At 48.9% G+C, this 72,089-nt stretch overlaps 1 protein-coding gene and 2 pseudogenes across 1 annotated transcript; 1 reads left to right on the top strand and 2 right to left on the bottom strand.

Moving 5' to 3' along the window:
• Positions 1-18,970: 18,970 nt before the first annotated feature.
• LOC144110336 (uncharacterized) lies at positions 18,971-52,071 on the bottom strand. Its single transcript, XM_077643189.1, has 7 exons — positions 51,614-52,071; positions 45,272-45,387; positions 41,089-41,326; positions 38,963-39,136; positions 30,411-30,505; positions 25,844-26,072; positions 18,971-19,136 (listed from the first exon to the last, which is right to left on the bottom strand). The coding sequence occupies exons 1-7, from the start codon at positions 51,713-51,715 to the stop codon at positions 19,107-19,109; spliced, it is 984 nt and encodes a 327-aa protein (XP_077499315.1). The 5' UTR covers positions 51,716-52,071; the 3' UTR covers positions 18,971-19,106.
• LOC144110299 (uncharacterized) lies at positions 43,257-44,806 on the top strand (annotated as a pseudogene).
• A 1,374-nt stretch (positions 52,072-53,445) lies between the features above and the next one.
• Positions 53,446-55,058, bottom strand: LOC144110226 (3'-5' RNA nuclease TATDN2 pseudogene; annotated as a pseudogene).
• Between the last annotated feature and the right edge of the window lie 17,031 nt (positions 55,059-72,089).

Genomic DNA, 72,089 nt, shown 5'->3' with positions numbered 1-72,089 from the left:
CGGACGGGGATCACTCCGATCATCTTGATGGTGGCTAGCCTTTCCAAGGCGCTCCGCTCCGTTACATCGATGGCAAGGAGGTTCCTTCGGCTGTTGATCCTGACGTCCTTGATCACCCCCGGGACTCGAGCCTCGAGGAACACCGACGTAGCTTGTCTGCTCAACAGGTTGAGGTTGTCGGTGGGTGTTTCTGATGCAAACAGGACAGTATGCGCCGGTGCACCACTCGTTGTGATGTCGGTAGATGTACTTGATGAGGACGGGTCCTCACTCTTACGCAGTCTTCTCTTGGCTTTCTTGCTCATCACTGGGACGATCTCGTCGTCCGCCGAGGAGTCCTCGCTTGTGGCTGAGTGCAGCACGGTGGCCTGGCTGCTTGCCTCGCTTGATTGGTAGAAAGCCTTCCTCTGGGCGGCTTCCGCCGACCCACCGGGTTCCAGAGGAGGCCTGACGTTCTCAACTTTCATCGCCGTAACGAACAGGGAGCGGCGCCTCCCTGATTGTGAGAAAAAACGACAAAACTTCAGATGCGGAGAGATAGCGTTCTGGTCTGGAACAACTTCGCGTTCTTCGACCTACGCTTTAGCAATGTCAAGCGTCACTAATGCTGATACTTTATTCTATCGCATAACAAGGCGGACTCTGCTTTTTAAATCATCATTGGCAGACCAAATGCAGCATAGGCGGCGAAAGCCAATCTGTGCAGATCTCAATGCGTTGACTTCTGAAACATGCACTGATAGGCGGATTTGCACAATTCTTTCTATAAGCTTTACCAAATTGGAGGTTAGAGCTATCGGCCGAATATTATCAATATGGAAGCCTTTCTTCGTACCTTTTAAGAGCAATGTTATTTTCGCCACCTTCCACGAGTTCGGCAACCGTGCAGTTTCCAATTACGTATTCATCATTTCCAGGAGGTCCTGAGTGAAGTCTTGCGCTAAGATTTTTAACATACCAAACGTAACACCATCCAAACGCGGAGCTGAGGATTGCATTAACGAAGCTGCAGTTGTTAAGTCTCATTTTTCAACCACAACATAGTCTGAGCAGGGTTAGGGGCGAGCAGAGGTACTCTACGCTACTCCTGAAAACGTGAAGCAAGCCCTTTTGCGATTCTCTCTAACTCATCTTTCTCCTCATGTGTAGAGAGCATCACCGAGCTGGTTAACTGCATGGCTAAGGAGTTTACATTCCGTTCCATAAAACGACACAAATGCTTCCTATTTTGTGGGTTTTACAAATATGTGTTCAAATTTTGATTGCAGTCATCCTTTGCTTTTGCTATGCTTTGTTGAAACGAGGGCGAGAAAATTTTGTAGTTGATCCAATTTTCCGGGCTCTGATTATGTGAAAGGGTCCTCCACGCTGCTTTCCCACGACTGAAAGCTGTCTCACAGGCGTCATTCTACCATGGGGATGGTGATTTATTGCAAATAGCAGAACACAGTGAAGTGGGAGCTCTACGTAACCTTCAAACCTAATTAGAACTTTGGCTGAGCCCTGTAGGTCCTACATGAACAAGGATGAGATGTAAGGGAGGCGCGAAAACATGGTTTGTAGCCTGAGAGATTAACTAATATTTGGGCAGAAGCATTATCTCGGAGGGGGCTCACCAATATGGTGAAAGTTATTGTCAGCTGGTCACTAGTTGCGCCGAAATCAATTGTAGACCATGCCCCTATACCTACTTCTCTTGGTGCCAAGGACGAATCGAGAACTGAGCGCGAGTGTCTGCGGATGAAGGTTATGGCCCGAGAATTGCAGCACCGCACATAATATGCAGACATCCATGCCCATAACATAAGTCCATGTGAATTAGTAGAGGAACACCAGACGACGTGACGTGAGTAGAAGTCCCGTGCAATGAATACCTTGCGAGAATTTGCAAGTAAGTGGTCTTGGTTGTCTGTTCTGCATACTCCATTTGGAAAATAGACGTTTGCGACTGGGAGAGTAGAACAGTGCGGCAAAGTGAGATCTATAGCTAATAATAATTTGTTTTTTGGGGAAAGGAAATGGCGCAGTATCTGTCACATATATCATTGGACACCTGAACCGCGCCATAAGGGAAGGGGAAAGGAGGGAGTGAAAGAAGAAAGGAAGAAAGTGGTGCCGTAGTGGAGGGCTCCGGGATAATCTTGACCACCTGGGCATCTTTAACGTGCACTGACATCGCACAGCACACGGGCGCCTTAGCATTTTTCCTCCATAAAATCTCAGCTTCCGCGGTGGGGTTCAAACCCGGGAACTCCGGATCAGTAGTCGAGCGCCCTAACCACTGAGCCACCGCGGCGGGTAAATCTATAGCTATCTTTATAGCTATAGCTAGAAGCTCTATAGCTATAGCTATAGCTAGAAGCTCGCATTTAGAATCCATAACTTTTTTAGTTATTAATGCCCGGTGACTCAATTTTGAAGAAGTCAGAGTCCAAAACCCGCCGCCCCTAGCATTTGTGCGGTCCGCACGGAAAACACGAAACCTGCTAAAAAAATGACTTGCACGGGAGAGACAAGTTTCTTGCAATAGCACAATATCTGGGTTATGAGAAGATAGAAGAATTTTTAAATCAGGAAGAGAAGGTGTAATAGAGCGGCAATTCCATTGGAGAACCTTCACACCCGCCATGGTGCCTATTCGAGAGTAGAGGCTGAAACAGCCTCTTGTAGCATATCTGTCTTGGAAGACACTCTAGAAGGCCCTTATTATTTTTTGACCTGGGTAACGGAGGACTTAGAAGGAGAGGTTGAAGCGTGACGCTTCTGCATAGGACAAGCCATTTATAGATTATTAGTGCAAACAGTGTTGCGAGAAAGACTTACAGGGGCGCCTTCGAGAGGCGGCACGTGAGACGGCATCTTGGGTGATGACGTGGCAACGAAACTTTGAGCACAGACTTGCTGTGAAGTTGGTGCCGGTGGAACTACAGTCTGAGGTTGAGAAATAGCCTGATTTGAAACAATATCAGACAACGCCTGCGTGAAGCTGCTGAGCATGCGCTCGATCACAGCAGAGTGTGCCTTTTCGACGGTTGACACTATTGAAGCAATGTGGCCTCGAGGGCGGGGGTAGAGGAACGCACAAAGCTGGCATATGAATGTTTTTATGTGGTTAAGGAGTGCATAAGCGTGAGCCGCGATTCTCCTCAATTAATTCCAATAAACATTGCTCCTGTGACCGACTTTCACAATTGGCATCATCAGCGCTGTGACTGTTACTGCATAGACCACAGCTTAGGTGTTCAGCGGAGCTGCTGTCGGAAGAGTGACCTTCACTACACACCCGACATCTGGTCGCTGACTTACAGGCTCCACCACTATGTCGAAATCTCGCAACACTTGGTACATTGCAGGAGTCGAGGATGCAGCGGGTCCACGCGGTAGACAATTGGCCGAATTTTCAACTCCGAGGGACATGTGTGACCAGCAAAAATTGTTATGGCTGACTCCGTTACAACACGCACTGCAGCCATCTCGCGAGAGCAGCGGTATAATGAAATGATTCCCGTCCCGGTTTCCCGGGACTCCTCCAAAATTTCTTGAAGATGACGGATCCATTCCACGTTAAATGCCCTTAGAGCACGCAAGCTGCTCAGGAATGAAGTCTTTAACCGGCAGATAAGTGAAGGTAATACATAGGAGCAGATCTGGTACACACTCAATGTTTTCCGACTTACAAACAACGCCACGCCTCCTGAAAGGTCGCACTTCAGAGATGTCGAGATAGGGACTGATAGAGTTTTTAGTTTGATGCTGAATTGTTTTTGGGTTCTTCATTTGGAGAATTCCATCTCCAATTGGTAAAAGTGTCATGGGAATTGACACCGTTCTTTAGAAATGAATTCATAGGCAATCTTTCGGCCGGCGAGCTGGCGAACCAGGCTGCCGAGCCTCCTCCGGGGGAGATGAAAGACATGCCTACACATAGCGTGCCGACAACCTTACATCACCCGAGTCAGCAGAGCTACCCTGCACCCTGGCAAAAATCCCAAGCACGTGGAACGGCCTCACCAGTAAAAACGCCCGGCACCACCAGGAAACAAAGCAGGCAGGCGGCGAAGAAGCAGCAGTGGCGGCCAGATCTAAAACGAACGCTGCGAACGAATCTTCAGTAAGGGGTAGTTTGGGGTGGTTAGAGGTGGTTAGCTTCTTCAGGGACCGGTAGAGTGGATTCTTCCCATGTCACTGCCCGCTTCGTTTACTTCTTGCCCATGACATAACCATTGGCAACCAAGTGATCGCAAACAAATTTTTTAGAGAGAGAGAAAGAAGTGGTAGTGAAAAGGCAGGGAGGTTGACCAGTAAAATGTTTCGGTTGGCTACCCTGCACAGGGGGTAAGGGATGAGGGGGGAGTAAAAGAATAGGAAGAAGTAGAAAAATGCGGTCCGTAGCAAGCACGACAGGCAATGGCACAAGCACTCTAAGTCACAGGCCGCCGCAGCTGCAGCCTGCAAACTTTGAGGGCTGCCGACTGCTGCGACCTGAGTGGAAACTATCGAGGGCCCTTCATCACAAGGCAGCGCAGACGTTTCAGTGTCGAGAAAGGCTGCTTGCTGTTGAGGCTGATAATGTTAATGACAACATAAACATCGGACTTCCTCTCGAATTGATGAGGCTTTACGATGCGTTGTGCCCTATTGGACAGCTGCAAACACTGGATTCTGTAAATCCAGCATCTGCAGTGCATTTTGTGCAGCCGGTTTGTGCAAGCTGGAAAGCAGCACAGGCATGGCATTCACGATTGGCTATAGCATTGCGATCACTTGCTCGTCTGCGACCTGGCCCAGTTTCTGACCTACTACCCGACCAGCAGTAGTCTCAACACATTAGATGCGCGGTGCTGGGGTGGGTGCTGGGTCCTTCGGGAGTGATGGCCAATCCACTTGGCGGTCCCGTTCTTGGACCGGAGTTGACTTGTGCTTGATTAGCAATGGGCTCGGGACTCTTAGAACGCAATACCTTCTTGGTCCCTGCGGAAATGTGTAGCTCAGGCAGAGATGGCCAAGACCCGTCTGCGATAACCGTCTGTGCCTCGCCGTTCATACTGCTCCCAATCCTTAAAGTATTATGCGGAGGGGGAGGACAAGTTGCGGAAATTCTTGGGCGATCCTTTCCAATGCTCGCTACACCTTTAGAAGGTCTATGACGAAGGCGACGACGTCGTCACACCTTAGCGGCAGCTTCTCTGTGTGTGGAATTGCCTCCTGGCATTTGTTAGAGTATCGCCTTTTCCCTTTTCAGGCAAGAACCACCTTTTGAGGCATCGTCATGAGGGCCGCGGCAATTGGCACACGTAAGGACTGTTGCCCGGCAAGAATCGCCGCTGTGAGGCTGAGTACACCGTGGGCACACGATGGGGAAATTGCACGCACTACTCACGTGTCTATCTTCATGTATTTCCGGCACTGGAGAGGCTTCGGGATGAAAAGCCTAACTGCATGCCGAAAGTGCCCGACCTTCACATACGTTGTAATGCAGTCCCCTTGGAAGGTCAACTTTATGCACTTTGTATTAGCAAGCCGCTGAGCTTGCAGTATGGCTGCACCATCGGAAGCTTGTTGAATCAAAATGGGCAGGTCAGAGTGGCGAATGGCTACATCGACGTTGTAAATGACGCCAGCCGTAGTGACACTGCCTAGAAGGACATGGGTACGAACGCTGATGTCGCCGAGAATTCTGATGTTGCTCAAACTCTGAAGCGCGTTCCAGTTCATGACATCAATGGCTAGGATATTCCTAAAACGATTCACCCTCACATCTTTAATTGCTCTTTGGACGAGAGACTCGAGGAACGCAGACGTGGCTTGCCTATTGATATGGTCGCGATTATCGGTGGGAGTCTCTTGCACAAATAGGACAGTATGTGCCGATGATCCTCACTCTGTAGTAATCGTGGATGTACTCGACGACGACGAGTCCTCACCTTTGCGCAGTCTCCGTTTGGCCTTCTTGCTTACGACACTGATGAAGCCATCATCAGCCGAAGAGTCCTCACTGGAGGCCTAGTACACTACGGTGGCCTGGCTGCTAGCGTCATTCGGGAGGCCAAGATGTTTCCTCTGGGCGGCAGCGGCTGGCCGACCGAACTGAAGTCCAACAGCGTCCACTTCCATCACCGTCACCAAAAAAGAAACAGTGGTTTCATTATAATGTCGCTAAAATGGAAAAAACTGAAGAGGCGAAGGGTTGGCGTTCTGCTGTAGAGCCACTTCATCGTCTTCTTCCAATTTCTAGAAGTGGCGCCGTAACTGTCAGATATTTCGGTGCACACCCGAACCGCGCCGTAAGAGTACGGATAAAGAAAGAAAGAGAGGAAGAAAGAAAGAAAGGAAGACGGAAAGAAGGAACGAAAGAACGGGAGAAAGAAGGAAAGAAAGAAAAACAAAAGAAAAACGAAAGCAAGGATGAGAAGAAAGGAAAAAGAAAGATAGATAGATAGATCGATCGATCGATAGATAGATAGATAGATAGATAGATAGATAGATAGATAGATAGATAGATAGATAGATAGATAGATAGATAGATAGATAGATAGATAGATAGATAGATAGATAGATAGATAGATAGATAGATAGATAGATAGATAGATAGATAGATAGATAGATAGATAGATAGATAGATAGATAGATAGATAGATAGATAGATAGATAGATAGATAGATAGATAGATAGATAGATAGATAGATAGATAGATAGATAGATAGATAGATAGATAGATAGATAGATAGATAGATAGATAGATAGATAGATAGATAGATAGATAGATAGATAGATAGATAGATAGATAGATAGATAGATAGATAGATAGATAGATAGATAGATAGATAGATAGATAGATAGATAGATAGATAGATAGATAGATAGATAGATAGATAGATAGATAGATAGATAGATAGATAGATAGATAGATAGATAGATAGATAGATAGATAGATAGATAGATAGATAGATAGATAGATAGATAGATAGATAGATAGATAGATAGATAGATAGATAGATAGATAGATAGATAGATAGATAGATAGATAGATAGATAGATAGATAGATAGATAGATAGATAGATAGATAGATAGATAGATAGATAGATAGATAGATAGATAGATAGATAGATAGATAGATAGATAGATAGATAGATAGATAGATAGATAGATAGATAGATAGATAGATAGATAGATAGATAGATAGATAGATAGATAGATAGATAGATAGATCCAGACGGACGGACGGACGGACGGACGGATGGATGGATGGAAGGACGCACTTCAAGCCCATGACATAACCAAGAGGTACCAAGCGATCGCAAACAAAATTTTTAGAAGTGGCCTACTAACTGTCTCACATCTTTCGGTGCACAGCCGAACCGCGCAGTAAGGGTAGGGGTAAAGAAAGAAAGAAAGAAGGAAAGAAAGAAAGAAAGAGAGAAAGAAAGAAAGAAAGAAGTGCTGTAGTAGATGGCTGCTGAATAATTTCGACCGCCTGAGGAAAGCCCCGCGCGGTGACTCAGTGGTCGGGGCGCTCGACTACTGATCCGGAGTTCCCGGGTTCGAACCCGACTGCTGCGGCTGCATTTTTATGGAGGAAAAACGCTAAGGCGCCCGTGTGCTGTGCGATGTCAATGCACGTTAAAGGTCTCCAGGTTGTCGAAAATATTCCGGAGCGCTCCACTACGGCACCTCTCTCTTCCTTTCTTCTTTCACTCCCTCCGTTATCCCTTCCCTTACGGCGCGGCTGAGGTGTCCAACGATATATGAGACAGATACTGCGCCATTTCCTTCCCTCAAAAAACCAATTATTATTATTACTTGTGAGGAAAGGAAATGCCCCAGTAACTGTTCCACGTCTCTGGGAGCAAAACGAAACCGCGCCGTAAGGGAAACGATAAAGGAGGGAGTGAAAAAGGAAGAGAGAAAAAAAGCAAAAAAGGAAGAAAGAGTGAAACAAAGAAACAGAGAAAGGGAGAAAGAAAGTAAGAAAGTAAGAAAGAGAAAAGAAATAAGAACAAAATAAAGATAGCAGGAAAGAAAAATAAAAATTAAGGTTCCGTAGTGGAAAGCTCCGAATAATTCCGACCACCTGGGGATCTGTAACGTGCACTGACATCACACAGCTTTCTGATAATTGAAAATTGGTTTCTGAGGAAATCAAATGGAGTAGTAACTGTCTCACATATCTCGTAAAAGAAGGGATGAAGGAGGGAGAGCGAGGAAAGGAAGAGGTGTCGTTGTGGAGTGCTACGGAATAATTCCAACTACTTTGGGATCTTTAACGTGCACTGACATTGCATAGCACACTGGCGCCTTGCTGCTGCACTGTTGCTGACAGTAAGGATGAAAAAGAATGTGCACAGTCCTGCCCACTGGCTCAATCCGAGCCACCAGCATTGCCACGTACAGAAAATAGGAGAGCTGGAAGAGAGGAGAGTAGAGAGTGAACGAAAAGACGCGCGTTATAATGCCGCAGGCCAATACCAGAGGTAGTGCAATACCAGGCCAACCTGAGGTGGAGGTGAATCAAGCTTTAAGCACACCGCCACATTTCCAAAAATATGTTTAATATCTTCGGTCCAGATGGGACCCGTAGCAGATCGCCATTCCCGCCGAGGTAGAATTAGAGCCAAGGCGCTCAGGTGCTGGCCTGAAAGGCGCAAGTTTGGTCCCTGCCGCAGAAGTTGCATTTTGATGGAGGCGATATGCAAGAGAAGTGTACTGTGCAACGTCGGAGCACGTTAAAAACCCCAGGTGTTGAAAATTTTCTAGAGCCCTTCAATAACACATTCCTCACAGCTTTATTACCTTTGGGGCATTAAGTACTATAAATGAAACAAGCTGACGCGGTATGGGCGGACGCAGCGTGCATGGGCAAAGACACGACAAATGCATCGTTGATCAAGTACTCCAACCCATCGCAGCTCTCCACCTTCCCGCGTCATCTCCAGATACACATCCAAGATACCCAGGCACAGCAACATTTATTTTACGACAGTTCAGCAAAAAACCCGGCTGAAAATCTTGATTAACACATTGCTGCTCCTCAGTAAGCTGAGTATCGATATAAGCAAAGAACTGATTTTCTTCTTACAGATTGATCAAAATTTACTCTTAATGGCTATTAAGTCGAGCATCCTTTGTGTGCTGCTTTCGATAGCGTATCATAACAGAATCCGTATTATTCGGCTCCCTCTGCATTCAATTGGCGGTATGTCTTCTTTCATGCATTATTTGTTGCCATGAAAGTGCAGTTTATGCCGTATTGGGGCATTATTAAAGCGACAGCGTTAAGGAGCTCGTGTCGGCATCGGCGTCTTTAGCCGTGAGCGAAAAAAATAGCACATCTTGGCGGACAACTGTACCGCACTGTAAGGGAAGTGAGTTTAACGCGACAGCGTTCAAAATCAATTGATCGATTTATCAATCGTTGATCGATCAATCGATAGATAGATTCATCATTGATTGATCGATCGATTGATCGATTTTTTTCGTCCCTTACGGCACGATCCGGATGTCCAGCGAGAAATGTGACAGGCGTCATTTCCTCTCCTTAAAAGCAATTGTTCATTTCATTTTCGTTCCCTTATGGCCTGGTTCGGGTGTCCGTCGAGATATGTAAGACAGACATCCTTTCCTTAAATTGTCCAACGAACCACGCGTCGCGCCGAACGGGGGATGGTGTTAGTGTACTCCTCGGCAACGCTGCCACACGCTGTCTCGACTCACTCTTAAAGACGAAGGGTAAGTTCTATGTACAAATGTTAGCGCAAAAATAAGAGACAATCACACGAAACCAACTAGCCCCACCAACTATGCACCAACTAGCCCCGCGACAAGTGATGCGAAGGGTAATTGTCCTCCAAAGTTTGATGTGTTTCTCTTCACTGATAATTACGCGGAATGATTTCGTAATGTGCTGCACACAATGAAGCAGACACAGTGTGAGTAAGAAGGCAGTGAAATTTCGCCCTTGTGAAGCACCTGGATTATACATTTCTAGCCTAATCCGTACTTGACGGAAGCCGGCTGTCCCCGAGAGCAAGATTTCGGAATGCCTTTTTAAATCGAAAGCTATACTGGCCGCAGGTTGAGCAGTTTCGCGATTCCTTGAGAGCCGTGCTGCGCACGCGGGAGGAGCAGTGACGACACACTGCACATTTCTCTAACTTTCGCTCCCTAGTCACAACTCTGCATGCGCCACTAGTAGCACTGAGCCACAGGTGTTCCGCCGCTGCGCGGCGCTGAGCCTTTCCTCAAAATGCATGCTAATAATAATAATTGGTTTTTGGGGAAAGCAAACGACGCAGTATCTGTCTCATATATCGCACGACACCTCAACCGCGCAGTAAGTGAAGGGATAAAGGAGCGATTGAAAGAAGAAAGGAAGAAAGAGGTGCCGTAGTGGAGGACTCGAATAATTTCGACCACCTGGGGATCCTTAACGTGCACAGACATCGCACCGCACACGGGCGCCTCTCAATGCAACTTTCAATTTTCAGTTTCCTCTTTCTTCTTTCTCTCCTCCTTTATCCCTTTCTGTACGTCGCGGTTCGGGTGTCCACCGAGATATGTGAGACAGTGCGCTTTGCGCGCTCGCCGCGCCATCTGGCATGACGTCACACCGCGCGGCTCGCCGCCGCCGCCGTTTTGTACGACGTCACACCACGTTCCTCCTCGTTGCACTCGCTTCCGCTCGTTTCGCCAGCTGCGTCGAATGCCTGATAACATGTCCGAGGATTGAAAAGGAGAGCTCGCATGCGCCGCAACCACAGTTGTGTCGTCTTTAATGCGTCAACTACGTAGCTAGACCGCCAGACTAACCATGACTAGCAATCAAGATTAACCAAGGCTAACCATGGTATGCCTTAGCTTTCGCTACATATATCCCGGCATAGCCGAGTTAAGCCACTAAGCCGCAGCCTTCATAGGGTGACCGACCTCTCGCAATCAACCTTTAATTTAACTGCCAGCTGCCATGGCAGGCGTGTTGCTTATCCAGTGTGCGGAACGCACTCAGTGTTACAAGCCAAGCCGCTTCTACTTACCCGATACACTGCAGCTTTCGCTCTCTAACTAGATTCAGCGCTAGTTGAACCGCAGGTAATTTTTTGTAGTTTTTAGTTTTGTTGCGAAAGCAACGCTACTCCAGCCAGCTCGGCGCTTCGCGTGGTCGATCTTCAGCCGTGTGCCGTGGCCCACGAACGACCTTGAGCCGCCGTTGGATAGCAGCGCCGCAGCCGCGCTACAACAGATGGCGCCGCAATTGACACCGCTGCCGTCGCCGCTCGCTGCATCTGATGTGCTCCGCTGGGGTAGAGGGAGAGGAGGTGTCACTTTATATATATATATATATATATATATATATATATATATATATGTGTGAGCTTCGCCTCAGTCGATTCTACTCTTTATGAAGAGCACAAAAGAGAGGTGGAGGAGGAATAAACATTTTATTGAAATAGCAGACGTTGGTTCTTGCGGGTTAAGCGCCTATTCCAGGACGCCACTGAGGCAACAACGAAAGAACGAAGCGAGGAAGAGGCAACGCGCCCAAGAGACGGCAGAAGAACGCGCCGCACGACTCGAGAAGCGTCGTAACGAAGATGCGGTTGGAAAAAGTCATGCCACGTCCCGGAGTGACTCTTCATATGCGAGAGACCAGTTTCAGTTCTCGACAGCATCGGAATGAGACGCTGCGTAGACGACGTGCCGAGGAAACGAAACTTTCGCAATTCAACTAGGGTTACCCAGAGCTAAACCACAACCTATTTTTTTCATTAATGAGAGGTTAATAAAAGCCGGAGAAAAACCCCCAGATTCCGCTGATTGGATCCGTACAAACAACCTCCGAATTTCGCGTCCGCTGCTCTGCCAACTGAGCTACAGTGACAGCTGTCCAATCTTCTGCTTTCGGGGCTATGTATGTGTACTGTAAGTGAACCTTCAGAAACCACTACCACCCTCGTCCATCGCTGCGGACGTAGTACGTCCGGTATTACAGCGAGTGCAGTGTCGGCGACAAGTGTCTGCACCACGTGTTTCCCAAACGGAGCCGGTAGCTTTGCTATTTGCCGGCGGCTAGAGACCACACATGTGGAGGTGAAAGTCAGAATTTTTTTTATAGCGTTTATTATTGCCTCTGGGAATAAGGGGGCTAGGAAGAAAAGAGAAACGAAAGTAAAAAAAAAAGTGGGTGGGTGTTAAATAAAGCAGGAAAGATGTGCCGATCTAATGAAGGCGAGTGGGGAGCGGTGATGTGGCCCCTGCGGCCAATCAATATATGAGGACGAGTTGTCTGGGTGGAGACCCGCTGCTGCCAGGTGGCGAATTCTAGTTGGCTTCAGTGCCTGACATTCCCACAACATGTGGTGAATGCCATCCAACTGAGCTACGGTGAGCTGTTCAATGTTCTGCTTTCGGGGCTGTGCATGTTGTAAGCTATCCTTTAGAGTGTTCACCGCAAGCACCCTCGTCCATAGCGGCGGACGTAGTACGTCCTTTATTACCGCGAATACAGTGTCGGGGACAAAAATTAATGTGGATTAGCTCAGCTAATCCAGGATATACAAAGCGAGAAATGTCGGCGTTCACTCAGTCCATTGGTGTGGGCGTTGACAATGTTCTAGACGGCGATGACTTTGGACAAAGGAAGGGCGCATAACTGGATCCCTGTATATGCGTACGCCTCATTCGTGCTTTGATACATGTGGCGGTGGTGAGAGAGATACGTGGCCTTAATGCATTAGCGCTGAGAGCGTTGTGGCTGACGTGCGGCACTGCAGCAATAGCTAGGCCGCAGCGTTCATTTGGTGATCGACCTCTCGCGATTAACCATTAACTGCATGCCACCTCTCAGGGTGGCACGGAGGGCGCAATGCCTATCGATTGGGCGGAACGCAATCAAAGCAGGGTTTTGCAGTTGGACACCAACGCCACGTTTATGAAAGCGAGATTGAAATGAACGGCGTTTGCAAAGTTGTCCACGCCAATGAACCCTATGAGCGCCGTCGGCTCACTTGTTTTGTTTGGTTTTTGAGGAAAGGAAATGGCACAGTAATGTACGGTGGACACACGAACCGCGTCGTGAAGGAAGGAATAAAGGAGGGAGGGAAGGAAGAACGACAAAACTGAAAATTGAAACTTGTATTTTGAGGAAAGGCGCGGCGCTGCGCAACGGCGGTACACCTGTGGCTCGGTGCTATTAGTGGCGCATGCGCAGTAGTGACACGGGAGCGAGAGAGAGAGAGAGACAAATATCCGCGGCGAGGTGCGCGTTGTGACGTCATGTGCCTCCTCGAAGCACCGCCACGGCGGAATCGCAAGTTCGCGGCCAGTAAAGCTTTCGCTTTAAAAGTCTCTCCACCACGGGTTCCTTACAATGAGCCGGTAGCTTTGCTATCAGCCGGCGGCTGGAGACCACACATGGGGAGGTGAAAGTCAGAATTTTGTTTCATCTGTACAAGTGTACTCTCCAGCAACCGGCCAGCAGTTAAGCTGGCGGCTTTGTTTGCGGAACGCGTGGTCCAGATACTTTTGTACCGACTGTACATTCTGCGTTACCGCGAGAGGAGAGTGCGCGCACTGCCGAGAGTGTAGTGCGGCGTACCACCGGTGTACTGGGTAGGTGTTTGTAATCTCGTAAGGGTGTTCTCTTCCGACCTATTAAGGGATTATTAAGGGATTAAGTAGGGCATGACATTGGGCGTGAAGCAATGGTTGAGAGGGGATGGAAGAAGTTGAAGGGATTGCCGCCACGACGTATGCCATGACGATCGGATAAGCGCTGAGCCACGAAGCTTGCTGGCAACAGGGCACCTGGAGCCGCAACCGCGGCCCATGAGCGCACCGAACTGCATCGCCAGGGGAGCTGTGTTCGGGCCTGTTGGCGGATTCTCGGGTCTCTCGGGTTATAGGGTCCCGTTGCGGCAGCCCAGTCAGTTCGTCGTATCTTCTCGGCGGGGGTGGACTGCGATGTCGGTTCTGTCTTCGCTTAACAGCGCAGCCTAAGTCACACCGGCCAGTACTCCCTCCTAGTGTTTCATGGGTGTATGCCACATGGCTTACCTCTGATACTATATACACACTCTCAACTCGCATCTTTGTTGCGGATACTGCACCATTTCATTTCCCCAAAAATCAATTTTTTTTCACAGGTATTCCTAGCCAAATCAAATTAAATTGGCTCTTGTGGAAAGGAAATGGCGCAGTATCTGTCTCACATCTCGGCGGACGCCCGAACCCCGCCGTAAGGGAAGGGATAAAGGAGGGACAGAGAGAAGAAAAGAAGTAATAGGTACCGTACTAAATAGGGCAGATGCCGGGGCTAGCAAAAATCTTTTCCTTCCTTTTTGCTATTATTTTAAGAAAAACTACTACCACCACCACCACCTAAGGGCTCCGGAGTAATTTCGACTTTCTGGTGATTTTTAGCCTGCACTTACATCGCATAGCACACTGGCGTCATTGCCGCCGAGGTTGCTTTATAGTCAAAATGCTCAGGGGCTGTCCCGAAAGACGGAGGTTCGGTCCCTGCCGTGGAAGTCGCATTTTGATGGGGACAAAATGCAAGACATGTGTACTGCGCGACGCCGGTACACGTTAAAAAACCCGAGGTGCTGAAAATTTGCCAGAAGCCTTCGATGCAACACCCCTCATTGCTTTATTACCTTTGGGGCATTAAATGATGGCGCCATTTGGGCGGACGCAGCCTCCATGGGCAAAAACAGGACAAATGCATCGTTGATCACACACTGCGACCCATCGTAGCTCTCCACCTTCCAGCGTCATCAACCCCAGATCCACATCCAGGATACCCAGGAACAGCAACATTTCTTTTACGAAAGTTCAGCTAAACACTCAGCTGAAAAATCCTTATTAACACATTGCTGCTCCTCAGTAAGCTGAGCATCGTTATAAGCAAAGAACGGATTTTCCTCTTACAGATTGATCCAAATTTATTCTTAATGACTAATGTTTCGAGCATTCTTTGTGCTCTGCTTTCAGTAGCGTGTGGTAAAAAATCTGTATTATTCGGCTCCCTCTGCATTTGGAGGTGCTCCTACATCTTGCATTATTTGTTACTATGAGTGTGCAGTTCTATTTTCATACTTACAGAGTTCACTTGCGCAAACGTGAGAAGTCTACTTAGCACACCCGCATGTTGTTTCAAACCCCTTTGCACGTACGAGCCCGTTTGCTGTGCAATGCCAGTGCACGTTAAAGACCGCGAGGTGCTCGAAATTATTCCGGAAGCCTCCACTACGGCACCATTTTCTTCCTTTCTTCTTTCACTCCCTTCTTTATCCCTTCCATTACGACGTGGTCCAGATGTCCGCGACGATACTGCGCCATATAATTTTCTGTGAAAACAAATGCTTTTTGGGTGAGGGAATCAACCCGCCGCGGTGGCTCAGTGGTTAGGGCGCTCGACTACTGATCCGGAGTTCCCGGGTTCGAAGCATACCACGGCGACTGCGTTTTTATGGAGGAAAAACGCTAAGGCACCCGTGTGCTGTGCGATGTCAGTGCACGTTAAAGATCCCCAGGTGTTCGAAATTATTCCGGAGCCCTCCACTACGGCACCTCTTCTTCCTTTCTTCTTTCACTCCCTCCTTTATCCCTTCCCTTAGGGCGCGGTTCAGGTGTCCAACGATATGTGAGACAGATACTGCGCCATTTCCTTTCCCCCCAAAACCAATTATTATTATTATTACTTACAGATTGATCCAAATTTATTCTTAATGACTATTGTGTCGAGCATCTTTTGCACGCTGCTTTCGGTAGCACGTGGTATATAAGAATCTGTATTATTCTGATCTGCAGTCGGACTCCAGCGCTACCGCTAGCTTTTATAATTTCGCACCTGTGCGTGTAGTTCCATGCCCTATTCGGGCAGTATTGATGTGTTTTTCGGCTTGATAATTACGCGGAATGATGATCGTAATCTGCAGCACACAAAGAAGCAGCCAAACCGTGAGGTAAGGAAAGCTGAGAAATACCGACCCTTCGAAGCCTCTGGATTATACATTTCTAGCTTAATCCGTACATGTCGGAAGACAGCAGTGACCGAAACCATGCTTACGGGATGCCTTTTTGTAGTTTTAGCCATCCGCATGCCACCGGCGGTGTCCGAACCCACGACCTCCAAAATTCTCGTCCACGGCTCTGCCAACTGAGCTACGGGGACAGCTGTCCAATCTTCTGTTTTCGGGGCAATGTATGTGTAGTGTAAGCGAACCTTTGTAGTGTTCACCACAACCACCCTCGTCCATTGCGGCGGACATAGTACGTCTTGTATTCCCGCGAGTGGAGTTTCGGCAACAAACGTCTCTGGACCACGTGTTCCCCAATCGGAGCCGGTAGCTGTGCTATTAGCCGGCGGCTGGAGAGCACTCTTGTGCAGGTAATAATAAATTAGTTTCACCTCTCTCGCCTTTGTTTGCGGAACGCGTGGTCCATAGACAGACTGCGGAAAGTGTACAGACTGCGGAGTTGTAGTGTGGGGTACCACCGGTGATTGGGTAGGTGTTTTTAATTTCGTAACTGTGGTCGTAACGGAAACTGCGCAGACTTTGCTTGCGCTTCTTTATTTTGTGCTTTTTTAAACACAATAGGTTTCCTGGAGAGCCGCTATTTCTGGATGGTTATATACTGAATGAGCTCTTTCATTACGTCTGAGGGCGGTCGGTTTTGTGGTATCGTTTTCCCGTTCTCGATCACGTAGAGGTTCAGAGAACAGTATTTAGAACTACGACGCTCTCTAGTGCCAATGCCTTGTTCTGCGCTTAACACGTGGACGAGCTTTCCTACGCAATAATCTGCTGACGGGCGGCCTACGTACAAGTTGCGACCGTCAATCTTCCTAGAATAGGATGAAAGAAACATGCGGATTCGTATAATTTTACATGTTGAAAAAGGGCTGCTGAATATTTTGATCCCATGTGGTCGTTTGAATTTTCTGAACAACAGGTTGTGGAAAAATCTTTCGAAGCCAGTACTGAAGCCCAGTTCCTGCACACACAGCTTTCTGCGGACATGGAGTTGCCACTTGAAGGTCCTACGCTGGACTTGGTATCCGCTTGAGAAGCTGCGTGAGGCGGGTTGTTCACAGAGTTTGGAATGCACGCGAACCTGAGTAGGGAAAGCTGGGAGTTTATACAGCCTAAGAAGTGGTGGCTTTTACGTACAGACTTAGAGTATATGGCGTGGATTACGCCACATATGCACCCATGACTGCAGGAAATAGTACAGTTCTGACGTCCGAGGCCGTAATGCGAGGAGCATCGCGGATTATCGCCCTCCGTTCTTCCTCTTGCTGCATCGACGAATGTTGGTCTCAGCAAGCTGCATATCAGCGGTCTCAGATCCGAGACGCTATGTCCCTGCTGAGTTTAGTGATTTAGGCAACGCAGCATAAACACAGCGCTCATTTTGACGAAGGGTAAGTGGAAAACGCCACTGTTATGCTGTACGATGTCAGCTCGGGTTTTTTTGCACGCTTGCGGCGTCGCGGTTTTGAACGCCAAACACAAGTGTGCGAACATTGAGATCTAAATATGTATAGGCACAAAGCTCTCCGCATTTATGCGCGCGTTTAAACACGCCGTTTTCATATCCCTCAACACACTCCTTTCCATGCAACATATTAAGGCGAAAGCCTAGTGGTTCATACTCGCGGCCACAAGCCTGTCCGTCCAATGTCACGCTCTTCATCAACTCGATAAGGAAAAAATCTTTGCTCACGATGGGTTTCGAGCCCCCATCCTTTCGTTCCGCAGCCAAGCGTGCTGACGACTACGCTACTTCCTGCCAACGCATGTGTAGTTCTCCTTGTCTATGACGCTGGTGAGTGTCTGCGCACAGGTGTCGAATCAGACGGATATGCCGCCCAAACACCCTCCAGTGTCTCCAGCATTTAAGATTCACATAGAATTGTGTACTTAACATCTTAACCACACATCAGTGACACAAGCGGCAACACGGCACTAATGGGTTTCGCCTCACATAAATTTAGATCAATAAAGTGCCGCCCTGAATTTAATCAAAATTAGAGCAATTTTAGAGGAAATTTATTATTGGGCATACTTCCGTGCACGAAAGGACTTTTTCAGCATCTGTACGAAAAAAAAAGTTTACATTTGTATTAGTTTTTTCGTCCAACAACATTGTCAATAAAACACTTTTGTATTCACTGTTGGAAATCACTTCAGATGTAAGACAATTATTATCTAGGCGAACATGTAGAGTCTTCTTTATTCTCAAATATTTTTGATACACGGCAGTTTTTAGTACCGGTGAGAGATGCGAAATTGAACTCGTTGCATAGCTATTCTTAAGAAAACCACGAAAGCTAACGGTTAGTGTTGCACACGAGAAAGACATTGTCAATCACAGATCTGCTGAACAGAAAGATCACTCCTTAGAGATGACCTAGCTGTCTTTAATTCACTCGCCTTTCTGTAGCTTTCATTTTGCCTGTGCTTTTGCTTGTGAATGCTTCCGAGCGAAAGGCTCCTTGAAAGTCGATGTGGCTTAACAAGCAGGTAAAGATATAAGTTCTCCTTCATTATGAACAAGTGCACTCCGGTGTTTCCAAGTTGCTTCGAGAACCACTCGTCTTATTGGTGCTTTCTCCTAGACCAGAAGCGGGCAGAGTGGGCGAGGGAACAAACGCGTGTTAATGACATCCTAGTCGAAATAAAGAGTAAGAAATGGTCTTGGGCAAGGCATGTATTGCAAAGGCAAGATAACCGCTGCTCGTTAATGTAACCGACTGGATACCAAGAGAAGGCAAGCGTGGCAGGGGGTGGCGAAAGTAAGTTGGGCCGATGAGATTAAAAAATTCGCAGAAATACGGTGACGCAGCTGCCATGGGGCAGGGTTAATAAAGAGATACGGGAGTGGTCGTAGTCAGGCTGCTGATGATGGTCATTATTAAGCTTTTTCGTCACCGTAACAATATATGATTGACAGTTTCGTCACAGGTAGACAAGTTTTAAAGCGTTTATTGCAAATTAAGCATCCCGGCCCAATATAGGCAAAACGTTCAAAGTATCGTTCATAACCTTAATGAGTAACCGCGTTGAATTTGTATTTTTCTCGTGTAGAATCTTCAGAATCTTCATTTCGTGCGTTGCTGTCTGCCCACGTGCTGGAAAGGAAACGTAAACATATGATTACTTTCTGTCGAGAAATGGCAATTGACAACTCTGTTATTTGGCCTTCGTGATGCTTCTCACTATGCGTGCATAAGTACACCAAAAGCCGCTTTTTTTCGCATATTTAGCCTCGCAAGACGCCTGCAAGATGTCTCATAGTGCTCCCCATGCCAATGATTGGATGCATGGATGGATGGATGGATGGATGGATGGATGGATGGATGGATGGATGGATGGATGGATGGATGGATGGATGGATGGATGGATGGATGGATGGATGGATGGATGGACGGACGGACGGACGGACGGACGGACGGACGGACGGACGGACGGACGGACGGATGGATGGATGGATGGATGGATGGACGGACGGACCGACGGATGGATGAATAGACGGCCGACGGACGGGCGGATGGATGGCTGGACGGATGGATGGACGGACGGGCGGATGGATGGATGGATGGATGGATGGATGGATGGATGGATGGATGGATGGATGGATGGATGGATGGATGGATGGATGGATGGATGGATGGATGGATGGATGGATGGATGGATGGATGGATGGATGGATCCCCCTATCCTCTCCTCTTTCATTTCTCCATTTTGCCTGCTACCCTTTATTTCCGCTGCCCCAGCTCAGGTGCTTCAGTATCGATGGAAGATGCCGGGGCTAGCAAAAATCTTTTCCTTCCTTTCTTTATTATTTTAATAATAACCACTTACTAACTTACTTACCATGTGCCATAGAGTTAGAAGCCACAACTGGGACCTTTAGGCCACTATAACATCTGTTTCGTGCGTTTTGGGCGCCATTTGTAGATGGCGCTTTAACATTGCTAAGCTCCTGCACATTTGTTCAAAGTGTTCTCGTTAAATCAGGATTTCGCGTAAAATCTTGTTTGGGCTAGAAGTTTTATGTGAAATGTGAGCTTTATAAAATTGTTATCGTAAGTTCTTAAGGCGAAGACTAATTAAAATTAATGGCCATGAAGTAACGGCAAAATAAGGTGCGGTACTTTATTTCGGTAACGGTAACGCTAACGCGTTACTTTTTTATAGGGCGGTAACGCGTTCCTTTTTTAGCGTAATGAGTAACGTATTTAGTTACTTATTTTCGGTAACGCCTACAACACTCTCTAAACCCTAGAGCCTCAGAAAGAGTGACAGTCTGCGTCGACATCGGGATGGATGTCATCACATTTTAATATGAGGTGTCCTATTGTTTCTACAGATTTACCGCACACAGCACATGTGTCATCTTCTTCGTTAAATTTCTTTTTGCAGCCACAACTGCGCATTCTAAGACTTCCTGACATAGCTTCAAAAAGTAGGGCACTGCCTCTTGAACTGTCATAAAATGCTTCCTTCCTAATCTGTTGTTTCCAGCATCGATATATTTATTCACTATGCTTCTTTTCCATTGAATTTATTCAAATTTTACCTTCCGCGTTTTTAAACTGTCGTTTAATGCTCTGTCTTTCTCCGGCCTCGCATCTGGCATACTTACTGGGTAGCTTCCTAGTTCTTTCCGCCATTGTGAGTCAACGCTCTTTCAGTATAGGTATTTAAATACCTTAGCCGCCCACCTGTTATCGCCCAATTTCCTCAAGTGTTATTTTTATAGTATTCCACTCTGAGCTTCCCGTGCCTCGAAAGATGTCCAGCCCATATCGCCCTGTACTGCCTCGTTTGTGGTTTTCCCGAGGGCACAAAGCTACTGCTAATCTTCCAACAGCTCTCGGATTCACTTCTAATCCCGACTGAATTTCTGCCCTTAAGCGCAGAACCGCATTCCCAAAAGTAAGCCCCGGCACCGCTACTCCTTTCCAAATATCTCTCAGTACTTCATACCTAGTGTACACCCCCCCCCCCCCCCATGCCCTATGTTCCATTAATCCGCATCTCTTCGCCCTTTTGCTATGAGAGTCTACTCGTGCTTTTCCGTGTACATATGCCCGTCGTTTACCCATACCCCGAGATATTTGTATTCGGCCACTCGGGGTATTTCATGGCCTTGTATTGTAAGCTCCTGATCAGTTCTATCATTGAAAATCATCACACCCGACTTAGCTGCGCTAGAACTGAAACCTAGACTGTCTTTTTCATCTCCACATCAATTAGCCAGAGTTTGCAAACCTTCCTGGCTATCTGCTAACAGTACAATATCGTCCGCATACATTAAACCCGGTAGTCGTTGCTCAACCCACCTTTCCACCTCATCTGTAAGACAGATCATAACCTAGATTGCTTTCTTGTAGCCTTCTTTCCATACTTATCATATAAAGCTTGAAATGCAGCGGTGATAGAGGGCAACCTCGCCTTAATCGTTTGTGTACCTCGACAGTTGTCGTACTCTTAATTCATTTCTCATGTTATTTCAACTTTATTTTCTCGATATATTTCCTGTATAAAATCAATGACATCATGACCGATACCTTCATCTTTTAATATGTTTCACAGGAGTTCCCTGTTCACGTTGTCGTATGCACCCCTTATGTCCAGGAAGGCTAAATACAGAGGTCTGTTTTCCGCCTTAGCTATTTCTATGCACTGGGTAAGCACGAACAGGCTATCATGTAGGTGCCTACCACTTTTGAAGCCGTTCTGAAGTTCTCCTATAGTCCGGATACAACTTAAGTCTGCAGTGAAGCTCCGCCCACATGCACGACCGCCTCACAGATTTCCTCCACGACAATAAGGTAGTTCGTTGTTTAAACTTTTCCTGCTGCCTAAACAAAAAAAAAATAATCATACGAAAAAATTATAGGAGCTATAATGTTGATACATGGCTTGTTTCATATAGTCAAACGTTAAAAAGTTGATTTCGTTTACTATTACGATGGCCCAGCGGAGTAATACAGTACGCCGCGGACCTTGGCCCAGTGTTAGCAACTGCTGTTTTTTTTTTAAGTTGTGTTCTACTATAGTATTCTATTACTTTCCACACATGGGGCCGGGAGGTGGCGCCACCTATGTACCTGTTGCGGAAGCATTTTTTACGACGAAAGTTGTTGCTGCATCGAAGACCAGCGGTAGCGCGTGAGTTGACGTGGCTACATCCGGGACTTCGGAAGGAGCGATGCGTGAGGAGGAAAGATCGAAGAAGGCGCAGCCACGGCTGCAGTGAGAAATCGCGGATAGGGTTGGAGGAAGTCAAAAACACGAGCAGCAGATAATGATGCGGCAATGTCGAGGGGGCATGGAGAAAAGGCCGGGTACGGTGGCCGCTTTACCTCGCGACCTTAGGGACTTTAGAGCTAGAGATGTGGCATGTAGATCGCAAATTAAAGCAACAAATGTTGCCGAGGTGAAAGTGACGATAGCTATGGGGTGTGGAGAAGAGTGCGGGGAAGGAGGCGGGTCGCTACTGCGTTTGCCATAGGCTGTGCCTGTGTCTAGAAAGAAGAGTAGGAAGCCGCAGTCCAGACGCTGCCGCCAAGCTATCGAAAAGAGCGATGTGTGTCGAGAAAGATGTCACTCGCAAGTGCAAGCAGCCTGAAGCTAGCCGTCATCGTTGGGCCGGACCAGGAGAGCTGCTAATCGATACACACATGCCACTGTAATCAACAATTACCCCATAAGGGAGTAAAAATGAGTAAGCCGTCCTTTATAGCGCACTTCCCTGGGGTACATGGCATGCTGCCCAAGTCCTGGGGTAGTTTTAATTTACAAAATACACGGTATGCTTACTTTAACAACGAACGCATATTCTCACCCGAGGTTGAGGTTGAGGTTGAGGTGTTGAATGCTACAGGTGGGGTTAGCCTTGCTTTGTCTGCCGGCAATTGCTCCACCGCAGCGTCCCTTCGATATTAACAATGCCGCATCTACCCCGCTAAACGCACAGTCTCTTATAATAGCACACATTCTCTCCCGCAGTCACCATCTATGCACACAATCAATCCACACAGTTTACATCACAGTCCACTCCAGAAGTCACCATCTATGCACATATACAGTCACACTAGAACATAGGCCATTGTAGTGCCACACTCCATACACAAATTCACTCACAGTATAAACTAGTCCACTCCGGAAGGCACCATCTACGCACACATTCAATCACAGTAGGCCATAGTCCGCTCCTGCTGTCACCATTTAAAAACAAGATCCGTGTTCTGCAGAAATGTTAAAAGAAGGCGTGCAGCCTCCCTTCTGCATGTCGGGTTCTGCATACTAACTTCATGCAGTAATCAATAAATGGAATCTCAAACGCTTCACTGGACGCCTTAAGGTTAGCTAACAGACGTTTTAAGCTTACCGAAGACGTATTAACGGAGACCTAGGACTACGCCTGCGCACGCGGAGTGGAATGGTGGGGTCAGGCGGGGTCACCGCGCATGCGCAGCAGGCGTCTGGTAAATCGTTAATACGTCTCCGGAATGCTAAAAACGTCTAATAACAGACTGAAACCTCGGTTAAAATCTTGGAGCTTGCAAGAACTTCGCGTACTTTGAAGAAGGAATCTGTTTATGCCGCCAGCCGTATGTACTTTGTATTTTTAGTGACGTAAATCGACCCCAGGCCTTGGTCCACATGGCCTGTTATTAGGGAGTGCCCTAGAGGTCCTTTTACGCTCTGTTTACTCGTTTGTGGGGTAGCTCGTATTTAGTATGCAGCAAACTGAAGGCAGAGCTGCAGTGACCGAGATGAGAGCGCGACACGCCAGCCAAGCTAAGGCACAGTGGCAAGCAAATGGAATGCACAGCAGTTCATGTAACGCTCTAGAGATGGCGCGAAGAACAGCACAAAGTCTTGGAGCGTCACTAGCTCGAAACAGGGCGTTTTTCGTAGCTGAAAACTTTGATGTCAGCTTGTGCCGTGGCAACAACGCGGTGCGAAATGAGTGTTATTGTAGACGAGTTTGGATTGCGCATGCTCAACGCTTACACAGAACTAGCCAGGAACAGCAGTACAGTCTTAAATTTGGTGTTTATAAATGACCTTCGTAGCGTTAGCTGTCTGAATTTAACGATATACTTTTGAGTTATCGTAAGCCTATTACGTGTGTTGTGCGATACTGATACATTTAGAATGATTTTCTAACGTTGCGGTTGTATAATCTGTATGAAGTGAGCCAGCAACACACAGTTCCTTTGTTCTAAAACAGCAATGAACTGGGAACTTTTTTTTTTGTCAGGCGCCGCCGGATGAGATGCGGGCTTCTGATTAATTCTCATCGAATCAAGCAAGTACTTCTAAAAACCGTAGAAGTAAACAAAACAAAGTGACAAATGTCATCTTTGCGCGACATTTGAGTGTGAAGAAACCAAAGACCTGGCCCAGGCAAGCATTTCTTGTGTGCCTTTGAGCGGTATAAGGGTCTGTGTAGACGGCTACCTATAGCACGCAGACAGTTTTACTCTAATAGCGGACCCATTATCTGGAAAATTAAATGAAAATTAATTTTTAGGGAAAGGAAATGGCGCACTTACTGTCTCACATGTGTCCGTGGACACCGGAATCGCATCGTGAGTGAAGCAAGCAAGGTGGGAGTAAAAAAAGAAATGAAGAAAGAGGTGCCGTAGCGGAGGTCTCCAGAATAATTTCGACCGCCTAGGGATCTTTAACGTGCACTGACATCGCTCAAATCACACGGGCGCCTTTTGCGTTTCGACTCCACCGAAACGCGGCCGCCGCGGTCAGGCTTGAACCCGGGTACTCCGGCTCAGTAGACGAGCGCTCTAACCACCACGGGGGGTAGCCATAATCTACCACTGATTTTTCTGTTCTAACAAAAAATTTCGTGCGGTCACACCAGAATTTTTGTAGTATTTTGGACAAGGCCTTGTAGTAGCAACAGGTATGTTTGTAGTAACAGTATCATTCTTGCAGTAACATCAGAACTTTCTGTATATTGTGCAGGCCCTTGCAGTAACGACAGAGCTGGTTCTGTCGTGACCACAGAAGACTTCGCAGTAGTAAAGATCTGTCGTTGCGATAGTATGACTAAACATTGTACCTATACTGGGCCCTACCCTGTCTTATTTTTCGACTGGCATAAGTAGGAGTGTAACGTTGCCCTTGTATGTTCTCCTTGATAGTTTTTCTCTGCACAGATATACCGATTACACATGTTAAACTCCGAGGTGATGGTACCAGGATTCTTTCTTCCGTGCAAATTGACTGCTGCCTTCCATATTGGACCGACCTTTACTCTGCGTGCATGGCCTCTTCTGAAGGGACACCGGTTATCAGTGCTAACAAGTGACACAACTAACACCGACAAAAGTTGCGCTCTGGCGCCTCCGGGGCATGCGACTGAAGGAAACAGCGATTCGATCCTTCGCCGTTCCCACCAAGTAACGATATTTTACCACGTCCACGTCGGGCCATTGGCATCGATGATGCCGAGAGGCTGACATGCGCAAAGCACGTAGTTTCGGGAACTAGGTACGAATTTCATGTTCTATTTTATATATAATAACACTGATAAAAGTAAGAACGTGGCGAAATGTAGCGCCATCTGACGCAGTGTATAACAGTCACTTATTCACTCAAAGCACTTACCACGTCGGGCCATTGGCATCGATGATGCCGAGAGGCTGACATGCGCAAAGCACGTAGTTTCGGGAACTAGGTACGAATTTCATGTTCTATTTTATATATAATAACACTGATAAAAGTAAGAACGTGGCGAAATGTAGCGCCATCTGACGCAGTGTATAACAGTCACTTATTCACTCAAAGCACTTACAATTTCTAGGTTATCGATGTTTATATTCTGCACGATCAGCCACACCAAGTTGTCCCACGGAGCTACAGTGTGCACCTCCTCTTTCTCGTGTCCACCCGTGATGATGACCACCACGTCACTCACGAACACTTTGAACGTGTAGACCTTGCTCGGGTCGTTGAGGTTGCTGAAGTGTTTGGTACCCGTCTTGAGTAACGAGCCGTCCATCATTCCGACGCCGATGACGATGCTGCGAGGAGTTTTTGACAGAGAACGTGTTGCAGGTCTGGCCGCTTCACGATTTTAATGCGACACCGTTAGAGGCCTCATCGGCCGAAAATTCCTCGTAGGCCATAAAATAAGCTGACTGGCTGGAGCTAAGTGACGTCACCACAACGGAAGTGACGTTACTTCAGGCAAAGTTAACGACTACCTATTGTTATTGCTTTGGCAACGTATAAGGTAATTAGGTGTCCCTGTGAATTCTTCCTGTACGTTTTTCCGCATTGTGCTGACGCAAAAGTATAATGAAGAAGACGACGGGAGTAAAAAAAAAATCGAATCCGTAGAAGCGAAGCCTTTTCGGCGCCGGAAATACGTGCACTACCGGACAACCCAAGGGTGCCGAGAGAGAAATCCAGCGATTAATCACCAGCGGATCACTCTCCATACATGGGCGACCCGCCGGCCACGTGATCGATGTCATGCAACCCACTGTTATCAGAGGGTTCGTGATTGATTAACCTACCTCACACCCTAACTGTCAACCGTAGAGTTTTTCTGTATTACCTAGAGGGAAAGCTAGCGCCACCGTATATGCGGGTTTCTGTATAGAGCACTTCACCCACCACGGGAATGCCGGGGAGATGAGATTTTTTTATTTGGCTTGTCTAGTGTTGGGCCAGAAACGGGAATTCTGCCTCTGATTCGGCGGCTGCGCCGCAATACTCTCCACTGGGCTCAGAATAAATGTGTTCAGTTGCTCGCTTTTCACTTGTTCAATAAATGCAACGCAAGCAAAAGTTGGGTTTAGGCTGGTATATTGGAAACTTCCACAGCGTTCCTTCGAGGTTTGCTCCGCGAAAAGAAGTTTTTTTACGGCTGAATCCACGTTTCATGCCCAACAATAGCCAAGCCAAGTATGAAGCCATTCCTGCGACTGCCCACGTTGGATGATGTGAAGCGCAGCTTCCTTTCCCTCTGGGTAATATTGAGAAACTTTATGGCCACGACCGACTAAGATAAAACGACCGCCTTAATAGGAGATTATGGACAAGTCTGTAGCCAGCAATTACGGACGAAGGGATTTTTGAACGGGAAAGAGTTTATGAAGGCAATTTTCTTATGTAAGGTTTCACAGTAACAATCAACATAACCGCACATCTCCGGTCGGCAGGCTTGCAGTATTTTTTTTTTTTGCTATTAACGTTGCTGCTATCGTCAAAAGTGTTCCCCATTGCTTTTCTATGGGAGTCTTAACTGCTCGATGCGAGTGGTGGAAGAGCTTCAGAAGAAAGGTTTTGCTACACGACGGAATAGGGGGCCATTGGCTTGAATATTTACATACACATAAGATGGCGCTAAGACTCCACGCCGAGCTCGGAGAAGTTGTACTCACGGTACTCGCTTAATTCCGACATCTGTAAATTACATGCTCATAATTACTCATGTACGCGCCTCAGTACAGATCTTGAAGACACGGTTCCAACAAACCCGTGCATTCACTAGACGCGCCTTTATTCACGTTCAAATGTCGAGCCATCGTGGCGGAAATAGTGCCGAAAAGGACAATCTAAGCTTGCTTACGCCACAAAACACCAGGCCACCGTGGCCCTGCACGTCCTCACCTTCCAAAACATCAAATGTCTGGGAGGCACACACATGCATCCAGATAGCGGAGCCAGCTAGGCGGCTCTTGCGGGGCAGCATATATCCCCCGCACCAAAGCGCATTGCTCACGAAACAAACATTTCTAAGTCTATTTCATGCAATAAACGAAAACAAAACGATCCGTCGTTGGCAGAGTGGAAGCGTTCCCGTCTCGAACGCCAAAGGCCCCGGTTCGATTCCCGGCTTGGACGCCCTTTTTTTTTCATTCATTGAGTGTGCGTGCCCTCTGACTTTTACGCAGCCCCCAAATATATCGGCGCATGCGTAGTAGAGGGCTGTACCAGGCTCCGCGAAATCAGCCTTATACCCCTGTCACACGGGCATTTCGAGGGCCCTCGAACCGATAGTCTATCGACTCAAAGGCGATCTAGCGCTGCCACACGGGCAGTTTCAATGGCGATCGAGTAAATAGCCTATCGAGTCAACGGAGCAGCGCGGAACTCCATCGAGATTTCGAGGGCCTTCGAGCGCTGCCCAAGGTTGCTAGAGTTGCTTCGAGCGGCGCCAAGCGCACTTTCGTGCACGACACATTCACGGTGCAGAAACATGAACAAACATTATTCGCATAAAATTTAATGCAAGCAGTCCGTAAAATTATTCTAAAATGATATTAGACTGGTTTTAAGCGCATTAATTTTGCGTTGCAGACTTTGCGTTGCTTGCGTACTTAACGTTGACAACATGGCGGCACCCTGCCCGCACGCTTCACAGCGATAACAGCTTCGTCGCTAATGCCTCAAAGCAATATCGTGTTCTAAGCTGATGTATTCGCCTTCGATTTCCCCATTCTTACCCTCGCATAAAGTTTCAAGAGACAAATAGCTCTTGTTTTTAGATATCATAGCGATTTCCCAGGTCTTAAGCCTGACGAAGCAGCACTCCGAAGCAGTGGGACTGGCTTGGTTTTGGCTCGTCTTGTATTAGTGTGGCTACAGCCGTGTCTGCACATGTCCGCCGCGTACGTGCAATTAAAAGGGTTTTGAACGACTTTCGCGTATGCGTGTATTTCAGCATTTAGTATACATTTATCAAATATTTTTGTTATTTTTGCAAAATCCAAAGTAGCGATTGTGGCGCCACACATCCGTGGCGTAAGACACGAGAACCATTTCAATGGCCATTGAGATTTGCCGTGTAGCAGCGACGAGTTCGATGGCGATTGAGAATCTCGAAGACCCTCGAGAGGGTGATTGAAACTGGGCGTGTGACAGGGGTATTACATGGCATAGTGAAGCTGTGGTGACAAGAAGGGAAGCTATTGTTTCAAAACTAAAGTCCAAGAATCCTGAGCATATTCATATAATCTCATTTCGCGTGACCTGTGCATACTTATGCGATGTATTTATTGCGTTGAGTGCACGTGTGATCTGCTGTTATCGTCAATTTTATGCTCTATTTTCAACAAGTGCCTGTTTCTCTGTAGCCCATGCCAATACAGGGGTAGAAACCTCGTCAAGCTACTAAAACAGTTGCTTTTTGATCCTGTCCTCACATTTTTTTTTCTTCCGCTTGTGAGATAAAAAAAGTAGAATAAATGATGTCATTCGAAATCCATAGCCGAAAAGAACACTTCAAGCATACCTGCTCTTCGTTTATCAAATAAAGGGGTGCAATTCTTAAAAGCAGCCGACCATGTGCAGTCAGTCTGGTTACTTGCATACCAGCGTGACACCGGGGTTTGGTTTTATTTATATACGTATGTACGAAAGTACTCACACGCTCACCAACACCGACCAAGCATCTTGCCACCTACGTACGTACATAAATCAAATAACTATCCACGACAGGGAGTCGAACCCACGGCGGCTAGAACACATCAGATTCGCTGGCGACTGCACGAGGACACTATGCTGTGGTTTGGTTTGGTTTAAGAGGGTTTAACGTCCCAAAGCGACTGAGGCTATCAGGAACGCCGTAGTGGAGGGCTCCGGAAATTTCGACCACCTGGGGTTCTTTAACATGCACTGTGCACTATGCTATCGCTGAGGCCGATAGTGCCTCGTGTTAAAGTGAGACACCTCCTCGCGCTTCTTCTTCTTCTTCTTCTTCTCCTCAAGTAATATGTGCACTGCACATCGTCGTCTTTATCAACTTCCATCTGCGGCACGACCAGAGAAGATCAGCTTAACCTCGATGACTGTGCCGAAGCCCCGCCTGAGCAAAACCATGAGATAATCATGCTAAACCCATGATTTCGCACGTCTTCGCGGTTTAACTACGTCAAAACCTTACCATTTTTTAGGAAGTGCCCAACACTATAAAATGATTCTTCCTCGCATAAGCTTTGGTATGGTAGTCAGCTCTGTGTCTGCGTTTTTTTTATTTTCCTCCGCCCCTGCTTTCTATGCTGTGTTTCAACTAAGGAGCACCGCCAAGCTTATCAACCCACGCTTTTACACCCAACAAAAAAATTGGCTGTGGTTTACCTCTGGTTAAACCTGCAGAGCGACGTGATAGCTACAGCTGGCCGAGTGGAACTCGCTCAGACGGATTGCAAAGTCTGTCTATCGCCGCTCCGCTTCGCTCGGCGTTCCTTCATCATCTTCGTCCCTGGACGTGATTCACTCTCCCCCCCCCCACTCGGTTTCGCCGGCGCGCCGCGCGGCCAATCACGCACCAAGTGACCAACCACGTGACCACTTGGCGGCGCCGCCACGCTGAAGGCTCAAAATGCTGTAGCTATCGTTACAAAACTTACCCCGAGAAAGAGGCTTCGTGCCGTTCGTACTTCCCCTTGATGACTGCGTAGCCTCCAGCGCTTATGTGGGTCATATCCGCGAACTTGAGGCTGCGCTGTGGAAAAGAAATACACGCTCCTGTAAGCGTGGGAAAAGAAGCAAAGCGACTGAGGAAATTCCAATGGCGAAGGAGGCAGTTGTCGTCTGCTCCCTATCATCGCGTCACAAAATGCGGACGAGACGTCGAAATACAAGGAGTCTGACCTTAAGATTTTGCACCGTTTTAAAAAATTGGCTTTTATGAGTTATTTGAGCGCTTTTTAGGCATATAATTGTCGCCGGTGTAATACATCACAATTCAGGTAAGACGTGCCAACTAGCAAGCTGGTTAAGAAACATTGAATATTTAACTTTTTAACTATTGCTGTTAGTCTCCTTAATTATCGAGAGGCGTGTAGCCACCCGTAAGTAATATCCATATCAATTTTTATAATTTCGAAACCGCGGTTACCTTTGACGCCGTAGTCCAACAAATTTTGACTATTGCAACGAGTTACATGCACTGGAGAGGTTGCTTTGCGTGCAAGCTTCACAAAAGCGCATGTATTCTGGCGCGATGTAGCCAAAATTTTCTGGGCCACAGTCCCGAGGGTAACCGCGTTTTCGAAATTCCCAACACTGAAATGGATATTACTTACCATGGGCTGGACGTCTCTAAATAATTAAGGAGCCTAACGATAATAGTTAAAAGTTCGCTATGCAGTATTTGTTAACCGGCCTGCTATTTAGCCCCTCGTAGCTGCTCTCTGATGTACTACACTGCTAACAGTGCTATGCTGAAAAAAAAAACAGCTCATGAAAATAAAAAAGTCTACTTTTAAAAAAAGTGTAATGTCCTGGATGAAATAACTTTTATGTACAAACAATCCCAGATGCCTGTATAATCACGCCAACACTACGCTTACCTATAAGGCCCTTGAAGTAGCTTCAATTCTTGATTTTTCTGACAACCTTCTCCACCTACGGGCTTAATTTCTACTTTGTGTTAGCATTGGAGGCGTCTGGGAAGGCGGAAATTGCTAGCACCATCTGTCAGTAGCAAGTGGCAACAGGCAGATCAGCTACAAACGAATTTAGTCTACTACCTCGGATATAACAAACATTAGTATGCCACCTCGGATATGAGACCTTTCGTGTGTTATGATTGGATATAACCAACTTCCCTTTGTGAACACGGATATAAAGAACCTCGGATATAACCATCTCACATGTAACAACGTCGGATATAACGAACGTTTGGCTGCCAACGCATTCACACTCCGTTTCATATATCAGGTGCAACGCTGTCATAGCTAGCGCTTTTGTTTGCGCTGCCTGCATCCGCGACCAAAAAGTAGTGCGCTCCTTGTGGCGAGCGAAACATATTAAAGGCTTTACCTGCAGGCTTACTACATGACACATTTCTTATCAGTTTGATTAAACGCACTCTTTCTGCTGACGAGAAGCCGTTGCTTCACTTTTTCGTAGACCACTCGGTGACAGAACAAACGCGGAGTAACACGCCTCCCTTAATTTTTCCGTGCGGGCTACTTCCGTACGTTTCACAGCATTGCATCGGATGTACCAAACGGAGTAAAGGCGGCCCATCTAGGATCGCGTAAGCGTTTTCTTCCTCTTGCTCCCCTGTGATGTGAGGGAGCGTTAAAGATCCCTAGGTGTTCGAAATTGATCAGGAGCCATCCACTACGGGATCTCTCGCTCTGTTATTGCTTCCACTCCCTCCTTCCTCCCTTCCGCTCAAGGCTTGGCAAAGAGAGGAGAGGACTTTATTGCGCCTATTCTTTGCTCAAAATTAGTGTTAAGAGCGTTAACTCTGACTACTCGCCTTCGAACGCTTCTTCTGCGAGCGAGATTTCAAGATGGCGGACAGAAATCTCAGGCACGGCCGGGCTCGAGTTGCGGCGGTTAACCATGTATTTAAATTTCTAAGCCAAATATTTGCTTCAGCGCACATTTCGTGTATGGTATTCACTGAGAAAAAAAAAAAAACGTTGGTATCATCTGCGTACAGAACCTTCTTTTTTGGTGCCCTTGAATATTAACAGTCACTTTAATGCATAGTACAGGTAATACAGGTCCAATAATAGACCTTTGGGGTACCCCACATTGAACAGTTTCCTTCACCGATTCGACTCCATTTATTATTGTGAATTGTGATACGGAAGTTAATAGATCTTTATTAGAGCAAGTGCTTCCCCTCGGATACCGTAACAGTGGAGTTTAAGAAAATGAAGTTCATGCTCTACGCATTCAAGGGCCCAAAAAGATACCTAGTGTGAATAGTTTCTTCCCTATGTTATCAAGAATTTCTTTAGTTCCAAGAAGGGCTGTTTCCACCGACCTATTTTTGCGGAACACGTACTCCTACTTCGTTAGTATGTTGTGTACGCAGGAAACTGGTTATCCTATTGTCGATGTGTTCTGCTATCTTATAGAACGCAGAGAGGATTGATACCGGCCTGTAGTTATTTAAATCATAGAAAGATCCTCCTTTATGAATGGCTGCAACTCTAGCCAACTTCATCATTTTGTTTGGAAACTCCCCTGTAGTCATGACCAGGTTACACATGCGGGCTGGTGGGGTTGCTACAACACCACTCACTGCTTTTAATGGTTTTGGTTTTGTATCGTCGGGGCAAGAAGCTCAATTACCTTTCATAGACATAATTTCATAGACATAATTACATAATTTCATAGACATAATCCTCACGAGGGCGAACCCTCATGAGGGCGTCCTCACCCTCACCTCATGAAGATTTCACTCGGTGAGGTGAGGGTGAGGGAGGATGGGCGGATGAAAATATGTGAGGACGAGGGTGAGGAAGGGAAGACATGGTGAGGTGAGGGTGAGGGAGGGGAGAATTCACTATTCAAGGGCGAGGGTGGTGGCCCAAACCGTACTCCGGGATAACACTTTTGCCTGTGCCACCCGTTATGAATTCCCGTTTTAAACGCTGCTTCTTAGGGTGAAGATCCCGGGGAAGACGTAGTTTCTGCACTCTGCAGGTACACGAGGTGGACAACAAACGTGGGCGCAGCACGCCTCCGTCATCGTGATGCACTACACCGCCGAAAAAAGCGCCCTTCTAACTCAAAAACTATTTTTTAAAGATTGTGCAAAGTATTCGGTGAAACACCCTGTATAGTGCGATAAAAAGGGACCACTGGCCTGCCCGTGCGGGTGGCTGCCAGTCCGACGGGAACCATGGTACCGGAGTCAACATTTCCATTATCAGCCCCGAGTCTGCCGGATGATCAGGGTGTAGAGTAAAACACGTAGAAATTATACCTAGTAAGGCTGTTGAATTCCCAAGTTCTAGGCCTTCTTTGCCGAAACAGTCAGATTTCAGCTCAGTGAGGTTTCACAGAATTCGCTGCAGCGCAAAAATGCTTTTGCGAAATTCCACTGTCAAATCAAAGCCTCTTGGCGGCGCTGGTGTGAAATTTTTTTATTCACGCTGTGAGTAGTTCGGTAAAGTCATATCTTCTTTCTATATTCTATTTTCTCTGGAACTGCGCTTTGGAAAGCGGTGCCGCAATGTGGTGGGCAAGGGCGACCACTGTATTCTCACCATGAATATAAAGCAGCACCTTGACCACCTTGGTCTGAATCATCGCTCACTCCGCCTTGCATTGTACGATGTGCAAAAAAAAAAAGAAAAAGGTGTACTGCTCTCCGAATAACATCGACATCTCTTGGTTTATCTCTGTCCCTGGTAAGACCCGTGACCGCGTAATCGCGTGCTTGATTTTATGAAACAAATTTCTAGCAGACGTAATCGACACCCAGCGTTTGAGTAAGGCGTAGACGTGCAAGGAAAAAAAAATCATGGGCGGTTTTGCTTGGGGTTAACCATGAATTATCGTGCGCTAGCACCGTTAGTCCTCTTTCGCATGGTTTATCTTGACTTTCTATGCTGTTGCTTGGCCTGAACATGCTTTGGTTGATATGTCATATGATGTAAGTTTGCATGTTATTGCATCATTTAAGACTTGTACTGCGGTAGGCTTGGTCATTCTTTACATTCAGAGATACCTGGGAGTCCTGATTCCGCTCCAGGCGCAGAGGTGCAGCGGTTAAGCTACGCGCCACTGCTCTGCGATGGCAGGTGCTGCCATCGGTGGGGCTTGTGGGACCTATGTTGTTCCTGAGGAATCTCTCGCGACTAATCATTAAAGCGAACTGCTACGGTGGGCAGTTTGCTCGCATTCCGATGGGAAGCTCGTCATGACGTAACAACATCACGTGACGAAGGTGGCCCACGTGCTAGAAGCAGGCTTCGGACAGACAAACAACCACTTTTCGGTGGATTGGAAGCAATAGAGCACTAAAATGGCAACCACACGAATCGTTCACTCCAGACTCGGGGAGTTAGAGATTATAATTATTCAGCCTTAATGCTGCATTTTAGCGAGCCGTTTGATTTTCGAGTGGCCTCAATAATGTTTTATTTTAAGCGACCGCATAAAGGCCTCACTGCAGCGGAAAGCCGGCACCGCACCGGGGGAAGACACTAGAGAAATAAAATATTTTAAAGCTGGGGGAGCGGAATCCGAACTCGCGGCGGCGCTAAAAAAGTCAGTTTTGCTGGCCGCTACTTCCGGCCACTACGCCGTTGCCGCAGCTTTTCCTTAAGTATGACATTTACAAGATTGAAAATATATTCTATTTACATTAACTAAACTACTTACAAAGCTTTTAGGATACGCCACGAAACACATCGAAAGAAGACAGCAACAGAGCAGTAGACGCGAGGTATAGGCTGAGCGCATCACCAAAAAGGATTGGCGCTCCGGTTTTAAGTCGATCGGATGAAACATTTCCCTAATTTGAACAATCAGCTGGGAGAAATCCTAACATCCTGCCTGTACGAACTGCCAAGCTCTCGTGCTGTGCTTGCAATGTCATCGTCTTCGTCACGCAGCTGCGTTCACGAGAGTTGTTGTTGAAAGTGCTAGTCTCTCACACTGTAGTTTGAAAGCGTGGTCTTCATCATCTTCCATCCGTGCGCGTGGAAGCGTCATCAGACGATCATGTAGCAAACCGCACGAAATGGCGGAAGATTAGAAGCAGTGAAATTGAAAAAACCCAGTGCAATCGCATAGTCATCGGTTAATGGTAATTACGCGATTACTGCTAGAAGGCCAGAGCAAGATCAATTCAACAATAGGGGTATGCAGGCGTCTCAAAACATAACTGAAAATAAAGTTTCCGACTCAACTCAGCGAATTTATGGCACTGAGAAACAGTTCTCGGGCCTAAATGCCTTAGCCACGAAGGTAAAAAACATGGAATCAGCAATATCAGAACTTCAGGAGCAGCTTAGTGCAGTTAGGAACCAGATAGACGATTTAGAAAACAGCGGCAGGAGAAATAGCCTGATCGTTATTGGAATAAAATAGCTTAGCGAGGAGACTGTAGCGAGGAGAGGAAGTAATTGATGGCGTTTTTTTCTGGAACAAGGTTTAACAGTGAGCGGTGTCGCAGGGTGCGCACAAAGGAAATAAATAAGGCGTGACCAGTCGTTTTAAATCTCCTGGACTTCTATGAAAAAATTTCAATATTACGATCATGCATATATGCTACTAACTCAAAAACACCAAATTGATCTCAAAATCCAAACACCTAAAGAGCTCAAAATCATTAGCTGAGTACTTTTCTAAACGTGTTAGGGAATTACGGAAACAGCAGTGGAAAGGCTGTGAAGAGAGGAAAGAGGGCGCCAAGCTTTAAAGCTAATCTATGATAAGCTAAGCGTTAATAGCGTACTGTATGGTTGGGATGAAACAAGAGCTCCTCGCATTAGGCTTAGAAATGAAAAAAGAGGCTTCGGATCCTGAAAATACTAAATGTTAATTGTAGAAGTGTCATAAACAAGACCACTCAGTTAGAGGCCTTTCTGGTTTTGCACGACCCTGAAATAGAGTTTTTGACAGAAACTTGACTTAGCAATACAGCCTTTGACAGTGAGTTCGTTACCACTGGCTACATTTCGTACCGAAAGGATCGTGATGGTAGAGGTGGAGATGTTAGCATTCAATTTTACCAATGCGTGAAGTACCCAATGTCGAGTGCAGTTTTTGCACAACGCACTATGGAAACGTTAGACATATTATTGGAGCAATGTACAGGCCCCCCAACACTACCGTTACCGTATTATAGGAACTGAAACAATATTTGTGCACGAATGTTAAACCTGATAATCGTATTATACTGTCAGGATATTTTAATTTGCCTGAAGTAGACTGGTCAAAATTTTCAGCTAAAAAGCTCGACCCCCAAGGTGAAGCTATGTTGGGCATTGGTTTTGGCTTCGACTTATTGCATATTGTAGAAGAAAATACCCTATTTCAGGGCAATTCTCAATCAATGCTCGACCTCTTTTTTGTTAGTGGATCAATTACTGCCAAAACAAATAGCCAGATAGTAGACAGAAAATCGGACCACAAAGCTGCACTGCTCACTGCTGCAGACGCCGCTTTAGATAAGAAGCCTAAACATTCATCCTATCGAAACTTTTCTCGAGCTTTTTTCGAGATACATTATAAGCATCTCGAACTCCTGATCACTAATGACTTCACTTCTACTAAGCACATTGACTGCATAATGGATAATGTTGAGCGCAAGTTGTACTTTCTGAGGAGAACTTTGAGACGTCCTACTCCTTCTGTCTCACTGCTCGAATACAAAAAACATATTTCTGCCTATACTAGATTATGCATGCGTTCTTTTGGACACTTTCACTAAAACATACACTAATAAGATGAAAATTGTGCAAAGAAAAGCAGATCGCTTCATTTAAAATAGATTTGGACGTACGCAAGTGACAGAGCTGTTAACCTAAGCGGACTTGCCCCCATTATCGCAAAGAAACCGCGTGTCACGACTAATATTCGTCTTCAATTTATTGACGGCCACTGTAAGACAGACATCACGCGAAGAATTTCTTTTTTATCTGGTTACGCCACTAGGCGACGAAATAGTCGCCCAGTAACGCCATTTACCACGCGTAATGACCGTTTTTAAGTATTCTTTCCACGAACAGCAATTGAAGGGAATTTCTTATCCAATGACCACGTTTCGAAATCATCTATGTCAACATTTTTTGCAGTATTGTTTAAAAATCAGTTGTGTATGCTTATTTTCCAAAAATTTCAAGCTACGTTATTCTACATTGTTCTGGTGTTCATTGCCTGTGTTATTACGTTGTGTTTACTTATCTGTATCCCACTCTGCTAAAATCTCCAGTGGGCATTGGAGTATAAGCAAAATAAATATAGATAACAATGAAAGGTTATAAGTGCAGGGCACATGTATGCATGCAGTGCGTGCCAGAAGTAAAGGCAGAGTAATATTTTAGGGCCCAACTCGTAACTGTCTCGGTTTTGTCTCAGGTATTAGCTCAAACAGCTCACACACGCGTACCCCCCCCCCCCCCCCACACACACACACACGAGAGTATAAGCATCTAGCATCTCGTTCAATAGGGCCTTGAGGGCTTGCCTTGTATGTTTATTACTCAGTAATATCGCCAGAAGTTGCATGCAAACTAGAAAATACCACTCGAATTTTAAAATTAATGTTAGTGAGGGTGAGGGAGGGCCGGATAACTTTTTGAAATGAGGGCGAGGGTGAGGGAGGGCCACGGATTCAAAAAATGAGATTGAGGGAGGAAGAGTAAAAATGAGGTCATTTGCCCACTTCTGTCTATAGATCGTCTATAGACTATCTATAGCACTTGTATTGCCTATAAGCTGTTCTCTAGGATTTGTCTGTAGACGGTCTCTAGACTTGATAGGCAGAAGTCGATAGACTAAAAAATTTTGTAAGGGCTCATATCGCTCCTATCGCAGTGATGCCAGTTCCCGAGCAGCCTCTCGCGACCATTCATTAATGTAAGTGCCACCTGCCAAGGTGGTCAGTTTTTCACAATCCGACTAGTAGGTTGTGATGACGCCAAAAGGTCACGTGACCTAGGTGGCCCGCCTAGGTAACTTCTGCGGGGATTTTTCACTGAGCGACGACGACGCCAAATGTTGTGCGGAATGGGATCGCGTGGGAACGTGATCGCGTTGATCGATACAGGCCTCAGTCAAAAAATTGGAGGGGACGCTTAAACTCTGCCTTAAGGATATAACACGATATCATTAATGCCCATATATGTGAAATCACTCGTTTTCAACTTGCTGAGCAACCTCTCGCAATCAATCATTAATTTAACTGCCACCTGTCAGGGTGGCTAGTTTGTTTGGGTAGGTTGTGAAGACCCCAGAGGGTCATGGGATCTACGTTGCCCATCTAGGTTGCCTTTACGGAGATGACTGCCTGGCCCACCCTACGCCACCCTATTCATCGATCACAACGCCGAGGCTGGATTTTTTGCGTAACGGGGCCTTTAAGGCTATCGCGTTGAAACGTGCCTATTGTGTACGAAAAGAAACAGTCGAGGAAATCCTTGGCGTTGCGGAGAAAGCTCCTTTAAGGCGGAAGCTCAAGTTCTGGATCACTTACCAGTGGGCTGCCCGCTTCTAATCCGGCGGTTATCCCCGTGTACTCAAAGTGGTATTCTAAGACCTCACCATTCCAAAAAATGTTCCCGTGGACGTATACACTGCGAGCGATGTGCTTGAGATTCTGCGTATTGAACTTTAAAGTGTTCGGGATCACCTTTCGGTTGAACTTGCCCTGCAAAAGACAGGAAGGCGAAATGTTACGCTTGAGGCAAAGGTGTGCCAGTTTTACTATGCACAACGATGCTGTCTCCACGCTAAGATCTCAGTGTTGTTCTACACCGTCTCTTTTGACCACTGTCCTATGCTTGCGAAACCAAGTCGACGTGTTATCGCGTACCACAAGTCCCAGGCGACGTCTCTGGCTATGCACTTGGACGGGCCCACCGCTCAGAGTATGTAACGTGCTCGCTTCCTGCCAAGTAGCAGGAATGAACGTTCCTTCGATGGTCAGACCACACCTCCCAGTTCTTGGAAGCCAGACATGTAAGCCACATTGTAATTACTTTGCTAACGCTGCTCAGAACTTTCCAACCTTGGCGCCTCCACATTGTTATCTGTACTGCAGTGCAAACCCGGAGTTGCCCACCGCGGTCTTGTCCTCGATGGGCTGCTACATTGGAAGCACTAGCGTCAGTTCCTCGCGGCAGGCCAGCGAGAAATATCCAAGCGGTCAGGCCTGTTGTTGTTGGCCTAACAGCAGATGGCACATGCAGGGTGTTTCGCCGGAGACATTACACAGTTTCTAAAAAGAGGTTTTGGAGTTCGAAGACCGCTTTTCTCGGCACAGCATTTTCCGCGTTGTACGTGGTTCATCTGATTGCAGCTAAGTCGTCCTAACTGGCAGGCTGGTTAACTGATATTGAATAGCAAAGTTTTTAACTATTGCTGCTAAGCTTTTTAATTATTGAGAGGCGTGTAGCCCAGCCGTATATTTCAGGTTTTAGAATATCGAAAACACGGTTACCCTCGGCGCTGTAGCCAAATTCTGGCTATTTCAGTGAGTTACGGGTACTGGAGAGGTTGCTTTGCCTGCAAGCTTCTCAAAAGCGCATTTATTTTAGCGTGATCTAACCAAAATTTGTTGGGCCACAGAGCCGATTGTAACCGCATTTTCGAAATTCTAAGGACTAACAATGATAGTTAAAAAACTCACTATTCAATATTAGTTAACCCTCCTGCTAGTTAAGAAAACTTAGCTGTATTCTGATGCGCTGCACCACTGATAAACTTTTGCCAAAAAAAAAGCACTCTTACACACAAAAAATAGCTAATTTTACGGTTTACGGTTTATGGCGGTTTCACGTTCCAGAGCAACTTAGGCTATGAGGGACGCCGTATAAAAATTAATAATAATAATTGGTTTTTGTGGAAAGAAATGTCGCAGTATCTGTCTCATATATCGTTGGACACCTGAACCGCGCAGTGAGGGAAAGGATAAAGAAGGGCGTGAAAGAAGAAAGAAAGAAAGAGGTGCCGTAGTGGAGGGCTCCGGAATAATTTCCATCATCGGGGGATCGTTAACGTGCACTAACATCGCACAGCACAAGGGCGCCTTGCGTTTCGCCTCCATCGAAACGCAGCCACCGCGGTCGGGTTCGAACCCGGGAACTACGGATCTGTAGAAAAATTGAAAAATTAAACATTGGTTTTTGGGGAAAGGAAATGGCGCGGTACCTATCTCATATCTCGGCGGGCACCTGCACCGCGTTTAAGGGAAGGGATAAAGGAGGAAGAGATAGAAGAAACGAAGAAAGAGGTGCCGTAGTGGAGGGCTCCGGATCAATTTCGACCACCAGGGTATCTTTAACGTGCACTGACATCGCACTGCACATGGGCGCCCTCGCGTTTCGCTTCAATCGAAACGCGGCCACCGCGGTTGGGTCCGAACCCAGGTACTCCGGATCAGTAGGCGAACGCTCTAACCACTGAGCCACTGCTACAAGTAAGACGCCGTAGGGAAGGGCTCCGGTAATTTTGACCACGTGAGGTTCCTTAAATGTGTGTAAAGTGTTGGGTGAAACACACTGTATACCCACTGAGGTATCGGCCAAGAATCTAGAGGTTATAGATTTGCGTGGCCCAAGAATAAGAAACATACAAAGGCACATGGAACGGTTCACTTACGGAGAATTCGTTGTTCACGGCAGCGTTGCCGCTGGCGTTCTTGTAGGGGTAAACAAGGTTAATAGTGAAGACCATATAGTCGTCTTTCTTGCCGTGATATTCGTCTGGAAGCTCGGAGTCTGTAGGCAAGGTCCAATTATGGCCCTCGTTTTTGCACATGTATGGTTTCGACGTTTTCCAGCGCGATCCTGCCTCAATGCAGTGGTCTTGAGGGTGGTTGGCCAGCACAGTAGTGACCCTGCGTTGTAAAGATGTCTCTCTTTACGTTCGGTTGTGTTTTGTCTTGGCGTACGGTGCTGTACACTGATGTGTGGTGTTGGGCTGTGCTGTGCTGTGCTAATAATAATAATAATAATTGGTTCTTGGGGGAAAGGAAATGGCGCAGTATCTGTCTCATATCGTTGGACACCTGAACCGCACCGTAAGGGAAGGGATAAAGGAGGGAGTGAAAGAAGAAAGGAAGAATAGAGAGGTGCCGTAGTGGAGAACTCCGGAATAATGTCGACCACCTGGGGATCTTAAACGTGCACTGACATCGCACAGCACACGGGCACCTTAGCGTTTTTCCTCCATAAAAACGCAGCCGCCGCGGTCGGGTTCGAACCCGGGAACTCCGGATCAGTAGTCGAGCGCCCTATCCACTGAGCCACCGGGCGGGGCAATGTGCTGTGCTGGGAAGGCAAGATACCCGGTCGTCGTTAAGGGCAACGGACTGGATATTAACCGAAGGCAAGCGTAATAGTGAGGAGGAGGGGGAGAGAAGTTAGGTGGGCGCAGATGCGATCAAGCAGTTTGCAGGGTTAGCGTCTCCGAATCTGGCGCAGAACCGGGTTGAGTGGAGAGATATGGGAGAGGCCTTTGTCCTGCAGTGGGCGTGGTCAAGATGATGACGATGTGTTGTGTTGGAGTTTAAGCCCATAAGCTAATGAGGCTATATTGCGCCAAACACCAGTACAATTTTTTGTTTGCTTCGCGCTAACAAAACACAGGCGTTCAAGAGCTAAGCAAAGAGCGGAAGGAAATCTAAGAATTGCGTGTACGCCTACAATAAAAAGCTGCGTTGAAAAGGAATCTATTCAACGTAAAACCGTGAAATTTTTTTTCTTGGTTCCTCATTGTTTATCCAAGAAAACATTAAACGTTTTACTGCGATTTCGCACTTAGTTCTCCACATAGAGGCTTCTTTTATTTAGCGAGTTCAAAGGTGATGGTGGGGTGTATGTGTCTAATGGTGAGAGGTTATAGGGACCAGGCCACAAGGAACCAATGTCAAGCAACCATCAAGTATGTTTCGGAATTCAGCGCTAGCAGGTCCCATGAGCCAACCTGGCAATAACTTACCGGTTAATGAAGCTTTAAGCGTATTATTAGTGGTGTTATCCACTTGACGCCAAGAGTGTAAACAGTGCAGCGATCTTTATGAAACATTTCAGTTGCGATAAATTTGGTGCAGAAGCATTTTTGAATAAATGCGAGTTTCAGCGCTCACTTTCAAAGGCTTTCCAAAAATAGGGAGTTCGCAATGGAAAAGAAATGTTTCCCAGAAACCATCAGTAAGCAGCGGCGACCTTTACCTACCATAAATATTATACCGTGTATCTTGTTAATAATGAAGATTTGGTTACTAACGTTATCAAATTAAAAACGTATAGCGGTCAGTGTAAATCGTCATATCAGTTTCTCGAAACAAGAAAAAGCCGTTCCCTAAAGCCCTGCGGCGCGCGGACCGCACAAAAACAAAGCAGGGCGCATGAGGCCCGCATGAAGTCTTGCGAGAACGCAACGTCCACTGGGGACGCGTTGCAGCGACCACGGCGCCGAATTTAAATTGCCTGCTCTTATACCATTGCATGCATTTTGCTTTGCTTCGTCACTCTCTGCTTCAATTAAACACGGAAGTCTTGGAACAGGTCGAACACCCCAGTAACGACATGGCGGTCCTCGCCTTGCACCTCATGGGGGCGTTTGACAGCGTGACCCACGACATCATCCTCACACATTTGTCAGAGACGAATTGTGGCCGCAAGGCGTATAGGTACATCCGACAATTTCTCACTGATCGGCAAACCTATATACGTACCCAAGACCACGAGCATGGCCCGTACCCCCTGCGTACCAGAGGAACTCCACAGGGAGCAGTCCTCTCTCCCCTCCTCTTTATTCCCGCTATGGCTCACCTTTCCCCACTGTTTAATGATGTACCAGGCATGCCCTGTATGCCGACGAGATCACGCTCTGGTCTACGCATGGGTCGTTGGGACAGATCGAGGCCAACCTGCAACAAGCGGTGACTATAGTGGACGAATACGCTCGCCGCTGTGGCCTGGAACGCACCCCGACCAAGTCAGAACCAAAATTGACCTCTCCTTTGTTAGCGGCCCTATCTTTGAACACGATGAGGTAAGTGTGTTGGGACTCTTTATTCACCGCAACCGCAAGATCGCTACAACCCTGCACGAGATCCGCCAGATTGGAGACCAGGCGGGCCGCATGGTCCGCCGGGTGTCTAACAAACGGGTAGGGAGGGGGGGGGGGGGATTACGATGCAAACACACCCTGAGGCTGGCCAATGCATTTGTAACCAGCCGGATACCCCACTTGCGGAAATGCGACAAGAACGCCCTAGACGTGATCCTTCGCAATCTATAAGCGCGCCCTCGACCTCCCTGCAACGACGTCCAATCAGCGGCTCATCGATCTCAGGATGACCAACACCTTTGCGGAGCTACGCGAGGCACAGCCAATCCTTGCGGTTGAACAAATACTCAGGCGGCAAAAGCCTTCTACACCCCCTGCCTACAAAGCACATGTAGAGGAAAGGACCAAGGTTCCAGAAGACTGGCGCCACACGCTACAGGTCCAACCTCTGCCACAGAACATGACAAAGGAGACACAAGAGGGCCGTCAAACCGCGCCCGCGACGGCCCTTAACGATCACTATGGCTCTCACCACGAAGTCTTCTACATGGATGCTGCTGGCCCACACCACGGGGCATGAGTAATCCATCAAAACACGTACGTTCAGGGACTCACTTTCCGTGTCCCAAACATTGCACACGCGGTGGAGGTCGCCATAGCACTCAGAGCTGCAAAACCAGACTCCCTATTTATCAATACCGATTCCCGTGAAGCCTGTCGAAGTATACAACATGGACGCATATCTCGACGCGCCGCAAAAATTTTACATAGATGCGAGCACCGGGATCGCCCGGACACACGTGTCGTCATCTGGACCCCAGCACATGCCGGACTAGAGGGAAACGAGGCTGCAGACGCCTCAGCCCGCGCGCTCAACCACCGGGCATCGCTTCGACACTCGCCGCCTGAGGTGTGAGAACATAATCCGGCTATCACTTACAAAGAAATTATTCAATTATATCAAACACAGCGTAGCCGCTTTCATCCCCCTGCGAAAGGGCTAACCAAAGGCGAGGAGCGTTGGCTCCTTGTCTTATACACCAACACGGTACTGTGCCCGGCAGTGCTGCAATATTTTATTCCGGCTTTTAGCGGGGAGTGCCCGCATTGTGCGTGCGCGTTTTCGGGCGTGTACCACATGGTGTTGGCATTGCCCTCTAACCCTGCTTACCCCCCTTTCCCCTCACCTACCCGGGAGAGCTGGGAGGCTGCCCTGCTCGGCTGCTCTGCGTTAGAGAACCAAAGAGCCCTCGTCGCTAGGGCCCGAGCTTCCGCGGAAGCCACAGGGGTCCCGGACTAGGGACCTCTTTTATAGAATTTGTAAGGGGCTGGTCCTTAAGGCCAGTAACCACTCTTTCCTGTAAATTGCCTTTGTTTAATAAATGCTTTCCGCCACCTTGCACAATTAAAGACGACGGCGCTCGATCATCTCACAACTATCGAATCACGTGACTCGCTGCGCCTCGCTACAGCTGCATATGTGCGTAGCCCACGGTACTCTCGCAACTGCCGGAAATGGCGTGACGCGCCATTCGCTATGTGAAAGCGTGTGGCGTGTACTGCGCGGAATTACCATCGTGTGCTTACCTTAACAAAGGTTTCGCTCGCCTTACTACGTTCAGCAGGGTTGAACTACAGCTAATTTTTTACCCCCAAAAAGCCTGTCTTGAAAATTAGTCAGCCTTCCCTGAAACACCTGGTATCCAGTAAACTTTGTACATGAGCCCGAATAACAGATACACGGCGCATGCCCACTGGTGCCTACCATGGTTCGTCTGCCGTGGCACGGGAAACAGTGGTCCAGTTGAGATGATGTGTCTTTGTAGCATCAAGGTCATCAATGGGTGTCTTCAGAACGAGGTCGATCTGGTTGAGAGGTTCCTGTGAGAAGAGAGAAACAGTCTAAGTTTCCACATAAAAATGCAATTTCACACCCTGGCAGCAAAACGACTTTCATTACAAAGAAGGCTTAACACATTGAGCAGAAAGGAACAAAAACATGAGGGCCGTCTTAAGCACATTCCTAAAGAAGCAAGTCCGATATCATTTTTTTTGAAGCGATGTTTATTGTCTCAAGGCATAAAAACTACGAAGTGAGAGATGAGTAAGATGCTTAAATAAAAGAAAAAAATGTGGGCTGATTTGATAAAATAAACAAGTGAACGATGATATGGACCCTGTGTCCAGGCAATACAGGAATCCGGATTGTCCGGTGAGAGTCCCACTGCCGTCAGGTGCCAAATTCTCGTCGGCTTCAGCGCCGGGCAGTCCCACAACAGGTGGTGGATATCCGCCTCACAGTCTCTGTTCTTGCAGACTGAAGTCCATATAGCATTTAGTGTGCCTGCTATTGTGTCTACAGCGCGTGTCTAATGCTCTTAGTGCAATTTTCCCGGCAGAGCTTCAATTGGAACCGGTTCCACTGTGTGTGCGGTATGCATAAATGGACACCTTCAACAATATTCGAGTGTCTTCCTTTGGATTATCATATGGCATTTACTAATGCGACTTACTAATCCATCTTAATCCTTCCACTAATCCACATTAATTCATTTTATGGTATGGTCCTACTTCCTTTGTTTTCGGGGTTCTATAAAATTTTTGGGCATGCGCCAACTTCCAAATTTTAGGTGTTTTCAGATTTTAAAATTTGGCGATGTGGTTGGTCCACTAGTGGTCACTTGATGTGGACGTCATCCCTGCTCAATCACACTCATACATCAACGGGTAGTCCTCATACCATTCCACTCATACCATCCTGGCACATCCAAACCACCCCGAACAACGTCAAGCGACAAAAGGAAACCTGCCCCCAGTATATTATGCCCAGGCACTTCGCTATCCAACTCAAAGAAAAAAGTCGCGATTGACCGCCTCCCCACAGTGCCACAACGTGACTCACAGCCTTAACCCCCCCTTCCTCCCTCTCCCCCACGCCTTAAGCATCACAGCTTTCGTCATCAGTCACCCCTGCCTCCCCTGAGTCACCTCTGCCCCCAGTCACCCCTGATGAAGGAGCCGAGCCGGCTTCGAAACGTCGGGTTTGAAATTAAAGTTTTTTGGTTGGAGATGTGCAGTTTATTATAAGTCTTCAAACCGATCCCGGCAGGCAAATCTGTCGAAATGTTTAGTTTTCAAGAGCGATTAAGCAATGAGCCACTCCCTGGCATGGATGTTTCAAACACAGCCACCGGTGTGACTGGTGACACACAGGTTGTTTTTCCCGAGCAACCTGTCGCCACCAATTAATTTAACAGCCACCTGCCACGGTGGGCAAGTTGTGATGGCGTCACAATGTCACGTGACGTATTTCAGCCAATCGGGTAATTTTGTGACAGAGAAGCCGGAATTTCTTGTTAGACAGCACAAATGCTACCACACAAATAAAACGAACTATACACCTTTCTGGCCCTACAAATCAATTTGAGGAGATAACATTAATGCCGGCCCTTGCTTTTACCGCTCTCGTTTACGCCATTCGAAACGATTCACATTGTTCCGTAAGTCTACTATTGCGTCATCTTGGAATGAATTTTTTTTCTTTTTTATGCGAAGCACGTAAAAGATCGTGCCAGTTTTATGGCTGCGGATTGGAAGGCAGTTACCGTGGAAAAACGTCTGTACAGCGATAGAGAAGGAATGTGCACGAGGACAGCTGAAGCACTGCGCGATTATCGTCGCGGCCACCCATCGATAACACTGGTAACTACCCTCCCGGTGCACTCTAAACAGAAAGGAGTAAGAAGGAGGTTGAGGTTGAGGTGTTGAATGTTACAGGTGGGGTTAGCCTTGCTTTCTCTGCCGGCAATTCGTAGCGTCCCTTCTATATTAACGATGTCCTAAAGTCTGTCGCATCTATCCCGCTATGCGCACAGTCTTATAATAGCACACATTCTCTACCGCAGTCACCATATATGCACACAATCACTCCACACAGTCCACTACAGAAGTCACCATCTATGCACATATTCAGTCACAGTAGAACATAGGCCATTGTAGAACCACACTCCATACACACAATCACTCACTGTATAACATAGTCCACTCCGGAAGACACCATTACGCACACATTCAATCACAGTAGGCCATAGTCCGTTCCTGCTGTCACCTTTTAAAAACAAGATCCGTGTTCTCCAGAAATGTTAAAAGAAGGCGTGCAGCCTCCCTTCTGCATGTCTGGTTTCCACTCGGGTCCAGAACTGTGCTGTGACGGGTTCCTGTCTTCTTGAAGGAAGCGAACATCACATGCCTTTCCGCGTTGTACTCTGGGCAGTACATAATATAATGTTCGATATCCCCGCACACACCACATAAAGAGCAGAGCGGAGACGATGCTATGCCCATCTTATGCATCCATGCAGGAGTGCGCGCAGAGGCCGTGCGAATTCGATGTAGAAGGGTCGTCTGAGATCTTCTCAGTCCCTTGGTCACACATGGCTTGTGGGAAGCACTCCACAGGGTACTGAGGTGATCAAAGTAAGCTGTACTCTAGCGAACTCCCCTTTTTTGTAAAAGGAAGTGAGCTAGAGGACAGCTTACTCCCCTTTTTGACTCCATCATAGACGTATTTGTGTTCAGAGTGTGGAACTATACCGAGCTCTTCCGATTTCTCGTTTCTCTGCACTCGCCGTACTCTCATTCCACGGTAACCTTCCTCCGGGTGGTGGTTGCCGTAGAAGGAGAAGGGTACGGAGCGAGTTGAGGAATGAGCGGCTGGTGGGTGGTTGTCACGGGAACCGCTCGGAGGATGTCACAGTGGAAGATCAATAATCATGCCCAACATCCTTGGACAAAATTTCTGTATATTGAAAAATCTTAAGGTCATGTTATGGGAATATTGGAGGTAATGGCCCATTACCAATGGGACAGAAACGGGGAGCCTTACGAAAAGGGTTCAGCTTAAGTTCAGGACAGCGCAGCGAGACTTGGAAAGGAAAATTACAGGTGCGACATTAAGAGACCGGAAGCGGGCAGAGTGGGGGAGGGAACAAACGCGGGTCAATGGCATCCTAGTCGAAATCAAGAGGAAGGAATGGGCTTGGGCAGGGCATGTAATGCGAAGGCAACAAAACCGATGCTCCTTGACGGTAGCGGAGAGGATTCCGAGAGAAGGCAAGCGTAGCAGGGGGCGGCAGATAGGTTAGGTGGGCGGATGAGATTGCGGGGTGGGCGCAGCTGTCGAAGGACAGGGTTAATTGAAGAGACATGAGAGAGGCCTTAGCTCTGCAGTGTGCGTAGTCAGGCTGATAACGATGATGATGGGGATGATCCATTCTTCCGATGTGTGGGAAAATCTTTATAAAGTGTTTCCATCACTCGCATCGGGTGTTAACAAAGCCACTGAAAGTTAACAGCGAACGCTTTTGACTATTGCTAAAACGTTAAGAGCAAAAAAAAAACCCAGGATCTGCTGTCATGCGCAATACTCAAGTATAATACTTGGGTGTGACATTCACTGAGAAATTGAGCTGGGAATCACAAACAGACATCTGTACAAAAGCACCCCGACAATTTGGATTCCTCCCACGAAAATTGTCAGCTGCGCCCTCGCATGTAAAACTTAGCGCCTATAAGACCCTAGTAAGACCCATTCTTGAGTACAGCGCCATAGTTTGGTACCCCCATCAGTCTTATCTCGAAAAGAAATAAGAAAGAATTCAAAACCTTGCTGTCCGTTTTGTTTATTCATGTTACTCACGTTACGATAGCGTGGCACTTCTGCGCGAAAGGGCGATTCTCTCGAGCGATATGTAAGACTGCTGGCTGGAAGGTGCGACGCATTTAAGCTTTCATTTTTTCCCGGTGATATAAAATTATGGAATACCCCGGCCCACAAGTTTATGAATGACCTGTCAGTTGATGCTCGTGTTAAAAATCTTGAGTCTTTATTTGAAGAAAACTCAGTTTTGTTAAAATATTATTGTTAGCCAATGCTTTCTTTGTATTTCTTGTTCATGAGTGTCATTGACTGAGTCTACAGCTGTGCACTCTACTGATGCGACGATTCACGAGGGCTTTGTTTCCTTGATTAATGTGTCGGGACACCTTGGCTTTTATTTTGTATAAATTTTTACATCGTTCCACTCCTGTAAGAGCCTGGGAAAGGCTCACAGTAGTGTGAATTAAATAAATAACTAAATAAATAAATAAATAAATAAATAAAAACAAGACTGCGGGCGGAACATCTGAGCATATATTGATTGTTATGAAATCTTACAATATATCTTACAATATATGAAAAAATGCTTTTATATGCTTTTTCGTGTTCAAAAATGCTTTCGTACAGAACTGCTTTGTTTTGTCTGCATTCTCCATCTGCCGCGGCTGCTACGGAACGCACCGCCCGAAAACAGGCTCAGCGGCGGACTGCAGAGACGTGCTAGGCGAAGAACGAGTATGGGTGCAAAACTTAAAAAGAGTGATCTATAACTTGTACAATCCTTTCTCGAAATAAAAATGCCTCAACAGCTGCCGCTGAATATCGCATTACGCTGCGGTAACCGTCCGCCGACTTCTTTACTATCGCGTAGCCCAGTCTGTGGCACACTTGTCGTCTTGGGGAACGTTCTCCACACAGCTCCTTTCTCGTAAATCCACATTTAATGATTTAACTCATTTTTCCTCCGAGGAACAAAAGCAGTGCAATGACAACCCATCAAAGCTTATTAGAGTGCCCAGGAACCCGGCGAAAACTTTTGCGCCTTTTTGTTGGCGTACTAATAACAAGACAGCCAAATGCAACAATCAGAAGCTTCGTCTCTATGCAGAATGCCTCAAAGTGCAGATATCAATCCGCAATAGTTTAAAAATTCAACGCATGAGTGCAGTGACACTAGAATGAACATACATAGAAACGTGCGTTGTTGCGAAACGTACACAAAATGAATAAGTATACCAATAATAAATTATTATCGGGGCCACACAGCAGAAATGTCAGTCTCACTCAAGGCATGGACACACGACACATACTATGCGGAAAGAAATGAAGGCGGGAGAGAGAGCAGAGTCAGGGCATTGAACGCCACTGCAGACTTTTTTTTCGGAAACCTTCGATTCTTTTACGCGCATTCACACAGCGCAGCATGTGGGTGCCTTTTGTATTTCGTAATAATGATGATGATAATCATCATCAAACGTAAAGGCCTCTCCCATGTCTCTCCAATTAACCCTGCCGGCCCTTGCTACGCCTGTATTCTCTTGGAATCCACTCCGTTACCCTTAAGGAGGTTATCTGCCTTCGCATTACATGCCCTGCTCAAGTCCACTTCTTCCTCTTGATTTCGACTAGGATGTCATTAACCCGCGTTTGTTCTCTCACCCACTCTACCCGCATCCTGTTCCTTAACGTTACACCTATCATTCTGATGTCCATAGCTCGCTGCGTTGTCTTTACTTAAGCTGAACCCTTTTCGTTAGCCTCCATGTTTCTGCCCCATAGGTGAGCGTCGATGAGATAGTTATATACCTTTCTCTTGAGGGATACTAGTAAACTGCCATTTGCATTTTTTCCTGCATCAGATGCATCCTCCGTGGCTGGAATCGACGAGAACACTTCGTAATCATCATCAGTAGCCTAACCTTTACTTAACCCTGTCATGTGTCCACTGCGGCGACCTTATCCCAGCAAACTTTCAATTCTCATCCGCGCAGCTACCAACATTTGCCATTCCTTGCTATGCTGACCAACGGTTGTTTCACCATCGCATTACATGCATCTCGCTTCCCTGTGCATGTCTTGCCCATGTCTTACCCATGTCTTGCCCATGCCTTTCCCATGTCTTGTCCATGTCTTGCCCATGCCTTGCCCATGCCTTGCCCATGCCTTGCCCATGCCTTGCCCATGCCTTGCCCATGCCTTGCCCATGCCTTGCCCAATACCTTGCCCATGCCTTTCCTATGCTTTGCCCATGCCTTGCCCATGCCTTTCCCATGCCTTGCCCATGCCTTTCCCATGCCTTGTACATGTCTTGCCAATGCCTTGCCCAATGCCTTGCCCATGCCTTGCCCTTTATTCTTTTTTATTTAAGCTAGGATATAGTCCCTTCCATTTCGTTGCCTGGCCAACTATGCTCTTCGCCCCAACGCTTAGATAAGCCCCGATACTTACGTCGAAGTAGATGTGCACCCCATTTGTCGATCTCGCATTTGATATCTGCGCCATGACATCCGCGTTCTTCACAAGGGGCTTAGCGTACGACGACTTCGACATGCTTCTGTGCAATTCTGCCGGCAGAGATAGCTCTCCTCGGGGGTGAGGTCGCGAAAAGCCCGCTTGACCTGAGCCTCTATCAAATAATCGGTTTCAGCGGTACTATTAACTCGGGTTTAGTCCTCAACGGCGGCTAGTGCGAGCTGCAATCTCGTAGAGACTGTTGCGGGGACTGAGAATAAGTGGGCAGGCCGAAGCTTCCAGAATCGGATCTTGCGGAGGCCACCCTGGAGTTCGTCAGTTGAGCAGCTACATAACTTCCATTCTTTGTCCGAGTTCCTCATTATGCCGCTAACGGACGAATGAGCTACCTATGAGCCCCGGCATGGGCTAGTGGCGTTGCCTGCATTCAAACCTTTGGGCGGTGTTCAACAGTTCATATCGCCACCGCAGGACGCCGCGATAATCGGCGTGCATCCATAGTTCTTGTGGAACATTGTTCCACAGAAGGTTCGTAAAGAGTTCCGCAGCTGGCGTGATCAAAGACTTTGTGCGATGCGCATTGAGCGATGTCACTTCCGACCATTCTTTCCAGAAAAGAGAAACTAACACGGCTCTGTGAAAGCATGAGTTGTTCGCTTTCTCAGCTCGATAAGACTCGGTACTGTAAATGGGAGGCCCAGCGTTAGACGCGAGGAGGCACAGTCAAGAATAAACCTTCGATAGGGGGCTTGAGTTGGCAGCGCTTTTTCACATGAAATATTTGCAGTCGTCCAACGTAGTGACGCCACAAAGCTGGCTTGGGCAGTATTATGTGCCGTAGCGCGATTTCAATCAAAGCTAAATGCAGACGAGAGCGCGTATAACGTTATCGAAGATTTTCGCTTTTTCGCATTTCTGAATTTTGCGAGCGTTCCTTTTAGATTGCAACATAAGACACAACTTACTCTATACTACAGTACACTAAACCTCATGTTTTCTTTTCGTTTGTTGATTAATGTGATGGCATTAAAAGCTTCATGAGAAAAAAAAAAGACGTGTCGTAAGTAATAAAATGCGCCCATTGGGTGGGCGGAAGTAACGTCACAAGAGCGGATATTTCCCATTGCTTGGAGGGAATCGACCTCAGCAGGCCTACCGCCGCTTTCAGTAAATGCATCAACATCTTGATGCGAAAATGAACACCAAGCGTATTTTCATCGCCAAATGCAAGATTTGAAACAAGAAAGCTCGAGTGATAAGGAGGCCCACCCTCCATCTGCAACTATATGCACGGTGTGGTCCCACGCCACTGAACCATAAAATATATGTTCACGAGTGCCTTGTAGGCGCATCGTGAAATGGCAGCAGGGATATCGGAACGTACCGCGCGCTGTGGAAAGCAGTTACCCTAGCAGCACAGGGCATCGGCCCTAGGTTGGAAATGTATCGGCCAAGGGTAGTCCTTTGTAGCACCGGACTTTGCCAACACATTCCCAACATTGCTCCCATGCTCTGTGCGGCTTGGGTACTGGGGACTCGGGACAAGCGCTTAGAGTTTCCTATAGCTGCCAACGCGATTCGTTTGATATTCAGCATTATAAAATAGCGTGCTGACACCATCCGTGACGTAATACAGGAGAAGAATGGCCTAGTGGCCGCCGAACCAAACACGAAGACCGCTAGGCATAGCGGCACTGGCTGGGCACTCTCCTGGATTTCTGGTTATTAATCTGTACCCTTTCTTGAAAATAATACTCAATTACTATACGAGTAACTCACCTGAAACCCCAATTTATTGTTAACTCACCACTCCGTTTTGATGTTCCTTTCGGATATACAACATTGAGAGCTTCTGAAGGGAGCAGACATGAGAATCTGTACGTGTTAAAATTTGGTTAGTAATGTGCCCGTTTGTCCGGTTGTAGGCACATGCGCGGAGAGTCCCAGCTCGAGGAGACCTATAGAAGCAGCCTTAGTTTTGAAAGCTCACAGGACACGTCTGACGTCGCAATTTCACAGGACCAAATTTGGTGAACCCGAAGCACTTCACGTGACACATATATAGCTGAGGCACACCACAGCATATGGGTCTTTCTCCGCGCCGTGCTTGCAATGTCCTTTAGATTCCGTATATGCGCTTTGTATTCTGGCGCACCTCCGTGAGGATGTCGTCGACGGAGACGTTTCTCAGCGCTGCCAGCTGAGTCGCTACGTAGATGACCATCCCTGGGTGAGCGGCCGACAGCCTCCCCTTCTCTTCCTGGGGCAAGAAGAAAGGGGCGTCCGTCTCTAAGAGGATGCGATCCAGCGGAACCTTCTGGGCGGCCTCTGCGAGCGGACCATTGAGGTTGTCCCCTAATTTGGGAGTCAGTCCAAGGCACAGGTGCGGGAACGCGTCCAGCCACTGCACAGCCTCAGACCAGCCGCCTTTGAAGCAGTGCAGGTGGATCAGGTAGTTGTGCGGAACCATCTCTTTGAGTATGCGCATGGTGTCCTCAGTGGCCTTGCGCGTGTGTATCACCAGGGGCATCCCGCGGCTGGTGGCGATCTGCAGCTGCGTCCGGAAGACCAGCTGCTGCTGGTCCCGGTTCTTGTTGGTGTAGTCGAGCCCGATTTCGCCCAGCGCGACGACGCTAGGGTGGTTGAGAGCGTGCACCATCTGCTGTTCGATCTGCTCGTCGTACTCGGCGGCCATCTTCGGATGGCATCCGAACGCGCCCCACACCTTGTCCTCGGAAAGCAGCGCGTCCCACATGTACTCCAGCTTGAAGGTGACCGGGTTGCAGAAGTCAGCCACGCAGCCCTCGTAGCAGTCGGGGAAGGTGTCCCGGTGGTCGCGCTGGTACTCTGCGTAGCTTCCCAAGTGGTTCACCTTGCTGAAGAGGTAGTCCAGATGGCAGTGGGTGTCTATCAGGCCCACGCTAGAGGACACACTGTAGGGCCACTTCTTGTTTTGCTGGGGTGTAAATCCCAACGTTGCCAGTGGTTGCGACATAGCGCTGGGTCCGCAGATACTGCTAGGCTGCGGCAATTGAGTCGGCGCCGGGTCTTTGATGAGGCTTAGATCGGCCGTGGTCACGAGAGGCCACTTCTTTCTCTTCGTATCATTGAGCGAAACGTTGCATGACGGCGCCACCAAGTAGCGTATCGGTGAACATTGCACAACATGATCAATGAATGAATGAATAAATTATATATTTGAATAACTCTCAAGGTTAAATCAGCAACAAAGGAGAGAGGACGCAAGGCAAAAAGCTGCGTTGTTGCAGCTTGAGAGCCACCCTGCGCCCTCTGCCGGGGTGTATAGCCCAGCAGCCGATCACGAACACAGTGGAAGAGCGCACTCACAAACAAAAAAGAAATACAGTCACAAAGTATCTACATCTGACTTTTGCATGAAGTTACGCCTCTAATATCACTGGACGTTATTTCACAAAAACTACTCATTTTTATGTACAGGAAACATTTAGAATCACCCGAGATTCAATGAAAGTAAAATGAAGGGACACGAAGTTATATATATATACAAATATTTACAAATATTATTTACAAGGCAGGTCGAGAGGAGCCTGGTGCGCCGGCGGCAGGATCCTTGACTTCCTCTTCTACTTCCAGCCGCCGCACGTCTTCTTTATTCCTCAGAGCCCATGCGCAGCACGTGACATTTCCCCGTTCGCAGACGAAGCCCTCTGGGCCAGTCAATCAATCGGGGTCCCGAGAGTGGAATGGCTTCAGCCGTGCGACATGCACGACCTGGGTTGTCCTTGAGCGGCGTCCTTGCGTTGATTGGGGAGAGATGACATAGTTCAGGTCATTGAGGCGAGCAACAACGATGAACGGGCCTGTGTAGTGGGATAGCAGCTTTTCTGATAAGCGACGCTTGCGTAGGGGCGTCCACAACCATACAACGTCACCGGGGAGGTAGCAGACATCCTTGCGCCGGCGGCCATAACGCTGCTTAGAGCGATGCTGTGATGCCAAGGTGCGTATCCGGGCAATCCGACGGGCTTCTTCAGCGCGACATAAAGTGTTGGCAATAGAAGGCTCGGTGTCGAGAGAGAAAGGTAAGATGCTGTCGAGGGAGCTTCGAGGCGGACGGGCATAAAGAAGGAAGAATGGGCTGTAACCAGTTATTTCATGCCTCGACGTGTTATAGGCGTATGTAATGAAGGGAAGCACGTCGTCTCAGTTCTTATGGCGGGAATCGACATACATGGCCAGCATGGTCGTGAGTGTCCGATTGGTACGTTCAACCAGTCCATTAGTCTGGGGGTGGTACGGCGTCGAGTGGCGAAAATGGCGTGAACTAAGACGCAGAAGCTCTTCCACAACGTCTGCCGTAAACTGGCGACCGCGGTCACTGATAACAACTCGAGGAGGTCCATGCCGGAGGATGACAGCACGAAGAAGGAAGAGCGAGACCTCAGCAGCGGTGGCGCAAGGTAGGGCGGCGGTCTCACAGTAACGGGTGTGGTGATCAACGCACACTATAATCCAGCGGTTACCGTTGGACGAGCGGGGAAACGGGCCGAGCAGATCGAGTCCAACTTGTTCATATGGCGTGCTTGGAGGTGGCAAAGGATGCAGGCGTCCAGGCGGAGAAGTCGTGGGAAGCTTGAACCGCTGACACTGCACGCAGGTGGCCACGTAGCGCTGAACCATGTGACGCATTTTTGGCCAGTAAAAACGTTCCTTGATGCGGTTAAGGGTCCTGGCAAACCCCAAGTGCCCAGCCGTGACGTCATCGTGCATTGCCTGCAGAACAGAGGAGTACAGAGTAGCCGAAACGACGAGAAGAAAGCGCGCACCTCCAGGCGAGTAATTCGTTCTGTAGAGTAAACCGTCGCGAACGCAGAAAGGGCTTGCGGATGTCGGGTCACGGGCTTCGGCAAAAAGCGGCGCCAAGTGCTGATCCTTGCGTTGTTCCATCTGGAAAGTGCCAAGATCTGGAAACTCTTGGGAAACGGCAGCGAGATAGTCATCGAAGTTTTCATCATCGGAAGTAGTAACCGGGAGCGGCAGCCGCGAGAGGCAATCTGCGTCGGCGTGTTGGCGGCCACTTTTGTAAGACACTTTGAAGTTAAACTCTTGGAGGCGTAACGCCCAGCGGGCCAACCGACCGCAGGGGTCGCGTAGATTGACCAGCCAGCACAGAGAGTGATGGTCTGTGACGACTGTAAAAGCACGTCCATAAAGGTACGAACGAAACCGTTGTACGCCGAAAACAACGGCGAGACACTCTTGCTCTGTTACAGTGTAATTGCGTTCCGACTTGCTGAGGGTGCGACTTGCATAAGGGACAACGTGTTGATTGCCCTCATGGCGTTGGATAAGCACAGCACCCACGCCGATGCCGCTGGCGTCAGTGTGGAGTTCAGTCGGTGCTGTCGGGCAGAAATGACGCAATATTGGCCGCGAGGTGAGGAGGAACTTGAGCTGCCGAAACGCGGAGTCGCATTCGGGAGTCCAGTGGAAAGGGGTGTCTTTCTGCAGGAGACTTGTAAGCGGGTAGGCTAAATCAGAAAACTTGGGAACGAAACGCCGAAAATATGAGCAAAGTCCTAGGAAACTCCTGAGCTCTTTCACTGATTTGGGTTCTTTGACACTGCTTACAGCATCGACCTTCTGCGGGTCGGGTCTGAGGCCATCCTTGTCAACGAGATGACCAAGCACAGTAATTTGGCGTTCAACGAAGCGACACTTCTTCGAGTTCAGCACGAGGCCCGCTCTCTCTATGCAGTCTAGGACAATGGCTAATCGGCTGTTATGTTCGGCGAAGGTCCTACCAAAAATAACAACACCGTCAAGATAACACATGCAAACTTGCCACTTCAGGCCACGTAAAAGCGTATCCATAAATCGTTCAAAAGTGGCAGCAGCGTTGCAAAGGCCGAAAGGCATAACATTAAATTCATACAACCCGTCAGGTGTCACGATTGCTGTCTTCTCTTTGTCTTGCGGGTGCATCGGGATCTGCCAGTACCCGGACCGTAGATCCACCGAGGAAAAGTAGGAGGCTGAGTGGAGGCAGTCAATGGCATCATCAACGCACGGGAGCGGGTAAACATCCTTCTTTGTGACAGTGTTAAGCCGGCTGTAGTCGACACAAAATCGCCAAGTGTCATCTTTCTTTTTGACAAGGATCACTGGAGCAGCCCACGGGCTTGAAGATTCCTGAATGATGCCGCGGTGCAACCTTTCTCGGACTTGTTCATCGATTATCTGACGTTCGGAAGGCGAGACGCGGTATGGCTTCTGGCGAATCGGCTGTGAAGATCCAGTATTGATCATGTGATGGGTACGGGAAGCTGGAATCGGCGGTGGTTGGTCGCGAGCAAAGTCAAACACGTCCGCATGCTTCATAAGAACGGCCACTAGTACCTGGCGGTCGCCAGTGGGTAGGGATTTGTTGACCATGGCTAGGAATTGAGAGTCGCTCAGATCGCGGCGTCTAGTTGGACGAGACACGTTGTCAGTGATCGCGGCAACTGGTACAGAAAAACGTTCTTCAAAGCCAGCAAGTTTTAAACCACATGGCAATACTGCAGGTTCGTTGGAATGATTGACAGTCCAAAGAGTGGCATGGCCCTTGGTCACATGGACGACGCTGCGGGGTACTAGCACACTTTTCTTTGCGCAGTTAAGGGAACAAGGTTCCACCACAGCATCGAAGGCATCAAAAATCGTGCTCGAGGACACAACGGGAACGAATATGGCAGACATTGCTGGAACGACGGTATCTTCAGAGACAGAAAACACTTGGGCAACCACTGGCGAGTCTTCTATGAGAGCTGACCGAAGGCCAGGACTTAACGATATGCCACCACTGCGGAAGTCGAGAGTAGCGCCGCACTGGTGCAAAAAGTCAATACCGAGGATGATGTCATGCGTAGAACGAGGGAGCACCGTGAATTCAGTTCGGAACATGTGGCCAGCGATCACTACATTCACAAAACAAATACCAATCGGAACCAATGATTCTCCCCCTACACCCCGGAATATAACAGCACGATCCCAAGCGAACATTATTTTACGACCCAGACGGTTCTTGAAAGTTGAACTCATTACTGACACCGTGGCACCAGTGTCCACTAAGGCCATGACGCAAATACCGTCCACTAAAACTTCAAGGCGGTTCCTTAACATACCAATGGGCAGAGGAATTGGCACTATCGATGAATATGTATATATATATATATATATATATATATATATATATATATACATGTTCTGATCACGAACTATGTACATTAAAACTTGGGAATAGGCGTGACTAATTTACACCGTGAAGTCTCTTCAAGTATTACGCTGTTCGTTTGCAGAATATTGAGGTAATGTGATAAACTATATGTGAGTGACTGCTTACCGTATGTGGTGCGGCAGAAAGGTACGCACCACGATCAAATTAATGCCACAAGGTTTAATGTTTTAACTAATAAGTGTAACTCAATGAGGCGCTTTAAAAGGGTGGTAACCAGGGTGGTAACAAATGGCGCAGAAGTCCCCACCCTTGAAAGTGGCGCTGGCATCGATGTATCTCGATGGGAAGCTAGCATCGAGACAACCTAAGAAAAGGTGCATGCATCTTTGTACCCTAGGAGCGTCCAATGACGTTTTCGATGATTCGGGGACCGTGTTACTGTTCACATTCAGTTACGAGCAGATTTACGCCAGCCGACGCACATTTCTTGCGTGGGGTTCATCGGAGCAAGAGGCAGGCTCATGCGTGCTAGCTTTTTTCGCGCCCATATTAATTGGTTTTGGGGGAAAGGAAATGGCGCAGTATCTGTCTCATATATCGTTGGACACCTGACCCGCGCCGTAAGGAAAGGGATAAAGGAGGGAGTGAAAGCAGAAAGGAATTAAGAGGTGCCGTAGTGGAGGGCTCTGGAATAATTTCGACGACCTGGGGATCTTTAAGGTGCACTGACATCGCACAGCACAAGGGTGCCTTGGCTTTTTTCCTCCATAAAAACGCAGCCGCCGCGGTCGGGTTCGAACCCGGGAACTCCGGATCAGTAGTCGAGCAGAAAAACTGTTTCATGACAATTATGGTCGTCTTCAGGAAACGCATGATTGAACTTTGGGACCCGCCGCGGTGGCTCAATGGTTAGGGCGCTCGGCTACTGATCCGGAGTTCCCGGGTTCGAACCCGACCGCGGCGGCCGCGTTTCAATGGAGGTGAAACACTAAGGCGCCAGTGTGCTGTGCGATGTCAGTGCACCTTAAAGATCCCCAGGTCGTCGAAATTATTCCGGAGCCCTCCACTACGGTACCTCTTCCTTCCTTATTTCATTCCCTCCTTTATCCCTTCCCTTACGGCGCGGTTCAGGTGTCCGCCGATATGCGAGACAGATACTGCGCCATTTCCTTTCCCCAAAAACCAATTTTCAATTTTAAACTCCCGGAGCCCTCCACTACGGCACCTCTCTATTCATTTCCTATTTCACTCCCTCCATTATCCGGGACTCTTCGGTGGGCGTTCGAAGCGAGCGGACGTGTTTTTAGCTCTCTGCTCCTTCGGACGCTGGGCCTAAGGCTTCGCGGCGTTGCGGGGTCTCCCAATGGAGGCCACAGACACCGTGAACGAGCGAAGGCCTGTGTTCGGCGGTGACAATCAGCAACGCAGGGCAGGCCACTCACGCTCACGATCACGGAGACGAACGCCGTCCAGAGGAAGGTCGTCCAGCACCATTCGGCGAATGCAGGCCGAGATCGCTGATCTGCGGGACACGGTGAGGTGCCTGACGGCGGCGCTCATCACCACCTAGGAAAACCTTGAGTCCGTCACCGGGAACTTGGACGTGTCGCCGGCGGACCCACGCGTTCTAGCCTTGAGGGACGCCATGGCGCTCGCTCACCAGACGCAGAACTCCATGGCGGTTCCCTCCCCGCCATTTCTGGCCACCCCTGCGATTCCTGCCGCCATTGCTACTCCTGGGGAACCGGCTGTGATGCCCTCTCCCCCTGATGCTGCTGCTGCGGGCTCACCGCGGACACCTGCAGCCGAGGAGAGCATGCGCACCCCAATGGACGAGTCTGCTCTCCGGAAACGGCGACGCTCAACGGGGTCCGAGGAGGAGAGGGACTCGGAAACCAAAAGGGACATCGCGGTGGCCAAGCGGGACGCTCGAAGGCCCCCCACCGTCACTGTTCCCTCTCCCTCCACACTCGAAGGAGCAGGGCCTTCCCAGCACGAGCCCCATGGAGCCCACCTCCAGCCTGCTGCTGATGCTGCTGCTGTTGCTGGTGGGGCGACGGCGTCCGGAAGAAAAACGGGTGCGACCTCACCAAATCCCGCCGCACGAGACCAGGCTCCGGCTGGGGCTTCGTCTGCTGGCAGCGAGCGCGCCCAACTCCGCGGCGCGCCGCAGCAATGCCCCGCAGGCAGCGGCGACGCTGATGCTGGGGCCAGCCTGGTCCCGTGGCGCATTATCACTACCAAGGCGCAGCGGCGTCGGAGATCTGCCCTGGAGCGAGCCGCGGCTGCCGTCGAGGTCCCGTCGAGCCTGGTGGGGACGGTGCTGTTTCGGCCGGCGAACCGCCTTCTCCAGGGAACAGGGCTGGGAGTTGGCCGAGGAGATCGGATCCCGCCCGGGCGTCCTTGCCGTCCGGGTAAACATGCGGCGGAATGTGGTGGCAGTGGACGCGGGGAGCAGCGATGCTCTCCAGGCCCTGCTAGCCACGAACGTCATCCGCGGCGTGCCGGTCGGCGCCAAGGAGCCTCCTCCTCGGAATCAAAGCTCCGGCCTGGTCTTCGGTGTGGACGGGCGCAGGACGGCGGAGGACTGCTAGCGGCGGCGGAGTCAGCGGTACCGATGGTGTCGGCATCTCTGTCGGGCAGCACACTCGCTCTCCGTTTTGCGGCGCCGACACCCCCGGCGTTCATCACCATATTCAAGCGCAGGCTCGCGGTCCGCCCCTGCCGTCCCCGGCCGCTCCAGTGTGCCAAGTGCGCCAGCCTGGGGCATGCCACTGAGGTGTGTCGTGCTCCTGCCCGATGCACGCGCTGCGGCGGGCCGCACGAGCCTGGTACCTGCGCGAGCAAGCCCCGCTGCATTAACTGCGGGGGGCGGCACGCAGCCATTGACCCAGCGTGCCCTCACTGGCAGCGAGATCGTCACGTGGCCAATTTAATGGCCACATCCATGGCCCCGATGTCCAGGCGGGTTGTCCGAGCCGTCGTCCAGGCTGAGACAGCGGCCCCAGCCCAGCAACATCAGCAGACGCAGCGCGCTCTTTCTTATGCGCAGGTCGTCAGGGGAACACCCCAGCAGCAGCAGCAGCAGCAGCAGCAGACACAGAAGCAACGGCAGCGCCGGCAGCGGCAGCGGCGATCTGGTTGCCCGGCGTCCCGTAGAACGCGGCCCGAGCCTGCGGCCGCTTCTCACGGCCAGCCCCCTGACGCACGGGACGCGGAGATCGCGCGCCTAAAGCTGGCGTTGCGCGCCCTCAGGGCACTTTTCCCGGAGGGCACCGATGGACACCGGGCTTGCTTAGAAGCAGCGGGTGCTCCCGCACAGATAAGCCAGCATGATGGCTAGCCGCCGGACTCCCGCATACCATCCATCCTGCAGTGGAACGTGCGCTCGCTTGCGGCGCGGTACGCCGAAATACGAGTTCGCATCGCACAGGATTCGCCGGAAGTTATCGCGCTGCAGGAGACGTACGTACGTTCACATGACGGGCAGCCCCAGATGCGGCTACCTGGCTACATTGGCTACCACTCAGCCACCACGTGCGAGGAACCCACCTGTGCCGCAGTGCCCTGTTGTGTCACATCTCATCGCCCCGGGAAATCAAGGTGCGCGATATACGTGCTGCAGGACGTCCAGCACACCCTCGTCGGCTCGGCGGCGGCGACATCTGACACCCAGGAGTGCGTGGTGGTGACAGTGCGCGTCGGTGGTGTTGACACGTCGGTGGCCAGTGTTTATGTGCGTCCAGCTGTCGCGTGGAACGCGCTGTGTTTACGTGCTGTGTCTTCATGCTGTGCCCCGCGCCAAATCATCTGTGGTAATTTTAACGCCCACAATAGTGCGTGGGGCAGTGCGCACCACTCCGCGCGTGGAGACGACCTGCACGACGCAGCAACGCAGCTCGGACTCACCCCCTTGAACACCGGCGAGCCCACCTTTCGACGACGCGGAACAACCGGCTCCTGCATCGACGTTGCCTTCGCATCCAGAGGCATCGAGGCGACATGGCGCCGATCACCATCTCTCTGGGGCTCGGATCGTTACGCGATCCTAATTGAACCCACTGCGATGGAGGCGCGCCCCAAACGTGCCTACTCCATTACCAACTGGAGTGCGTTCAGGCGGGCGGTCGACGAGGCGGTGGCCACTGGCCCAGATTTCTTTTCAAGTCTAGTCCGAAGCGCTCTCGCAGCCACCCAACGAGCAGAGGTAAGGGCAGGGCAGCCCACACCTGATATGAAGCTGCTCAATCTGCGCGAGAAGAGAGATCGCGCAGAGCGACGGGCGCGACGGACAGACAGAGCCGCCGACTGGACTGTCTACAACTGCTTGGACGCAGCAGCGCGCCGCCACGCCAACAAGCTATACCGCCGGCAGTGGGCTTCACAATGCCAACGGATGGAGGAAGATGTCAGCTCGCGGAGGCTGTTTGACACCCTGCGGCGCATCACCGAAACACAGGCAAACCGTCAACGGCTGGCCGCCCTCGCAATCTCCAGCGGGCTCAGCTTTGTAGAATTGGCAGAGCGGTTTGCCGATCGGTTCGCGCCGCCCAGCCCCGCAAACGCCTCTAACATATTTGCTCCTGAGAGCCCCAGAAGCGACGCCAGTCCCTCGCCCGTCGCCTCGGAAGGTCCATGTGATGCGCCGTTCACCGCGGCGGAATTGAACAATGCGCTGCAGCGCTGCCGCCACCGCTCGGCGCCCGGACCGGACGGGGTGACATACCAAATGCTGCGAAACCTGGATGCGCAGCAACGACAGATCCTCCTGCAGCAGATCAACCTGGTGTGGGAACGCGGTGAGCTACCGGAGGATTGGCGAACCGCGGTCATTTGTCCGATCCGAAAGGCAGGGCGCCCACCAACGGAGCCGAGCGGATACCGGCCAGTGGCATTAACATCGGCGGCAGGTAAGCTCATGGAGCATATGGCGTTGCAGCGTCTGAACGAGCGGGCTGCGGAGGCTGATTTGTTTGACGAGCGGCAAACGGGTTTTCCGTGGGATGCGGTGCACGGCTGATTCTATATCGGACGTTGTTAGAGCGCTGGAGCATGCCAGGGCAGCAGGCCAGGTCGCGCTGCTGCTGCTACTGGACGTCTCGGGCGCTTTTGAAAACGTTCACCGCGCACCAATTCTCGCGGTGCTTGAGAGGGCCGGTGTGAGCGGGCGCCTTTTGCGATACGTTCATGGCTTCCTGAGCGGGCGCACCATGCGCGTACGAGTAGGGGGTAAGCTCTCCAAGCCTCGCCCGGTCGACATGGGCGTGCCGTAGGGCTCTGTCCTATCACCATTTCTGTTTAATGTGGCCATGTCGGTGGTGCCGGCCTCCCTCCCCACGAGCGGGCGACACCATGTGTACATGTCCATATATGCAGACGACATAGCTCTGTGGTGCCGGGGACCACCGGGCGAGGCGTTCTGCGTGCGGGGGTGCCTTCAGGGAGCTCTGACCGCAATCGATGCCAGATTGCGCGGCCTTGGTCTGTCGCTGAGCGCGGACAAATCGGTGGCCATGGCCTGCGTTTCGCGCTCGCGCGCGCACCTTGCGCCACTGTCACTGGACGGGACTCCGATTCCTTGGCGTAAATCGGTGCGGTACCTTGGCCTGGACATCGACTGGCGCCTTTCCTTCCGCCCCGCGGCGACCAAGGCCTGTCTGCAGATCAAGAGGATCACCGCCGCCGTGCACAAGCTCACCGCTCGAGGCCAGGGCATCTCCCAGCAAGCCGCGCTGCGTCTATACAATGCCGCAGCTTTGGGGGCGGTGCTCTATGCACTGCCGCTCATCACGGTGCGCAAGCCGTGCTGGAAGAAGCTCGAGCTTCAGCACCGCAAGTCCCTGCGCGTGTGCCTAGGCCTGCCCAAAAACTCGCAGTGCGCCGCAACGTTGGCCGAGGCAGGAGCGTGGCCCCTTGAGATCCAAGCAGCGCGCAGGGCACTGAATCACATCGACCGGCTTCACAGCGCACCGGACGGCGGCTCGCTGCTGCAGCGTATGCGCTCGCACCCGCGCTCACGAATGGGCGCGGCGCTGCTCGAGTATGAGCAATTGACCCAAGGCCCACCCCCCTACGGCTCCTGCGCGCCCTGGCCTGCTGCCTCGGAGGTACAGCGAGAGATCGTCGGCATCGCGGGAAAGCGGAGCACACCCCTCTGCGCTGTGCAGCAGCTGGAGAGATCGTCGGCATCGCGGGAAAGCGGAGCACACCCCTCTGCGCTGTGCAGCAGCTGGCCAGAGCCGTCATACACGAGGAGCTCCAGGACCATCTCCTCGTGTATACCGACGGCTCAGTGGCCCGCGACAGCTGCTTCCTTGCTGCGGCGGCCACCATCCCCGCCCTGCGACTGCACAGCCAGCAACACGCAACCTTCCTGGGCTCCTCTACCAAGGCGGTGTTGATGGGGATCCAGCTGGGATTAGACCTGCTGCTCACCCTCGGCCCTCCGCCGCCCAGGAGTGCTCTGCTGTGCGACTCCCGCGCCGCCCTCAGCCGCCCGCAGTCTAACCGCCGCGGTACTCCACTAGTGCGCGGCATTCACACAAGCATCGAGTGCCTAGCGCAGAAAGGATGCGCTATGCGTGCACAGTGGCTCCCCGGTCACCGCGGAATCGTTGGCAACGAAGAAGATGACGACCTCGCGACCGCTGCATACCAACAACTACCTGCCAGCAATCTGCCCTTTGCGCTGGAGGACGTGCGTGCGGCCATTCACGACCATCTCCGAAAGCAGCACCCCGACCCACGCATCGCGGGAGGTGAGCGCATCGACAGTGTCACCGGCTGTCGCGCACTTACACGGTCACAACGTGCAATGATCCTCCGCGCGCGCATTGGCTGCGTGTGGCCCGGGGAACGACGGGTGCGTCACGGAATCGCGACGAGTGATGTGTGTGACGGATGCGGTGCAGTGGAAACATTAGAACATCTGCTCCTTCGCTGCTCCGCGTTCGCCGATGCTCGTCGCGATATGCTCGCGGCCTATAGGGCGCAGGGCATACTACCAGACTCCATCAAGACGCTATTGTGGCCGCAGGGCAGTGCGCGCACTCGTGAGCGAACTTTGGTGAGCCTCTGTTCATTCCTCGAACACACGGGCTTGACGTCCCGTCTGTTCTCCGTCAGGTAGTTACACGCAGTGACCGAACGCTCCGCGAGTTCTACCTTGAACGATTAATAACTGGACGCCCCACTCCAGTTGTAACCTACATAGTGCTGAGCGCGTGTGTGATTTGATTCCTCTAAAATGAACTAATCACGCGCACAACCTGGACACATTTCTTATTGTGTAAATAGCTTGTACATATTACTTCTCCCCGTGTCATCTATTCCTATCCCCTCACCTCTTTCATTTCATTTCTCCATTCTGCCTGGTGTCCTTTATTTCCGCTGCCCCAGCTCAGGTGCTTCAGTATCGATGGCAGATGCCGGGGCTAGCAAAAATCTTTTCCTTCCTTTTTACTATTATTTTTAATAAAACCACTACCACCACCACCACATGTAACAAAATCGCAGAGTAGAATAAGTTCTCTCCTCTCCCTCCTCCTCGGGCACTGGGATAGTGACTGAGCCAGCCAACACTTTATTTGGCTTTAAATTTTTCATGTTGATGGATCCTGGTGGCTTCGTCTCCGTCGATTTCGCGGGATCTGTTCCGGCGAATTCTTCCACCTTTGCCAATGGTTGGCTGCCCTTGATACAGGGCGCATTATTGGCTGTTGCTGCTGCTGCTGTTCGAGCTCGTTGTATTAGATCTTTCTAGATCTCACAGTGGTCGCTGGTCAACATCTCCTCCCACTGCTCCACCCTTCGAATTCTTAATAATGCGAAAGCATTATATGGTTGTCGCGTCAGCAAGAAGTGTCCGCAAATCTTGTCCGCACGATTATGTCGTTCTGTGGAGATAAATGTGCCAAATTTTGATTGTGTTAGGCAGCGCGTGAGTTGATTTGTAAATGGTAAAATTTGGCTGATTAATTAAAGTTAGTTAATTAATTGAATTGAATTACAATATAAATGCTCCGTTTCAAGTAGGTTTGGTGGGACTGAATTTATGAAAAACGATGTAAATGCGTGAGAAAGCTCACTGAGTATATAAAAAAATGATAACTAAAAACAAAAGGACACGGAACACTAAATAACAATAAAATTAACAAAAGGAACAAAATTCAAATAATAGAAAAAGAGAGGATCAAAATTAAAAAATAAAACAAAATTAAAATAGAAAAAAGAAAACATAAAAATAATAATTAGCTGCGATTCAACCCCGGCTGAATCTCGTTTAAATTGGTTTTTTTGGGGGAAAGGAAATGGCGCAGTATCTGTCTCATATATCTTTGGACACCTGTACCGCGCCGTAAGGAATGGTATAAAGGAGGGGAATAGGTGCCGTAGTGGAGGGCTCCGGAATAATTTAGACCACCTGGGGATCTTGAACGTGCACTGACATCGCACAGCACACGGGCGCCTGAGCGTTATTCCTCCAAAAAAACGCAGCCGCCGCTGTCGGGTTCGAACCTGGGAACTCCGGATCAGTAGTCGAGCGCCCTAACCACTGAGCCACCGCGGCGGGGCGTTGAATCACGTTAGAGACCGAAAGCTGCAGTCTATCGGGTAAGTACACGCGGCTTGGCCTCTACCGTCGAGTGCGTTCCGCACACTGGATAGGCAACGCGCCTACCCTGGCACGTGGCGGTTAAATGAATGGTTGATCGCGGGAGGTTGGTCACGCAATGAACGGTGCGCTTTTGTGGTTTAGCTCGGCTTGGACAAGATATACGTAGCGAAAGGTAAAGGAGAGCATGGTTAGCCTTAGTCAAACTTGATATCAAGTTTAGGTTAGTCTGGTTGTCTAGCTATGTTGTTGTCGCATTAAAGACGACACAACTGTGGTTGCGGCGCACGCGAGCTCTCCTTTTTAATCCTCCGGGCTTGTTATGAGACATGCGACCCAGCTGGCGAAATCAGCGGAGGCGAGCGCAACGACGAGGCACGAGGTGTGACGTAATACCAAACGGCGGCGGTGGCGAGTCGCGCGGTGAGACATGATGCCAGATGGCGCAGCGAGCGCGCAAAGCACAATAACCGTCTCAAATATCTCGGTTGACACCCGAACTGCGCCGTAAAGGAAGGGATGAAGGAGGGAGAGACAGAAGAAAGAGAAAACTGAAAATAATATTAAAATAATAATAATATTAATAATAGAGTAATAATAATAATATTAATAATAATAATAATAATTGGTGTTTGGGGAAAGGAAATGGCGCAGTATTTGTCTCATTATTCGTTAGACACCTGAACCACGCCTTAACGAAAGGGATAAAGGAGGCAGTGAAAGAAGAAAGGAGGAAAGAGGTGCCGTAGTGGAGGGCTCCGGAATAATTTCGACCACCCGGGTATCTTTTACGTGCACTGACATCGCACATCACACGGGCGACATAGCGTTTCTCCTCCATCGAAACGCAGCCGCCGCGGTTGGGTTCGAACCCAGGAACTGAAAATTAAAAGTTGCATTTTGAGGATGCCCCGCAGCGGTGGCTCGGTGGTTAGGGCGCTCGACTACTGATCCGGAGTTCCCGGGTTCGAACCCGACCGCGGCGGCTGCGTTTTTATGGATGAAAAACGCTAAGTCGCCCGTGTGCTGTGCGATGTCAGTGCACGTTAAAGATCCCCAGGTGGTCGAAATTATTCCGGAGCCCTCCACTACGGCACCTCTTCTTCCATTCTTTCACTCCCTCCTTTAACCCTTCCCTTAGGGCGCGGTTCAGGTGTCCAACGATATATGAGACAGATACTGCGCCATTTCCTTTCCCCCCAAAAAATTATTATTATTATTATTATTATTATTATTTGAGGATCTTTAACGTGAACTGACTTCGCACATCACACGGGCGACATAGCCTTTCGCCTCCATCGAAACGCAGCCGCTGCGGTCGGTTTCGAACCCAGGGAACAGATATTTTAGGACTAAATTTCCGAAACCTGAAGGCGTTGTTTCATTAATTTGCATGTCCCTAATACACACCACACATTTCATAAACAAAACACTTTGTACAGATATTTAGCCACTGTTTCATTATGACTGCATGTCTTTATTTCCCGACCGTTCCATGAGCTTGTCGCCATACCTTTCATAAAAATGAATGAATGAACTGAAAATTAAAAGTTGAATTTTGAGGAAAGGCTCAGCGCCGCGCTGCGGCGGAACACCTGAGGCTCGGTGCTACTATTGGCGCATGCGCAGTTGTGACTAGGGAGCGAGAGAGAAATGCGCCATGTGTCGTCACTACTCCTCGCGCATGCGCAGCACGGCTCTCCAGGAATCACGCGAAACTCCTGAACCTGCGACCAGTAAAGCTTCCGCTTTAAAAATAAATACAATTTTCAGATATTAAAATAAAACAAAAGAAAATTAATAAATGAAGGGAGAAAGAGAGGAAAGGAAAAGGCTTTCGGCGCTACGTTTTTAAGCAGACTTAAGTGCAGTCCTGTAAATTTTTCGAGTACTGCATCCATCTCCTGAGATTCCCGTGTGATGTTCCTATTTAATGCGACAAAAAAAAATTCAGCAGAGACATTTAACACGGCTTACGTTTGAGAATGCCCAAGTATTACGGTCTCTGGGTACATTGTTTACGCGTAATGTTGGTACATGCGTGAAAGTTCTTTTCTCCGATCTTTTGTGTTTGCGTATATTGGTGGCGCACCCAACTGCGAACATTCGGACCCTCCCGCAGCACGGCGATCATGTAGACGTAGAAGTTTCACACCACCACCATCCATCTGGCGGAAGAGGCAGCTAGCAGTCAACGACTGCCAGCCAGCCTCTAACCGCGTACGCGCAACTCCCCGTCCCACACGCTTGCGTGCCGGGTGGCGGGGACAAACGTCTTTTCTGATAGCAATAAAAGTTGTTCAATCAATCAATCAATCACACGGAAACGGAACTCTGTGCGACGAACGTTTGAATCACACTTATGATACCGTAGTCTAAGAGGGCATTTTGATACCCGACCCACGCATCGCAGGAGGTGAATGCATCGACAGTATCACCGGCTGTCGCGCGCTTACACGGTCGCAACCTGTAATGATCCTCCGCACGTGCATTGGCTGCGTTTGGTCTGGGGAACGACGGGAGCGTCACGGAAGCGCGACGGGTGATGTGTGTGACGGATGCGGTGCAGTGGAAACACTAGAACACTTACTCCTTCACGGTGCCCCCTATCCTCTCCTCCTTATCTGCTATCCTCACCCACTTCTCCCCCCATCCTCTCTTCCTGTCCCATCACATGTTTCATTTCATTTCTTCATTCTGCCTGCTATCCTTTATTTCTGTTGCCACAGCTCAGATGCTTCAGTATCGATGGCAGATGCCGGGGCTGGCAAAAACCTTTTCCTTCATTTTTACTATTACTTTAGTAAAAAAAAACTACCATCCCGTAGTCTAAGAACGCATGCCCCTCAAGGTACATATGTTACCAATTCGAATCTCGGTCGCAAGCTGGCCTCTAGCTTGACTAGGACATGTAAGCTATATTAAAGAAGATATCGCATGGCACCACCGGGAACGCTGTACGACAAGCGGTTGCGTCACAATCTTGGAACGAATATCAGAGAAACTCTGCTCCCGGACCACTGACAATCATTCACCCACCCTGCGCAAGAGGCCCCATCGGTCCTTCATACATAGCACCAAATCACCACATTCAACAAACTTAGCCGCATGACATAGCTACCACCCAAAGTACGTTGTCGCGGTTATCCAGTGCCACATGGCGACAATTGAAGACGGGCTGCTTTATTTCGCCCTACCGTCTCTCACTCTTTCACCCCACCTTTCCACCTCATTGTAACACCTGTGGCGTGCCCAGATCTACACTTTTCCACTACATTTGGGAATGTCCTTTCCCACAGGCAGAACCCCCCCCCCCACCCTCAATCCCGATCATTCTTCCTGGGAGGCTGCTTTAAGCACCGCTGAGCGGGCCGGCCAGAAAAGGCTTGTGGGTCGGGCTTTATCAGAAACACAAGCCCATGGATTCCTGGACCATCAAGGAAACCACTCTTAACGATTTTTTTTCCTCCAATAAAAGTTGTTTCGTTCCAGCCAAAGGAAACTGCCGCCATATGGAGATCGGCCGGTTTCAAGTATATGTTGTTACGTGACGGCAATCTCATAAAAAGACGACGACATGACAGATGATGATGGCATGAATGTAATGGTTGTGGGACTAGAGCGAGTGGTTGCCTTCGTGACATGGCACATACCCACGACGGGGGATTGGCCAGGACTCAGTGAGGAGAGCCCAAAGAAGAGGCTAAACTGATGCCAAGCTAGTGATTGTACCTAGGGTGAAATACCAGAGTAATTAAAAAGAAGAAGAAGAAACAGAATATCGGGAGAGTGTGCCTGAGCATTAAATATATGAAAACACCCATACTCTCTTTTAAATGTGGGAATTTAGAAAACAATAACCAAGGAAATCTGCCGGAAACTGTTATAATATTGTGGAGGTATTCGCAAACTTCATGCAATGCAAAACACCTTGCGCTCGCGACGAAAGAGAGGAGGAGGGGGTCCGACAAAGTGAGACCCAACTTTGTAATGAAAATTTCTAGGTGTCCCCTCCTCTGATGTGCAAACTTCCGGCAAGAGAGTAATAATAATAATAATTGGTTTTTGTTGGAAAGGAAATGACGCAGTATCTGTCTCATATATCGTTGGACACCTGAACCACGCCGTAAGGGAAGGGAGAAAGGAGGGAGCGAAACAAGAGAGGAACAAATAAGTCCGTAGTGGAGGGCTCCGGAATAATTTCGACCACCTGGGGATCTTTAACATGGACTGACATCGCACAGCACACGGGCGCCTTAGCGCCTTAGCAAGAGAGTAGGAAATGCTCCAATGTCTCGACGTCGCCACAAGGCGCACAAAAGTTTGTGGGACTGAACCCGCATCTACTTAAGTAAATAATTAAACGGGGAATCCTGCACCACATGAGTGTCATCGCTACCTCATACTGCCGAGCTCTACATGAACGAGCCTTCCGTGAGTAGATGAGATGTTGGTAGTCAACAGTAGAGAGTAAGGGATCGTTTCACGTGGCTGTCATAAACGGAAAACACTGTCGTCGAGTCATACCGAAAAGAGCAAGATTAAGGACGCTTCCGGTAAAAGGTGCTTTTAGAGCTGATCTTGCCAGAAAGTTTGCGGCTTCATTTTGTAAAATACCGCAGTTGCCTGGTATCCAA

This window comes from Amblyomma americanum, chromosome 11 (assembly GCF_052857255.1).
Source record: "Amblyomma americanum isolate KBUSLIRL-KWMA chromosome 11, ASM5285725v1, whole genome shotgun sequence".
In the NCBI taxonomy this organism is placed as follows: domain Eukaryota; kingdom Metazoa; phylum Arthropoda; class Arachnida; order Ixodida; family Ixodidae; genus Amblyomma; species Amblyomma americanum.
The sequence above is the reverse complement of the archived record's forward strand: the minus strand, read 5'-3'. Positions and strand labels throughout refer to the sequence as shown.

Bases quoted from the DNA above. Each gene is read 5' to 3' on its own strand.
- LOC144110336 (XM_077643189.1), bottom strand. From the start codon at position 51,715: ATGTCGAAGTCGTCGTACGCTAAGCCCCTTGTGAAGAACGCGGATGTC. The intron at 45,388-51,613 runs GTAAGTATCGGG...CTCTTCTCACAG, and splicing joins GGGTGCACATCTACTTCGAC to GAACCTCTCAACCAGATCGA. The intron at 19,137-25,843 runs GTAAGTGCTTTG...TTTCCTTTCCAG, and splicing joins ACATCGATAACCTAGAAATT to CACGTGGGCAGACAGCAACG.